At 33.3% G+C, this 69,865-nt stretch overlaps 7 protein-coding genes, 1 non-coding gene and 2 pseudogenes across 14 annotated transcripts; 2 read left to right on the plus strand and 8 right to left on the minus strand.

Moving 5' to 3' along the window:
• Positions 1-597: 597 nt before the first annotated feature.
• Positions 598-1,373, minus strand: LOC18588956 (histone deacetylase-like protein). Its single transcript, XM_007013721.3, has 2 exons — positions 1,199-1,373; positions 598-1,096 (listed from the first exon to the last, which is right to left on the minus strand). The coding sequence occupies exons 1-2, from the start codon at positions 1,297-1,299 to the stop codon at positions 772-774; spliced, it is 426 nt and encodes a 141-aa protein (XP_007013783.2). The 5' UTR covers positions 1,300-1,373; the 3' UTR covers positions 598-771.
• Positions 1,374-4,984: 3,611 nt separating this feature from the next.
• DBP1 (DNA-binding protein phosphatase 1) lies at positions 4,985-10,456 on the plus strand. Of its 3 annotated transcripts, none has more exons than XM_007013724.3 (4): positions 4,985-5,566; positions 7,887-8,096; positions 8,555-8,766; positions 9,599-10,456. In XM_007013724.3, the coding sequence occupies exons 1-4, from the start codon at positions 5,408-5,410 to the stop codon at positions 10,161-10,163; spliced, it is 1,146 nt and encodes a 381-aa protein (XP_007013786.1). In that variant the 5' UTR covers positions 4,985-5,407; the 3' UTR covers positions 10,164-10,456. The 3 variants fall into 3 exon arrangements, with proteins under 3 accessions (XP_007013786.1, XP_007013785.1, XP_017983317.1); XM_007013723.3 differs by having other exon boundaries at positions 7,890-8,096; XM_018127828.2 differs by having other exon boundaries at positions 7,896-8,096.
• A 409-nt stretch (positions 10,457-10,865) lies between these two features.
• Positions 10,866-18,819, minus strand: LOC18588958 (pleiotropic drug resistance protein 1-like). Of its 3 annotated transcripts, XM_007013725.3 has the most exons (24): positions 18,319-18,802; positions 18,090-18,210; positions 17,906-17,994; positions 17,735-17,819; positions 17,489-17,648; positions 17,327-17,403; positions 17,129-17,182; positions 16,923-17,013; positions 16,514-16,815; positions 16,142-16,423; positions 15,664-15,980; positions 15,433-15,593; positions 15,222-15,325; positions 14,956-15,112; positions 14,781-14,882; positions 14,532-14,695; positions 13,872-14,204; positions 13,400-13,690; positions 13,234-13,317; positions 13,018-13,151; positions 12,485-12,712; positions 12,234-12,405; positions 11,688-11,942; positions 10,866-11,592 (listed from the first exon to the last, which is right to left on the minus strand). In XM_007013725.3, the coding sequence occupies exons 1-24, from the start codon at positions 18,639-18,641 to the stop codon at positions 11,335-11,337; spliced, it is 4,344 nt and encodes a 1,447-aa protein (XP_007013787.3). In that variant the 5' UTR covers positions 18,642-18,802; the 3' UTR covers positions 10,866-11,334. The 3 variants fall into 3 exon arrangements, with proteins under 3 accessions (XP_007013787.3, XP_088665634.1, XP_088665633.1); XM_088809508.1 differs by having other exon boundaries at positions 16,142-16,815; positions 18,319-18,803; XM_088809507.1 differs by lacking the exons at positions 10,866-11,592; positions 11,688-11,942; positions 12,234-12,405 and having other exon boundaries at positions 12,486-12,712; positions 13,061-13,151; positions 16,142-16,815; positions 18,319-18,819.
• Positions 18,820-19,278: 459 nt separating this feature from the next.
• Positions 19,279-26,905, minus strand: LOC18588959 (pleiotropic drug resistance protein 1-like). 2 transcript variants are annotated; one of them, XM_018127784.2, is made up of 24 exons: positions 26,497-26,904; positions 26,278-26,398; positions 26,058-26,146; positions 25,885-25,969; positions 25,439-25,598; positions 25,275-25,351; positions 25,109-25,162; positions 24,917-25,007; positions 24,510-24,811; positions 24,117-24,398; positions 23,648-23,964; positions 23,411-23,571; positions 23,212-23,315; positions 22,954-23,110; positions 22,774-22,878; positions 22,529-22,692; positions 21,965-22,297; positions 21,545-21,835; positions 21,376-21,459; positions 21,161-21,294; positions 20,689-20,916; positions 20,413-20,584; positions 19,867-20,121; positions 19,279-19,781 (listed from the first exon to the last, which is right to left on the minus strand). In XM_018127784.2, the coding sequence occupies exons 1-24, from the start codon at positions 26,820-26,822 to the stop codon at positions 19,524-19,526; spliced, it is 4,350 nt and encodes a 1,449-aa protein (XP_017983273.2). In that variant the 5' UTR covers positions 26,823-26,904; the 3' UTR covers positions 19,279-19,523. The 2 variants fall into 2 exon arrangements, with proteins under 2 accessions (XP_017983273.2, XP_088665632.1); XM_088809506.1 differs by having other exon boundaries at positions 24,117-24,811; positions 26,497-26,905.
• Positions 26,906-34,389: 7,484 nt separating this feature from the next.
• LOC108663220 (pleiotropic drug resistance protein 1-like) lies at positions 34,390-37,220 on the minus strand (annotated as a pseudogene).
• Positions 37,221-38,710: 1,490 nt separating this feature from the next.
• LOC148760684 (pleiotropic drug resistance protein 1-like) lies at positions 38,711-40,516 on the minus strand (annotated as a pseudogene).
• A 6,881-nt stretch (positions 40,517-47,397) lies between these two features.
• On the minus strand, positions 47,398-54,994 carry LOC18588962 (pleiotropic drug resistance protein 1-like). Of its 2 annotated transcripts, none has more exons than XM_088809637.1 (24): positions 54,493-54,994; positions 54,260-54,380; positions 54,059-54,147; positions 53,879-53,963; positions 53,630-53,789; positions 53,460-53,536; positions 53,296-53,349; positions 53,126-53,216; positions 52,705-53,006; positions 52,310-52,591; positions 51,892-52,208; positions 51,651-51,811; positions 51,434-51,537; positions 51,155-51,311; positions 50,983-51,081; positions 50,714-50,877; positions 50,093-50,425; positions 49,574-49,864; positions 49,402-49,485; positions 49,188-49,321; positions 48,686-48,913; positions 48,422-48,593; positions 48,047-48,301; positions 47,398-47,957 (listed from the first exon to the last, which is right to left on the minus strand). In XM_088809637.1, exons 1-24 carry the CDS (start codon positions 54,816-54,818, stop codon positions 47,700-47,702), a joined length of 4,344 nt encoding a protein of 1,447 aa, XP_088665763.1. In that variant the 5' UTR covers positions 54,819-54,994; the 3' UTR covers positions 47,398-47,699. The 2 variants fall into 2 exon arrangements, with proteins under 2 accessions (XP_088665763.1, XP_007013791.3); XM_007013729.3 differs by having other exon boundaries at positions 50,974-51,081; positions 54,493-54,993.
• A 6,686-nt stretch (positions 54,995-61,680) lies between these two features.
• TRNAV-CAC (transfer RNA valine (anticodon CAC)) lies at positions 61,681-61,754 on the minus strand. Its single transcript has one exon. It is a non-coding gene; the product is annotated as a tRNA-Val (tRNA).
• Positions 61,755-63,517: 1,763 nt separating this feature from the next.
• On the minus strand, positions 63,518-65,182 carry LOC18588963 (HXXXD-type acyl-transferase family protein). The gene is made up of 2 exons (XM_007013730.3): positions 64,702-65,182; positions 63,518-64,509 (listed from the first exon to the last, which is right to left on the minus strand). Exons 1-2 carry the CDS (start codon positions 65,128-65,130, stop codon positions 63,580-63,582), a joined length of 1,359 nt encoding a protein of 452 aa, XP_007013792.3. The 5' UTR covers positions 65,131-65,182; the 3' UTR covers positions 63,518-63,579.
• Positions 65,183-67,611: 2,429 nt separating this feature from the next.
• Positions 67,612-69,553, plus strand: LOC18588964 (ATPase, F0/V0 complex, subunit C protein). Its single transcript, XM_007013731.3, has 4 exons — positions 67,612-67,885; positions 67,987-68,064; positions 68,889-69,059; positions 69,158-69,553. Exons 1-4 carry the CDS (start codon positions 67,758-67,760, stop codon positions 69,327-69,329), a joined length of 549 nt encoding a protein of 182 aa, XP_007013793.1. The 5' UTR covers positions 67,612-67,757; the 3' UTR covers positions 69,330-69,553.
• The last annotated feature ends 312 nt before the right edge of the window (positions 69,554-69,865 follow it).

Below are 69,865 nucleotides of genomic sequence, written 5' to 3' on the forward strand. Positions count from 1 at the left end.
TAATTATTAGTAACATTAATAATATTCATATTATAACATAATAAAATTTTTTAATATTCAATGATGTTTCATCAATAAAGCCTAAATGTTTTTAGTTTAATTATGTACTATATATTAAAAATATTATATAGATATAATATTTAAAATATTGAGCAAAAAAACTTAGATTATATCAACATGCCAAAAAATCGCAGCTATATCATTGACGTGGTTTACCAGCACTAAATTAGTAATAATAACTTTTAACCTGAAATTTTATACAACTCATATAGTCCTAGTATATATATGTATGGTTGTCAAATCTTTATGTACCATAAAACAATTTATTTTTTATGGAAAAATTTGTAAAAGTCATCTCAATATTGCAGTTTGACTCCTTGAAGGAAATGTTCAGTTTCTTACTTAGCCTGGTGTTTTAATGGGCTCCATTAATGACCTGAAGACCCAAAAACCCAATAAAAATGATAAAATCTGGGCCTTTTGCCAAGCCCAAAATAAAACCCAAAAATCTAACAATCCAGTTATGGACCCAGGATATCTTGTTTATATGGTCCACCACGTTTCCTCCATGGTTATTCATTCAATTTGTACTGCATGTGTACTAACCAAAACTCAAATAACACCAATGTAGTACTACAACATCAACTCATTCCCCAATCCCAAATGAGAGTGAGTGATAAAATTTGAAAGTAATCATTTTATACCAGTCGTTAGCTTTGGACGATATACAATTTATAGGTATTGATTTGGTCTACAATTAATATTGTACAATTACATGGAGAAGCAATTGGTTCTTGTTTTTGTTGTCACTTTCACTCTGATTGCCGGGGCATTCTTGGAGAAACCAATAGCTTCCCATCTTCTATGAGCTGATGGTCGTGGGAGATTCTCCGGCACGATGGTCTCCAGCGAATTTGCATTCCATGGAGGGCACACTCTTTTATCACTCCATCTTGCTACTTTCGAGTTTGACTCTGTGGCAGATGAGACTTCCTCAGCAATGGCGCTGTTGTCAGTTATATTACCTGCTTGTAATCCAATTATGATGCAGGTTACCCCTAGTACACATTGCTTCCTCCATTTATCATCCCTTGGCCTAAGAAAATGGATGGACAAAAAAGAATGTCAAAATCTTGTATAGTACAATATTAAGGAGGTAACTTAGTAGATCCTTCAAATGATGAAGAAGATGACTTACCATGCAACTTGGGATGCCTTCTTGTTAGAAGAAGACATGTCAAAGCCAGGAGTTGGAGTTGGAGGGGACACATTGAGGCAGCACCTAGTTGAAATGGCCATTCCTCCGTCTCTCTAATATTCCTTGCTCTCCCTCCCAAGATTTGAGTTTTGACAATTATGGCCAAAAAGAGAAGGAGATTAACACATATATATAGAGAGAGAGAGGGAGAGGAGCTGTAGCTTGTTACAAAGGGCCAGCCGCGGGCTTTGGGGTTTGAGGTTTTGGAGAGGTTGGTCAGATCACGGTAGCTGACTAGGACCCAAAGCTGTCCTTTTGCAATTAAACCACGTGGGTTGGACCCTTCAATCAAGCCACCTTTTCGCTTGCCGTCTCTCACCATCGTTTCCTTAGGCTTAGAGACGCGTGTCGGGAACACTTTCTTCTGGAGTGAAGACAGATTAGTCATTGGCGCGTTGCTCAATATTTCACCTTGACAGATCTGACTTTTATTTTCTTAAATATTACGGTATATAAATACTAATTGAGAAAACAGTATTTATCTATATATATATATATATATATAAGATTTAGATGTGATGTTGAATAATTTCTGTTATACTGTCAATTCATCATAAAGTATTAATTTATGATACAAGTAAATTTAAAATTTTTTAAAAACTTTAAAATAAATATTAATAATTTTCTTAGAATTTAATAACCTAAAAAAAATAAAATCGAGTTTCTTTCATCCACAATCCTCTTTCACCCAACTTCTTCTTCTAGACTCAACCTCTCACTCCAAATCTCAAAACTCCTTTCTTGTATGATTGAGATAGATTCCAAAATGTTTTTTTTTTTTATATTTATAGTTTCTCTAATATAATGTATATTGATGATTGAGACAGATTGCACATGTTTTCACCGTACACATACAATACATTCCGTATTTGTTTGCAACAACTCAGAATCTAAGCATGTAATTTTCTTCAACAATTTAGGACTGTAGTTCTTTACACAATTTTCAGTCGTATGACATTTATCGATCATGGAAATATAAATTATCTTCAAATTGTAGAGTCCTTGAAAAGATGTGGTACTTATGAAAATTCAAGTTATATCCTTCTTGTCAATTTAGTGCTTCTCTGGATGAGGTACGAGGTGGCAGAACCTCATCTGCACTCACTGTTATGATCTCTCAGAATTCTGGTAGGTGAAAACCGTGGAGAAGCTTATATGAATGGAAGAAGAAGAAGAAGAAGAAGAAAGGGTTTTGACTTTAGAGCGAGAGATGTTGGTGCAAATGGGAATTTCTTGGAATTCAAAGCAATTGATAAAATTGACTTCAAGACAATGTTTTTAATAGATGTTATTGTAACACTTATTTTATTATCATTATGTGAATAGTTCTACAAATATAATAAAATTAACGTTCAATTTCGTTTTTAGTTTTATAAGATAAACACTCGAGGATTACAAAATTGTTTATTTTTTACAACAAATAAATTATAAAGAATTTAGATTTTTTGAGAAAATAATGAGAACTCAATTGTTTATATTTATTTTTTTAATTTTATTCAAAACATAATAATTCGTTCTCGATTTTCTACTATTGTCTAGTTTGTTTTTGGTATGTTAAAATGGTTGCTAATGCTTTTCAAAAAAAAAAAAAAATGGTTGGCCAGTGTCTTCTTTTTAAGGAGACAATACTTTCATCAATGCATTTTTACGTTTTAAAGATACGTTTGTATATTACAAGACACAAATTTAAATAATTAAATTATTTCAATAATTACTATTCATTTTATTCGAAATAACTTTTAAATTACAATGTAAAAAAAATAATTTTTCATATCTAAACTTTTGACTAGTGATATATTTCAATTGTCTTATAACTTTTAGATTTAAAGATGTTTTGTCAACATATTACTTTATCAAAAAATATAACTATAATCCAATAGTTACAATATGTCATTCTATGTGATATAACTTTTCTATTGATGTAACTTTCAAATAGTCATAATTTTTTATATAAAAAATGTAACTTTTTATATGAAAAGATAATTTTTTATTTTGAAAATACATCAATAAAAAATTAAATCTTTTTAAAAAAAGAGATTAAGTGATAAATTTTTGTTTGTAAGATGATCATATGATTAATGATTATATTCAAGTACCTATTTCGTATAAGAAAAATTACGAAGATAAATTTAAATGACTCCATATCATCACCAATGATGATATAAGATCATCACCAATAATGATAAACTCCTTTAACAGCTCGATTGAAACATCATCAAACTCTAAATATTCTCGAGTCGTATTCTATTGATTGAGAACTCTTTATATTTCCTTTATTTTTAACGAGATGCAGTGCAACCATATTAGTTGGATGTGTTTCATGCCATGGAAGAAGATTGGTTTTTTTTTTTTTTTAATGGTGTAATCTAAATTCAATTAAAAGAAAAATCAAGTTAATTAGCCAAAGATTTTCTTGAACAGTCTCAAACCTACTACTACCAACATAATGGAAACTAAAAGCAAGGACAACAATAAATGGAAACTAAAAGACTAACCAACTACCAACGTAATAATAGTTATTTCCCACGTGATTTTTGTGTTCCAAGTTATTTCCACATTTCATCATCAAATGGTCGTTGAGTAGTTACCAACTATTTGGCAACGTTGATGATAGCTCACTATTCCTTGATTTCTTATGAACAAAACATGAGTAGCGTGGAACATATTTGTTTAATTTAATTCTTTGGTGTATTTGCCCCACCCACTCTGTTGCCACTCAAGTCTAGCGATGTTGACACGTTTGCTAATATTTTTTTATTTGGTAATTTATTTTATAATGAAGGAAAAAAAAGTAATGGAAATGTTTACTATTTTTATCTTTATTATTTTATTTAATAAATTGTTAAAATTTCAACTATAAATTACTTAAGGGGCACTCAAAAAATTTTAATTTAATAGTGAGTGTTTTAAACTTTGAGTTGTATTAAATCATCTTTTAATAAAAATAAAAATATTTATATTTACAATTTCCAGAACATATATAAGTTGCATGTGATAACACATGCTATTCACATGGGAAATCTTAGCTAGGTTAGATGTATCATCTGTGGTCAACAATTAAAAAAAAATTTAATGTCTAAGAAAATAGATGATATTACATACAGACAAGTTCTATTAACCATGTTGATATATAGTCTTTAAATATTAGTATATGATCATGGAATCCGTTAACGAATGGTGCATTAGAAGTTATAAATTTTATTTTTAAGATAAATACTGATTAAATAAATTAATTTTGTTATATGCACGAGTTTTATATGCACTAGCTGAATAAATTAATATTGATCTTTTTGGGAAATGTGGAGGAGTGCGTTATTAAAAACGTTTGAAAAATAAATTAAATTTAAGTGATTTTTTTACAAAATAAACATGTATAATGTACTCACCAAATTTAAAAAGAATGATAAAATAATATTTTTATAATAATTGTTCATTATTTATAACTAATATCTTAATCAATATTAAGGGGCACTGATTGAAAAGTTACGAACAATAAATTCTTTGCCATTAATAATTCAAAAAGAGTAATTAAAGTCAGCTGCCATTCAAGTAGTGGGAAAAAGGGTACCATCGTAATAATTATAATAATCATAATAATCATTATGAAATATCTATACAGTTTTATGGTGAGGCGGTAAAACCCAGAAGAGAAATCTAACATTTGATATTTGCAAATCTCAAACCGACATCGTTTAGGAGGCCCCACAGCTTGGCCTTTAAAACGGACCAGTCAGAACTCAGCCTTCAGCTGGAAAAAAGCCCCGTACTCACGTCCTCGTGTGAATCGCCCAAAATCTCTCTCTTTTCTTTTATATTTTCTGCACAGAAAAAAAAAAAAAGATAGATCACATTGAAATCGCTATAATTTCGTTATTTCTTCATTTATCTCTAAAACCCTAAATTTCTTTTTGGTCCCTTTCTAAACCCTAATCTTGAAAACCCTAAATCTTGAGAGAATCGGTTATTGAATATATTAGTTTTCTCTAATAGGGAGGCGAACTTAAAACTCATTGACAGGACTCACCTAGTATTATTGCATTTGCTTTGGTTGTTTTAGAATTTTGAGCTGAGCTGACTAGCGAGTTGACTCGATATAGAAAGTTAAATTATTTTTTTCCGAGTTATTTGGGGTTGAATTTGGAGTATGTGATGATGGAGGAGAATAACGGGATTGATTGTTTAGAAAATGCGAGCACGAGCGAGGGAAAGCCACCGAATCCTCGTACGCCTTCGTATATGCAGCAGTGCCCGACCAGTGATGGCGTTTTGAAGCCTTGTAAGAAGTCCCTGGTTCGACACCCGTCTCTTGTGAGTTGCCTTTTCATGATTTTCTTATTCAGTTCCTTTATTTGTTGTTGTTGTTTTTCTACAATCAGTCGGTGGCATTTTAATTGTCGGTGATTTTGATTTTTTTTTCTTTTCACCGTTTTTAGGTGGAATGCCGATTTTTGAAGTGTATTAACTGATGGAAATTTTGGAATTTAAATATTTAAGAAAATAAACTGTTAAATAAAAAAAGTGAAATTTAGAGGTTGTTCTTGTTAAGGTTCATCTAGATATAAAGAAGCTATGTAATTTGCGATGTGTGTGTGTGTGTGTGTGTTTTTTTTTTTTGGACTAATGGGTATAAGGAGATTGATTGGCGATGAATCTGATCACCTTATGTGGTTCATGTGGGGCATTATAAAAAGAGATTTGAAAAAAATCAGCTACTATATTTGGTTTTGGTAGATTGGTGGCGGTGGTTGCTGGATTCATGTAAAGTTTCTTGTGGTATTGAACGGTGTGATTACTTATTGACCTATCCAACCATAGCTCGCTAATGAGAAAATGAAAATGAAAATATAATTAAAGGGGATTCATGAGGAGATAAAGATGTAGATGGAGTTAGGTGGTGCTCTTGTTTTATGATATGCTAGTTAAAGTTCTGCAATCTGAAACGTGGTTGATGTTAGTGATGATTGACTTAGGGAGACAAATTGCTAGCAATTCTACTTCTGAAGAAGTTAGCTTGCATTCTGGGTAGATAGTAGATCTGGCGATCCGTGTTTTCGTGTCTTAAACGTGTTAGACACGAAACACGTTAAGGTTAAATATGAATATAACACAAATAATATTCGTGTCTTAAATCTAAAAAATGTACATGTTTACGTTTAATAACCGTGTAACTTGATATGACACAATTAAAACGTTTATTAAACATGTCAATATACTACACGACACGATCAATAACATGATTAACACATTTAACACGATTAAATAAAAATATTTACAATTGAATATAATTTTATTATTTAACTTTAAAATCAATAATTATAACAAAACAAAATAATAATAACATCAAATATAACAAAATAAAAGTTCAAAATTATGGTTTGGGTATGGCATAATTACATTATTAGCTTTATAAAATTTAAAAAACTTATCAAAATAATTGTTTAAAATTATTTAAGTAAGGCTTAAATAGTATTTGACTATTAATTTTTAACAAGTTGATAAACGTGTCATGTATACACGTTTAAACACGATAATATGATTAATTAAATGTATTTTTAATGCGTTACTCGTGTTTGACATGTTAAGACACGAAAATTTTCGCGTTTTAAACGTGTCAGACACAATTAGACATGAAACACGTTAAGGTTAAACCCAAACTTGTTTAACGCCATGTCTTTCCGTGTTGTGTTAACGTGTCGTATCCAAAATTGTCAGGTCTGGTAGATAGTTTGGCTGTATTTGCAAAGAATTGTTGTTTGGTTTGCTTGGAGTCTTGAATGGTGTGATCATATATATTCTCCAAAGTTTGCCTCTTGAATGAAAATAAAAGAAAATAAAAGGAAGGGAGATTCATGGGGGGCTAGAAAGATAAATGGCTTGAACTGAGGAAAGGTTTTAGCTTAATTTTGGCATAGAATGCATATAGCTAAGGCCAATGATCAGGATAAATTGAGTGGAGATAAGCTTTGTCTAAAATCATCTCATAATTGGCTACTGGCTGATTTCCCTGACGTAATTGTCATCCTAATTTTCTACAACTTATTTCTACGATTAATTACCAATTGTGCATGTTGGATATGTTTTTGTTTCTTCACTTAGGTAATGACCTTCAGTGTTCAACTCTTTTTTCTACTCTGTTATTAACAGTCTGTAGCACTATTTATCATTGACTTATTTTTGAGCTAATTTAAGAGATACTGTGCCATATGTTGATAGACAAATAATCCAATTGTATATTTAGTCATCAATATTGTGATAAATTTTGTTATCTTATGTTGTTTTCTCCAACTTTTTTCTGAGTTTTGACATATAGCATGATCTCCTCCTCTCTCCCCTCTTCCCCCTCCTTTTTCTCCTGGACTGCTTTTATATGCTGAGGAGTTTTGTGCTATTCTTTTAGCTGGATGCTGTCGTTTATGCAGTTATTTCTTCTCATTTTATGAAATTTCTCTGTGCTTGGCCATGCTTAGTCAATGTGCTTTCTTACTTAAGAGTATGAAGGAATTATATATGTTGCATGTCATTGTTAGAGTTTGAGAAGTTTGTTTTCTACAGATGAAATGTTTGCACATGGTAACTCTCATGGAGATGAACAATGTTTTCCTTTTTTTGTTTCTGATTCTAATTTTAGCAGGTGAAGTCAAAGGCATCAGATATTGCTGTTGAAAATGGACATGCTATAGAGAATCATGGTGCTGATTTCATCCCTATAGTCCGTTCCGGAGCATGGGCTGACATAGGGTTTCGAACAAGCATGGAAGATGTATATTTGTGTGTTGATGATTTTATGCATGATTATGGGCTCAAGAATTTTGCTGATGGGCCTAGTGCCTTCTATGGGGTATATACTTTCCCTTATTGTTTTGTCCGTCTGGTATACTTGTTTTGTTTCTAACTATAATTATAGTTCTGGTGTATTTTAGATCTGATACATCTGTTGCATTCCTCTCAAGTACAGTTTTCCTAGTCAAGAGTTTTGAACTGTGGGGTTCTTTTAGTCAGGTTTAGTCAAGTGTAAGAAATGAAGTCATTTCAGGCTGGCTGTTTAGTTCATTCACTAAGCATTAAAAGCAATTTTTGTGTTAGTTTCTTAGAAGGTTTTGCAGGTTCCTTTACATGATCTTTACCCTGCAAAAGCAAGAAAATTATCCAAGATATGCTTTTGATGGGCCCTTGCATAGCATCAAGCTTTATTAACAGTAGGGACATGTCAAGTTGGAACAGTTGATAGATTCCTTTGCATATATTTGTGTATTGATGGCAGTTTGACATTAGCATTTCCAACTTTTTGGTGGTCAGGTGTTTGATGGACATGGTGGGAAGCATGCTGCTGACTTTGCTTGCTATCATTTACCAAGGTTCATTGTTGAGGATGCAGACTTTCCTGGAGAGATTGAGAGGGTTTTGGCTTCAGCATTTCTGCAAACTGATACTGCTTTTGCAGAAGCTTGTGCATTGGATTCGGCCCTTGCTTCTGGTACCACTGCATTGGCAGCTCTTATTCTTGGGAGGTTAGCATTGTCTACTAACAGAAAGTATTTGTGTGAAATATTCTCCAATTTAACTTAACATGTAAGATAGCATTCCTCCGTCCTGCATTTACAGCTTTAAGAAACAATAACCCACTGGAGGCATTGCAAATCAGTTACACGGTTTGCCAATGTGTGTTAATTGATAAAACCATCCATATTGATGGCCTGTTTCTTTGCTGGAATTTCTTTTCTTGAACAGAGAACTCTATTTTTGTCAAATAATTCCCCTCACTCTCTTTGATTTTATTAACCTGTTTAACTCTTCCTTTTTCCAGTGGTAAGTATGATGTCTCCATGATCATGCAGTAAAGCTTCATTGTCAAACAAAGTCAACAAACATAATTTCAGTTGAAGATTGCACGTTCTATTCCAAATTACTATTTGCATTTTACTTTTGATTCTATGTATGTGCTTCCTGTTCTTGTGACAATAACAAAAAAGTAATAATATTGGGGTCTTGAGTTTGTAATAATATTTAATGAGCATTTAAACTTGTGGCAAAGCCTATTAGACGTGTAGAAAACTGTTTAAATTAATAATCATATGAAAAAGCTGCAGTTTAAACTCTGTTGTAAGGCATTACTTGTTAATCTAAGTAGATTAATGATAAAAAAAAGAGATATGAATGGATGAAATTGGCTAATTCTTTTTTTTTTTTTAAGTTTTGGATCCCCCTGTCCTGTCCCCCTTTTGGTGTAAGGATGTCCTATGTCATATTTTAATTTAATAACCATGGTAACTAATTAGATTTTGTGCTTTAAAAGATGATAGGATCTCATCACTTGTTTGTTGACTTTGTTTCTGATGTCAGAATGTTGGTTGTGGCAAATGCTGGAGATTGTCGAGCAGTTTTGTGCCGTCGCGGCAAAGCCATTGAAATGTCAAGAGATCACAAACCCATTTGCAATAGAGAGAAAAAACGCATTGAGGCATCTGGAGGTTATGTATGTGATGGTTACCTCAATGGGCAACTTAATGTGGCCCGTGCTTTAGGAGATTGGCACGTGGAAGGAATGAAAGGTGCAGATGGTGGGTCACTGAGTGCAGAGCCTGAGCTTATGACTGCAAATCTAACTGAGGAGGATGAATTTCTTATCATAGGATGTGATGGGCTTTGGGATGTGTTCCGGAGCCAAAATGCTGTTGATTTTGCGAGGCGGAGGCTTCAGGAGCACAATGATCCAGTCATGTGTAGTAAGGATCTGGTAGATGAAGCTTTGAAGAGGAAAAGTGGGGATAACTTAGCTGTTGTTGTTGTTTGCTTTCAATCCCATCCACCCCCGAACTTGGTTGCCCCTCGTGCAAGAGTGCAGAGGAGCTTTTCTGCTGAGGGGTTGAGGGAGTTGCAAAGCTTCTTGGATAGTTTGGGAAACTGAGCTGGTGACGAATGCTTACTTTTTTCTTTATATTTGCCCCCTTCCAACTGAGTAGTTCATTTGTAGTTTTAGGTATTGAGAGAGAATGAGTGTCAATTGTAACATACGCGGCTGCAAGTCGATCCACATAATTTGGTGTTTCAGGAGTAGGGGTTTAAATTTATCTTATTTTGGCCCTTGTTAGGCACTTATTCAAGCAGAAATATTTATTCCATGTTACCGGTTAAGATTGATTAATGTTTGTATTCCTTTAGGTGTACTTTCCTGACGGAAATAGGAGTTGCACTGGTCCATATAGCCCATGAGTCGTTAAATTTGTTGATCTGTCCCATGCATGTCGCTTTGTACCCGTCTAGCATGAAAGATGGAGAGCATTCTAAATGAGGGCAAATCCTACTTATGGGCTGCAGCCTCACGTGGATACATTAGCCTGTCTTGCCAAAATAGAAGGTATCGCTTGACGCGTAACTTTGAGTTGCCCCCTAAAACTGGATCACTTCTTTGACGGATTGGGTTTTCCTTGTGTAAAAGCAATCTCAGTGTCTGATCTCGGATTTGCCTTGTCCATTACATTTTCAGGCCCTGGTATTCATCTGTTCAGCAGACGGAGGATTGCATTCTTATGATCTGTCTGACCTTTCTTCGTTCACATCATACTAGAGACATTCATCATAAAGACCAAACCACTGATTGTCCAGGAGCTGATGTAATCTGAAACGTAACATTCGAAGCATCTTTCCCTAACACTATATTTCCTCTATTTTTCTTCCTTCCTATTGTCCTCCTTCCTGCCAAACACAGTGTACGTGATGGAAAAATGTTGTAGTTTTCGTGTCCCCCGTGTTACCATAATATCACATAAATCCCTCTTATTTCAACTGACACGTATAATTATGTGCCAATTACGGTCAGGACTTGACAATACAATTGCAAGTCCTGACAAGATTGAGAAGGCTTTTATAGTGATTGAACATAACGCACACTGGGAGTTTTACAAAGAGAAAGAGGACAGTGGGAAGGAGGAGCGGAAAACAAAACAAAGACTGCGAAATACTATACATTTGACCCAAGTTCATTGGACTCTGTTTGTAGAAGCAGATGGGGTTTTGTTTTGTGCCTGAGAGAGACGTAACTTGCGTATCTTCCAGGACGGCAGATTTGTTTGGCATCCTCATCTCCTTTGGTAGTTAAACGCCTTAATCGAGAAGGCGAATATGAACGCAATTAGCACAGGTATTCCAACAATTACAACTGCAACGACTCCCAGAAAGTCACTTCTAAAGCCTAAATAGGTCCTTACGAAATGTTCCACTGTCTCACCTGACTCAAATTTATCCTTTACGCCCCCAAATTGTGAAGCAGCCAACCCATACAGGGTCCATGAAACAGGGCAGATCCAATAGAACCATCTCCACCACACAGGAATCCTCTGTCGTTGAAACAATGAACGTTCGTTGAATTAGGCTATGTAGGGTCGCATTTAGTGTTCTAAGGTAATATATGCTTAGGGTCAGTGTAGCTTACCGTTCGAGGAATGATGAATCCTGAAAAAAGGTTCCATATTCGATAGAAGAAGGTTGAAATTATGGCAGCATTATGTTGGTTGGCAGTAACCGCTACAGTCATCATCCCATAGAAAGTATAGTATAAGAGGGTGAAGTACATAAAGAAAAGATACCAAAAGAACTTGCTAGCTGTCCATTCAAATCCAATCATTGCATACACTATAACTCCGTATATAAGAGTTTGAATCAAAGTGTATGGCAGCTCAATGACAACCTGCAAAACAGAGACTTTTGTGAGGAAACTTAATGCTACTACGCCTGACTCTTTACAAGAAAGAAACTATTCTTGAACCTTTCAGTAAGATTAGATTGTTCACAATGGCTATAATTTAATTCATTAGTTCTCCTTAACACCCTATAAGTTAAGCATTGTTTCTTCATTTATAACCAACCTTCTGGCTTCTTTTCTTTCCAGACTTAACTAATTCTCTATTAACTTGTTACAACTACCAGAGATGACAATACCATTAGGGAAATGTCCAAAAGCAAAGGAATAGCAGTGTACCTGTCCGAAGGCATATGGCAATGCTGAGTACATGCCGGCTGCCTTTTCTCTGTAAAAGACTGTTCTTTCAACAGCAACAACCGGTTGTACTGATACAGCGTTTTGAAGTCCTAAGAAAATTACAGCAGTATACATAGAACCTACTGCATTTAAGATATCCTGTTGCCTTGTTCTGTGGTTCCAAAATTTTTTCACTTCAATTAGTAGTTGAAGTAACCAAAACTAGGCTTTATTGCACAATAATTATATACCTTTTGGAACCTAGATCCCAGAATATCGTTCCAAGCAGTAGAGCTATAACAGTTGTGAATACGAGTCTCACTGCAGTGTATGGTGGGTTTCGCCAGTAAGACCAATGCTGCTTCCAAAGACAAGCCATACATTGGATTTGGAAAGGCTGTGAATATCTAGTCTGGAAGTGTAGATCTTTGGAACCAGGAGCAGGAGTGCTAAGCTCCTTGATCAATGCTTTGTTTCTCCTACACCAGTAATTTTACAGGGTTAATAGTTAGTATAGAACAGCATTATTGATTATAACTAACTAATTCTAGCTATCTTTTAAGGACATGGATATTTGTCCTTTCAAACTCAAGTCATTTCAATCTTAGTTTTTAAACATGAAAGAATTGTCAATACAAATTTCAGAAATAATTGATTAACTACAGAGCTTGTTTTGACTATAACAACATTGGACTTGTTTCCAGCATTTAAAACTTAAAACATGAGTGCCTGACTGTCTGGAGGCTCTTTCTTTTTACTCCTTGAAAAATTGAGGTGATCCTACCTATACAATTCTGAGTTCTTATATATGTTGGTGAAGTTGATGCCAATAATTTCTTCTTGTATAGCCGAAGTAATCTCCAGCATCCAAGTTGCAGGGTTGTAACCATCCTTTATCTTTGGAATGCCTTTAATTTCCTAGTAAAAGCAAAACTTCTTTCAGCAATTTTGGAGCAGACATACAAAAATTGCATTATCATAATGTAGCTACTAGACTAACCTCAAAATACTTAATCAGGCGACAAGAATGACGACCCAATGGACCTACATATATTTCTTCACCTCCCCTTTTCATCAGAAATAGCTGTATTTGACCATTAATATGCGCGTGTTAGTTTAAGGAATAGAAAAGGTAATTGGATGCCTTACCTAGATAAGACTCTCACCTCGTCAAAAGCATCAAATATATCAATGCTAGGCTGGTGGATGGTGCACACAACAGTTCGTCCTGTGTCCACAGTGTTCCTCACAGCTCTCATTACAATTGCTGCTGCCCTAGCATCAAGGCCAGATGTTGGTTCATCCATGAATATAATAGATGGGTTGGAAACAAGCTCAACTGCAATAGTTAGCCTTTTGCGCTGCTCAGTTGAAAGACCACTAACTCCAGGTGATCCTACAAGTGCTTCCCTTAAGGGAGTCAGCTCCACAAGCTCCATGACTTCCTCAGCAAACATCTATAACCCATCAATTTAAGCAACAAATAAGCTTGACACTGCCTAAACAAAATGTGCTACTGTCTGTATTAATAACAGTAGTAACTTTTCTCATTTCCTATTGATTACAAAGAGAATTTCTGTCAAATTCTACTAGTTTGCCTCTTTGTTCCCAGAAAAATAATATAAAGCAAGAACATACCTTCCTGGCCTCAGAATTAACCTTAAGGGGTAGTCTAAGCCATGCAGAAAATAGTAAGGACTCATAGACTGTAACATACGGAGAATGGACATCTGTTTGCTCACAGTACCCTGATATGCGAGCAAATGTTTCTTGCTTCTTTGGGTACCCTGAAATTGTGATGCTTCCATCTATATAACCACCTGTTTTTCTTCCAGCTAACACGTCCATTAAAGTTGTCTTGCCAGCACCACTGACTCCCATCAAAGCTGTTAGGACTCCAGGCCTGAAAGCACCACTCACTCCCTTCAAAAGTTCCAGTCGATCCTCTGGAACTCCTTGCTCTTTCATTTCCTGCAAGTGTTGTAAAAAGTTCAGCATGAAGATACACTTAGCATTAATTGAGATATCCTGATTTGAAAGGATTTTAGAATTTAGGTGGACTCTATGCTAATTCCAAAAGGCAACTTACCAATAAAACGTTATGGAACCTAGCGCTGAGTGAAAATTCTTCAACATGTAGTGCAATAGTACTGAATTGCACATATGCAGTGCCATATCATTGAATATGAATCAAAATCTATAGAGAATGCATCAAAACTTTAACAGTGCAGTTGACATATGCTCCTCTACTTCCTAGGTTCCCACTTATTGCTGCCTTTTTTAAAAGCTTAAAGATACCTGCGGCATGTCTACAGCATATCTGATTTCATCAAAAGTTATAGAAAACGGTTCAAAAGGGAGAACAGTCCCCCTTCTACTTGGCTGACTAGCTTCATCAAAGCTGCCCATTCTTGCATAAGGTGGCCTAGATGATGGGCTTCTTGGGCTTTCTTTCCCTTGGTCTGCATTGATTTTACAATGATCATGCTGTAGCTTGTATAACAAAAGGTAGCATGAGAAAATAGTTCAACAATTCTAATGACCTACCAGAAGATTTCTTTCCTCTTAATGATAATTCAACGGACTGCCTTCTGCTGTCAACCTCAGGCAAGGTTTCTTTAGATATTACTGCTTGAGGCTTACTGAATGCTACAGAAAATTAACCTAGTTTAGAGCATAGTCTCTGCATTTGAAACTCATAAGCATAGGAATAGAAACTTACGATTAAGATACTTTAGAGCCGAACTGAAGAGGAAATTGAATAGGAAAGCATATCCAATTAAAGCACCCACTCCAATCCAGTACCAATGTGCTTCTGGGAAAATCCCACGAGATTTTAAGACCAAAACTCCTAAACTTTCTGTGGAATTAGGTGGAATCTACATGATGATATTTTGCAGATACTTGTTAATTGGTGGCGATCAAAACAATCTCCACTATTACATTTAATTTGCTTCTTTCATCAAAATTCAAGAAAGATGGCCTTACATGTCTCCAACTCTTCCCAAGAAATTCATTCACAGCTATAGAGTTTTGTGCATACATCAGCGGTGAGACCCAATAACCCCACAACCACCACTTCTTCACACCATCTGATGCAAAAGAGTATATTCTTTACTGTGAAAAACTCAATATATATCACAGTGAAGGAAAACAAAGCAAGAAACAATAAGATGAATCAAGCTCATGTTTAATTCACCTCGTGACAAGATGAATCCTCCCATAGCACTAATTGCCAGCAAAGCTAGTGAACCGCAAGTATTTGCAACAATCATATTTCTTCCTACTGCTGCCAATAATCGGAACAATCCCGACGCCATCTGGTTAAGACACAGGAGTAAAAGGTACTGTCTCAACAACCTGCCAGTGAGAGCTTTAATTAGGGTTGACTGACACAAAAGATATAATCATTGTGTATTTCATTTCTCACCTCCCTACATTTGGATCAAAGCCTATGACATAATAAGTCATGACTATCCAAATGGTGACTTCTATCAAGGTGATTGGAATCTTCATAATCCATGTGGTTAGAGCATATGCCCATGAAGGATAAAAAAGAAAGTCCCTTTGCTTGTAGAAGACAGGAAGTTTAATGATGGTCATTGATATCTCTGAGACTCCATTGAGCATTATCACCATGAGAGTAAAGAATAATGCACCCATAAAAATCCCACCATCTATGACTGAGTTCCGGTGCATATCCACTTTCAGAAACAATGTCATTGTTATGAAAGCTGTAAAGATGAGCTGAAATACACAAGAAAGTGGGGATAATAAAAGGACAAATAACACCATCTCTAGGACATGAGTCCAAAAACTCAGGGATACAATTTAACTTATGGAGTTTTCTATATTTACAATACAATAATTAACCCTCTTGAGAATGCTTCTAATTAGATACTACTCACCTGGATAACTTTGAAAGCATAGACAAATAAGTTCCTTTTCATAAGCAGATAGTCCCTTGATATGCAAGCTTTTAACAGTTGCTTCTGGCTAACACCATACTTCTCTGTCGCTAGAGCAGCAGGGTGGCTTTGTGACTTGTCAAATGGAGTTGCAAGCTCTTCATTTAGTTTTTGACCAATTTGAAATGACTGAAATTCTTCGGCAAATTGTTTGGCAGTAACAAAAGTATAACGCTCATTTTTATGCACCCAGTACTGCTCTTGATCTTTCCTTGATGTCACCTGTTGCAACTCTATGAGAATGTATTCAAACATAACCTGAATATTTACTAGGAATACTTGAAAGAAAGTGTGGTGAACATTAGAATTTACTTCTTGTAGAAAATCAGCAACTCCTTTTCTCTCAGGACACTTGAAACCCATGTATTCAAAGAACTCGAGCACATTTTCACGAGGTCCTTGGTAGGCAATTTGTCCATCTGAGAGAAGAATTATATCATCAAACAGGTCATATGTTTCTGGGGCTGGTTGGAGAAGAGAGATAACAGCAGTTCCATTCAGGATGTGGATGGATTGTCTTAGTGCATTCACTATTTGGAATGTTGTTGAACTGTCCAAACCAGTAGATATCTCATCCATGAAAAGTGCTTTTGCTGGTCCAACGAGCATCTCCCCTGTATCATTTAGCATAGAAAACAACTTGACCATCAGTTTAAACTTTTGGACTAATTACTAGACAAATTCACGCTATACCTGTCAAAAAGTCATTGAATAAGCTCACCTGTTGTGACTCGCTTCTTTTGTCCGCCAGAGATACCTCGTATCATTTCATCTCCCACCATGGTATCAGCGCAAACTTCAAGTCCCAATATCTACAAACTTTAAGAATAAGAGAACAAATAGTTGCAAAGATTTTTTTTAAAAAAAATTTGATATTTTATATTTTCTTATATCATTTGTTAGCTTAGATCATTTTAAAATTTTCACCTTGAGTATATAATCTGTAACTACGCTGGTCTCTTGCCCCTCCAGTGCTGCTGCCTGTTACTTTAACAATAAAAATATCATTTTCGAACCTCAAAAACACTTCTCACAATGTAAATGAACCCCTTCAAATAAGAAATTAAAGTAAAAATATTTATCCAGAATGATTTAAATCACTTTGGTTCATAGTTGTTATATCACCTTCATATAGATGTCAATATCAGGGTCAGGTTTTATATTTGCTGCCTTCTCTCTTCTTGCTAATTCTACCAACATGTCTGCCAATATGAACAATCTTTAATTATGTGACTCAACAATTCCTAAAACAAGCAAGTGTATGTCAATTGTAGTGTTTCAGCTTACCGTAACGAGGTCCAACTCCTTGACATCTTGCAGAAAAAGCCAACGTTTCTCTTACTGTCATTTCTCCTATGTGGACATCGTACTGACTTATATAAGCCGATGTCCTCTGCGGTACGAACTCTTCCATTTCATGTCCATTGTAAGTTACCCTTCCAGAAATCTGAAATTTTCACATGTCCTCATATCAGATCATAATATCAATTAATTCCAATGAACATGCCGGTAGAATATAAGCTTATTTCTTACTTTTAGTTCTTTACGAAGCTTTCCAGCCAATGCTAATAGTAATGTGGTCTTGCCTGAGCTTGGAGGCCCTAACAGCAATGCCATTCTGTCCAAGTTTGGCAAAGAAATGGGCAGTTTAACATTTCACGAGCTCATAACAAGTTCATGTACTAGTTGAATTAGTCTCCATACCTTTGAGGCCTGATGATTCCACTGACATCTTTAAGTATGGGCAACGTTTTTTTCTTGCTTGGGAGGATATGAAGGTAATTCAAGAAACCCTTTATCAAGACAAGAAGACTTAAAAACCAGGTTTGAAAATTGGTAATTTTGAGATATTAATAGATGATAAAGCATGTTTGGGATTCAAAAATACCTCAAACATGTTCACACAGTAGTTGAACACAGTTGGTAATGATCTACTTCCCTCATAAGCTTCTGCTTCAACATTTAAATGCTCGAACCGGACTTCAATTGTTGGAAGGTTAATCCCAACTCTGGTTTTTTTTTTTTAATTTTTTTTTCAGTTTGAGAAACAAAGATACTCAAATGAATGCTTAAAACACAAACTTCATGAAGAATGATGGCAGTCAAATGAAACTTACTGGTCAATGCGTTCCCTGAGCCTCAACAAGAACTTCTCATGATCTTCCCCGGCAACTTTCACTAGTCTCTCCACCAAATTCCTTCTCTCCAGCAACCCCAGATTCTTGATGTCAACTTCCCTCAATTGACGACCTTCTTCAGCAAGTATACCTGTTCTGATACGTGAAAATGTTGGCAGCTTCTCAATAGCAGCCCATTTCAAAGCTTCTTCATCGTCTTCTTCCTGGAAAGACTTGGAGAAAACTTCCATGGAGTTGCTCCTCCATAACTTAGAACTCCCTATGCGTAAACTACTGGCTCTATATGGTTCACCACTCTCCATTCCGCCACGCCAAGTAGTAGATACACTTAACAAAAGCAAAGGGTGATGAAAACTGAGTTACATGCTTAATATAATAATTTCAGAGATGATGCAGCTGTTCACAATAAAAGATACAATGAGTGAAGTGAGTGGAGACAGACAGTACTCGAGAGTAACATAACAATCCTTGGCCATTCCTTTATCAGAAGGATAATTGCCTGTTTAGATATTTTAAAAGGTTTAGACAGGACACGGGTCCAGAGGCTGCGGGATCATTTTCTCTTTCTCATTCACAAGAAAACAACTTTGAAAAACAACCCCACCAATAATTCATTACAACAACAGATTTGTCAAACACTGTAGCCCCGTCCAATCAACAAGGATACGCTCCAAATTGCTTTCCATGGTGGAATCAGCCAAGATACATGCTCCCAATAGTTTGCATTTTCTTCCAGGCAGGATTTATAGCTCAACCACCTTGACATGCATCAAAGAAAGAAAGGGCCCCCAAGTAGGTGGCGCGGTCCCATTGGATATCCACATTGTAATACCCTAACCCGAATAAGAATTGGGCTGACTAGAGGGCGGTTGGGTCATTGAAAATTGAAATACCTTAACCCATAATTAGAAAATTGGGTTGGAGGATCATGACAGCTCATGGATCGAACATCTCATGCCAAATTTTTATTACTAAGACAGAAAAAAAAAAACAAAAAAAGAAGAAAAAACCTTTTTTCTTAAAGAGAATGAAATACAACAATGTTCATCTCTTGCATCAGAGGTTGAATATAGACTATAAATATTTAACAAAAGTTTGTTGCATTGACTGCATTTTTGAGGATAAAAGTTTCCTGGATATCTTTAAGAACAGCATATTGCTTTGAACCCATGTTTATGGCATCATCATCTTTTTTGGAAGTTGAATGCCTTGATTGAGAAGGCAAATATGAAGCCGAAGAGCACACAAATTCCAACAATCACGATTGCAACAACCCAAACAAAGTCATCCCTATAGTCGAAATAGCTTCTCAGAAAATCTTTCACCGTTTCTCCTGACTCAAATTTATCTTCTATGTCCCCAAATTGTGAAGCAACCAGTCCATACAAGGTCCAAGCAATGGGGCACATCCAGTAGTACCATCTCCACCAGATAGGAATCCTCTGTCATTGAAACAATTTCCAGTCCGTTAGGCTATGATCTGATTCATTGTTACAAAAAAATGTGCGTAGGGTTAGTAGAGCTAACCGTTCGAGGAATGATGAATCCTGAGAAAACATTCCATATCCGATAGAAGAACGTTGAAACTATGGAAGCAATATTGAAGTTAGGGGTAACAGCTACTGACATCATCCCATAGAAAGTGTAGTATAACAGGGTGAAGTACATAAAGAAGAGAAACCAAAAGAACTTGAGGACTGTCCATTCAAATCCTATCATGGCGTACACTATAACTCCGTATATGACAGATTGAATCAAAGTGTATGGCAGTTCAATCACAAGCTGCAAACAGTAGGATTGGTAAGTTAGTATAGCGCTAAAATTCCCTGATTTTTATTAAAACAAAACTGTTTTTAACCTTCCAGTTAGATTATAACTTGTTCACAAGTTCCCCTAGAAGCTTAGTTACTTTCTTGCATTCATAAACCCAACTTTTGTGCTATTTCCAGGCTTCTTTACAATGCTAACACTACATGGACATGAATCACAACTACATCTACATATAGATGATTTCAATTTCCTTTAAAATGTTTGGTTGGTTGGATGTCTAAAATCGAAGGCAAAACAGTTTACCTGTCCGAATGCATATGGCAATGCTGAATACATTCCAGCTGCTCTTTCTCTGTAGAAGACCGTTCTTTCAACAGCCACAACCGGCTGGACTGATGCAGCATTTTGAAATCCTAAGAACATTACTGTAGCATACATAGAACCCATTGCATTTAAGATGTCTTGTCGCCTTGTTCTGCAATTCAAAGCATTTCAACTTAAATTAGAGTTTAAAGTTACAGAATAAATGCTCTGCTCTGACCAATGGCTATCAATGTACAATGCGAAAAAATTGTATACCTTTTGGAACCTAGATCCCAAAATATTGTTCCAAGCAGTAGAGCTATAAAAGTTGTGAATATGAATCTCACTGCTGTATATGGTGGGTTTCGCCAGTAAGACCAATACTGCTTCCACAGACAGGCCATACATTGGATATGGAAAGGCTGAGAGTATCTCGTCTGGAAGTGTAAATCTTGTGAACCAGGAGCAGGTGTGCTATGCTCCTTGATCAATGCTTTGTTTCTCCTGTAACAGAATTAATGTTTGCTATAAAACAAAACTTATGCATTCGTGATTAAGCTGTAGAATGCTTTCAGTAATTTTAATCTCTTTATTTCAAATTATTGTTATTTGACAATTCAGAAATGATCAACCATTTACATACCTTGTTTTGCTTCTAAGCACTTTGAATTGATGTAAACTTTGAACTTAAACATTAAATGCACAAAGGAAAATTTTTTCACTCATTGGGACTCTGAGGTGATCCTACCTATACAGTTCTGAGTTCTTGTATATATCAGTGAAGTTAACACCAAGGACTTCTTCTTGTGCTGCTGAAGTGATCTCCAACATCCAAGTTGCAGGATTGTAACCATCCTTTATCTTGGGAATGCCATTGATTTCCTTCGGTAAGGAAAATTTCTTTCAGCAATTTGGCAACAGATATGTCAAAATCTCAATATATTATGTATTCATCAGACTAACCTCAAAATACTTTATCAAGTGGCAAGAATGGCGACCTAGTGGACCAACATACAATTCTTCACCTCCCCTTTTCATTAGAAACAGCTGCATTTCGCCATTGATATGCTTGTATTAGTTTAAGAACAGAGAACAGGCTAAATGCCTGCCTAACCTTAAAAAAGATTCTCACCTCATCAAAAGCATCAAAGATGTCAATGCTCGGCTGGTGGATGGTGCACACAACAGTACGCCCTGTATCCACAGTGTTCCTCACAGTTCTCATTACTATTGCTGCTGCCCTGGCATCGAGGCCAGATGTTGGTTCATCCATGAATATAATAGAAGGGTTGGCAACAAGCTCAACTGCAATGGTTAGCCTCTTGCGCTGCTCAGTTGAAAGGCCGTTGACTCCAGGTAATCCTACTAGTGCTTTCCGTAAAGGGATCAGCTCTACAAGCTCCATGACTTCCTCAATGAACATCTGTAATCCACCAATTTGAGTAACAAATAAGCTGAGTTTCTGAATAGAACACCTGGTAATGTTTGTATCACCTTCTTTGCCTCTTTAGCCTCCTTAAAGAGAAGAAGAAAGCAGAAAGTAAAAACATACCATCCTCGTCACAGTATTAACCTCAGGGTGTAGTCTTAGCCAAGCAGAAAATAGCAAGGACTCGTAGACAGTAACATGGGGAGAATGGATATCTGTTTGCTCACAATACCCGGATATGCGAGCAAATGTTTCTTGCTTCTTTGGATACCCTGAAATTGTGATGTTTCCATCAATATAACCACCTGTTTTTCTTCCAGCCAACACATCCATTAAAGTTGTCTTGCCAGCACCACTAACTCCCATCAGAGCTGTTAAGACTCCAGGCCTGAAAGTGCCACTCACTCCCTTCAATAGTTCCAACCGGTCCTCAAGAACACCTTGAGCTTTCATTTCCTGCAAAGTAAAGATTAGGCATCAAGATACAATCAACCAAATTTAGTTGAGATGTTATACATTGTGATTGACAACCTACATGCTAGAACCTTATGAATCCTGATGTTTGTTAAAAGTTCTTTAAAAATATTGTATTGTGTTAAAATAGTGCAACTGCAAAAATGTTTCACATATACTCCCTAGTTCTTATCTTTTAACATATTGTTGCACCTTAAAGAGGCTTGAATATACCTGTGGCATGTCTACTGCATATCTCATGTCATCGAAAGTGATAGCCAGTGGTTGAAAAGGGAGAACCATTCCTTGCTTCCTGAGCTGACTAGCTTCATTAATGCTGCCCGCTGTTGCAGACAGCGACTTAGACGATCCACTTTTTTGGCTTTCTTTCCCTTTTTCTGCATTGTTTTACTATGATTATGCTGTAGCTTGAATAAGAAAAGGTAGCATCAGAAAGTAGATCAACAAATTAGACCCACCAGACGTTTTTCCTCTTGATGATAGCTCAATAGGCTCCCTTTTAGTGTTAACACTTCTCTTAGGTATGGTTTCTTTTGATATTACTGCTTGATGTTTCCCGAATGCTGCAATATGTTAATCAGATTATTAGAACATAGCCTTTACATTCACAACTAATACATGTGAGAAGAGAAACTTACGATCAAGATACTTTAGAGCCAAAGCAAACAGGAAATTGAATAGGAGACAATATCCAATCAAAGAACCCACTCCGAGCCAATACCAATGTGCTTCTGGGAATATACCTCTGGATTTTAAGACTAAAACTCCTAACTTTTCAGTTGAATTAGCTGGAATCTACAAGGAAAATTTTTTCATATAGTCTTTAGCGAAATTTCATCCATTCCTTATGCCTAAGATTTGGTTCTTCTATCATAGTTCAAGAATGATTTACTTACATGTCTCCAACTATTTCCCAGAAATTCATTCACGGCTATGGCATTCTGACCATACATCAATGGTGAGATCCAATAGCCCCACAACCACCATTTCTTCACATTATCTGATGCAAAACAACACATTCTTTAATGTCAAAACTTAAAACTCATAGAGGCAAAGGGGAAAAGAAGAATCTGTCCAATTCTAATGTTTAATCACCGTGTGACAAGATAAATCCTCCCATAACCAGAACTGCTAGCAAAGCTAATGCACCACAAGTGTTAGCAACAATCATATTTCTTCCTAATGCTGCCATTAACCGGAACAATCCTGATGCCATCTGGCTAAGACATAGGAGTACAAAGTACTGCTTGAAAAACCTGTCAACAAGAGCATTAATTAGGTTACAACACAAAATGTACAAACCTTACAATCATTCAGTATTTCCTTTCTCACCTCCCAACATTTGGATCAAAGCCTATGACATAGTATGTCATTATCACCCAAACGGTAACTTCTAAGACAGTGACTGGGATCTTAAGAACCCACGTGGGAAGAGCATATGCCCAGGAAGGATAAAAATGAAGGTCCCTTTGCTTGTAGAAGACAGGAAGTTTCAATATGGTCATGGAAAGGTCCGAGAATCCATTGAACATTATTACAATGAGAGTAAAGAACAGAGCACCCATATAAATCCCACCATCAGTTACTGTATTGCGGTGCATCTCTGTTCTTAGAAATACTGTCATCGACACAAAAGCTGTAAAGCAGAGCTGAAAATTCACAAAAGAAGCAGAATGAATCGCATTCTCTAAAACTTGAGTCCAAAAACTCAATGTTTCACTCAGATTTTAGTACTATCTAGATTCTTTGCACTGTCAGAATTTTAAATTCGTCAAAAACTATAATTTTTAATACCACTCACTTGGATCATTTTGAAAACATAAACGAATAAGTTCCTTTTCATAAGCAGATATTCTCTTGACATGCAAGCTTTTAGCAGTTCCTTCTTATTGACACCATACTTGTGTTTTGTTAGAGCTGCAGGGTGGCTTTTCGACTTGTCAAATGGAGTTGCTAACTCATCACACAATTTTCGACCAATGTGAAATGACTGAAACGCTTCAGCAAAATCTGTTGCAGTAACAAAATGATAAGGCTGCTCTTTATTTTCCCAGTACTGCTCTTGATCTTTTATTGATGTCACCTGTTGGACCCCAAGGGCATAAAACAAAAAAAACTTGTAAACATATTCAAGCACATTCTGATTGTTAAATAGGAAAGGTGGACAGCAATTTGAGGTTAAGACTAGAATTACTTCTTGTAAAAAGTCAGCAACTCCTTTTCTTTCAGGACACCTGAAACCCATGTATTCAAAGAACTCGAGCACATTTTCACGAGGTCCTTGATACACGATCTTTCCATCTGAGAGAAGAATTATATCATCAAAAAGGTCATATGTTTCCGGGGCTGGCTGGAGAAGAGATATAACAGCAGTGCCATTGAGGATGTGAATGAATTGTCTCAGTGAGTTCACTATTTGGAATGTTGTGGAACTGTCCAAACCAGTAGATATCTCATCCATAAAAAGTACCTTAGTCGGTCCAACCAGCATTTCCCCTGTCATACACAAATAGATTGATGATCTGCTAATACTTTGGCATTCATATTAGAGAAAGCCTGTCCAATAACTGTGAAAAATAAATGTCATTCAATAAGGTTTACCTGTGGTGACTCGCTTTTTTTGTCCCCCAGAAATACCTCGTAGCATTTCATCTCCAACCATGGTATCAGCACAAACTTCGAGTCCCAGTATCTGCAAAGTTTTAGAGATTAGAAACCGATTTTGCAAAGATACTATATTATACTTGTTTTGAATGATTCTTTAGGTTGGATTTGAAAAAATATCGAAATTACCTTGAGTATATAATCTGTAACTACATTTGCCTCTTGCCCCTCAAGTGCTGCTGCCTGCATATTTTACAGTAACAAATCCTTCTCAAACAATGGCAAGTTGAGAACACCCTAAAATAAGAGAAGTAAACAGAACACATTGAAAAATTTGCTGCGGCTGTTGTCTCACCTTCATATAGATGTCAATATCAGGATCAGGCTTGATATTTGCTGCTTTCTCTCTACGTGATAATTCTACCAACATGTCTGCCAAGTTTGGACAATATTCAGTTATAAGCCCACCAAAATTGCTAAGATCAAGTGCATGTCAACGTTCATAGTGTTTCTACTGACCGAAACGAGGTCCAACCCCTTGACATCTTGCTGAAAACGCCAGTGTTTCTCTAACTGTCATTTCTCCTATATGGAGATCATGTTGACTTATATAAGCTGATGTCCTTTGAGGAACAAACTCTTTCAGTCCATGTCCATTGTAAGTAATCCCCCCAGAAACCTGAAATTCTCAAATGTGCTCGTATCAAAATTGAGATTGTAATTAGTAATGTCAAGTAAATTTCCAAAAAGCCTTTAGGGTGGGTCTCTTTGTACAGATTTTGAGGCTTTTACGCTACTATATATGCTGGGTTTGTAGCACAACGTCATAAAAGCCTGCTTTTGCTTGTAAGATTGTGGGAGTAATCCCCTTGTCAATGAATTTCACTTTTCAAAAAAAAAAAAAAATCCAAAAATTGTACCAAAAGCAAAACTTGAATGCAAACAAAATATAATTTAATTCTTACCTTTAAGTCTTTGCCAAGCTTGCCAGCCAACGCCAACAATAATGTGGTCTTGCCCGAGCTTGGAGGCCCTAGGAGCAATGTCATTCTACAGAAAGTTTGATCAGAGAAATTATGAGTAATGTACCATTTCAAGACAATATAAGAGATTGTTTTTGTAGAACTGGCCCTCTTGCCTTTGAGGCTTGATGATTCCGCTAATATCACTAAGAATGGGCAATGATTTCTTTTTGCTCGGAAGAATATGAAGGTAATTCAGGAAACCCTTAAGCAAAACACAGGCAGAGAGAAAACGAGGTCAGTTCTAAATTCTGATGTATTGGAATTTGCAAAATGAATAGAAAAATACATGATAGAAGTAATTAAGCATGCATGTTTGTGATCCGAAAGAAGTACCTCAAACATATTAACAGAGAAGTTGAACATGGTTGGTAATGCTCTATTTCCCTCATAAGCTTCAGCTTCAACGTTTAAATGCTCGAACCGGACTTCAATTGTTGGAAGCTGAATTCCAACTCTGTGTTTTGAGATTGAAACATAGAGAAAATTAGCTATTCTGAGCTTTAAAACAACCCAAAAAAGGGATATAATATATATTAAAATGAACTTAACTACCGTTCAATACGCTCCCTGAGCTTCAGCAAGAAATTCTCATTGTCTTCCTCAGCAACTTTTACAAGCCTCTCTAACAGGTTCCTCTTCTCAAGCAATCCCAGTTTCTTTATATCAATCTCTCTTAACTGCCTCCCTTCTTCGGCGAGTATACCTGTCCTTACACGTGAATATGTTGGCAGTTTCTCGATTGCAGCCCATGTCAAAGCTTCTTCATCGTCTTCTTCACGAGAAGACTTGGAGAAAACTTCTACGGATGAGCTATTTCTCCATAACGTAGAGCTTCCTATACGTATGCTACCAGCTCTATATGCATCGGCACTCTCCATTTGTGCCACGATATATGCAACAACTATTAATGAAAACAATGGCCAGGGAAAGGCAAGCAATTAACTTTCATGGAAAGAAACAATGTCCAGGATGTTGGATAGGAACGTGTATTTATAACAACTATGCTTCATGGTGAATTTCATTGTTGCAGGCTAACCTGATGCAGTTAACTTGAGTCAAAATACTTTACGAGTATGTTGAAGTATTGAAGTCTTCTTTTTTTCTATGAGCATCTTAAGATTAAGACTATGGTCGCTACCCAATTTCTAATTATATTAGATTACGGCTTAAAATTAATTAAAAATGAAAGCTGTGTTTGGGGAGAAGTCATAAGTGACAATCTCACATATATACTTGTCATATTTAATTTAATTTACTTGAGATTCACAATATATATTAAACTTTATTAATTGAATAAGATCAAGCAAAAGCTCTAATTATATTAGATTAGGGCTTCTAATTAATTAAAAATGAAAGGTGTGTTTGGGGAGAAGTCATAAGTGACAATCTCACATATATACTTAGACCTGACAATTCGTGTTAACGTGTCGTAAACGTGTCAGATACGATTAGACACGAAACACGTTAAGGCTAAACACGAACACGACACGTTTAACATTCGTGTCTTAAATTTGAAACACGTACACGTACACGTTTAATACACGTGTAACACGTTACAACACGATTAACACGTTTACTAAACGTGTTAATATACGATACAACACGATTAAATAAAAATATGTACAATTAAATATAAATTTATTATTTAAATTTAAAATCTATAATTATAAAAATAATTATAATAAAACAAAAATAATAATAACATCAAATAATCACTAAAAGTTAAAAATTAAGATTGAACATATATAATTACATTATACCTTTTATAAAATTAAAAAAACTTATTAAAATAATTATTTAAAATTATTTATATAAAGTTAAAATAGTTTTTAACTATTAATTTTTAATAGGTTAATAAATGTGTCACGTATACACGTTTAAACACGATAACACGATAACACGATTAAGTAAATGTGTTTAAACGTGTTTGTCGTGTTAGACACGTTAAGACATGAAATAGGTTAACACTAAATGCAAAACCTATTTAACCCGTGTCTTCTCGTGTCGTGTTCAAAATTGTCAGGTCTATATATACTTGTGATATTTAGTTTAATTTACTTGAGATTCACAATCTATATTAAACTTTATTAATTTAATCGGCTGTGTGGATAAACTACTAAAAATATTTTAAAATCATTGAAAATTTTCATTTTCAATTATTTAATTTTTTTTCAATGTGTTGCATAACTCATTTTAGAAACCACTTATACGAAAACTTTTTAATAAAAATATGTTGAAAATCTTAAGTACTTAATATATTCAATTATATAAAATCTTCAAAATCTGGAAAATAAATGAAACAACGTTTAAAGATAAAATTCAATTTGCACTCAGATATTTATTTTATGTAGTCATATATGATGTTTTATGATTTCAATTTTTTTTTTGTTTTCGTTTTGTTTGAAATTATTATTTTAAGGATTGTAGACATAAGAAAAGAAAATTCTTTTAATATTAATTTTAAAACATTTTTGATAATTATTATTTTTATTAACTATTATAATTATTGCTCTAATTTGAATGCTTCTAGACAGTTGTTGATCAAAAATAAAGAAAACCTATTATAATTCATTTTTGGAAAAAAATAGAAAAAAGAAAGAATAAAGTGATTTTATGTACTCTAATCATCTATTTTGTCTGATCATCATTAAAATGCTTAAAAATTAATCTATTTCACATCTATCATGTTCTAAAATTAAATTTAATTATGTTTTAGGCAAATTGTTATTTTTTTTTAAATATTGGAGGTTTGTTAAGTTCTGCATATAAAGTATTACTTCCTTATTATCTCACAAATGCCACCATTCTTTAGCAACATTTTATTCTTTAGTTTTAAAGAGAACCATTATAATGTGGTATAATATTTGAAAGTTACAACACTTTAAATATACATATAAATTATTAATTAAGGTACACTATTTTTTTAGAATAAAATTTTATTACCATTTAATATGGTACAAAAGTTTGACTTGATCATATTAAAGCTCAAACCCTATGGAATGTGAATTTATTTAAATAGTCAATGAACCAAACCTGAAATAATTTGAAACCATGCCCAATTGCTATCTAATATAGTAAAGTTACAAAACTAAAATTTGAATTTTTTTATATAGAATTAAGATTCGAAAATTTTATATTAAAAATTTTAAATTCAAATACTTTAATTTCATATGTATTTAAAAAAATATGATGTGAATCGACTACAACACCAACATGCACTCAACTCATCTAAAAATCAATTTGAATAATTAATTTAAATTATCAATATACAATCATGTATACCTGATTGTCTTCTCTTTAAAATGAGAAAATAAAATTCAAATCGAATTTTATCTTATCAATAAGATACGTATTTGTTTTTCCTTCTTTTTCTTTGAAACGATCAAGGAGAGCTCGAGTCGAGTTTCACGAGCAAGATACATTCACCAAACTTGAAATACACAGGCCCTCCTCTCTCTTATTTTTTTAAAAAATATTTAATTGTCAATTCTAATTATTATTATTATATAATAAAATCTGAGCTTAATGATAAAAGGAGTTGAGCAAGTCATTTTCCTTGTCCTAACCACAAATTGAGGAGGAAAAAGAAAGAGATTTTGTAGATTGTAGTAAAGGTTGTTTGAGTATGCGGTCATCGATGACATCATTATCCAAAATTTACTTAAACAAGTTGAGTATTTGCTGTAGCCAATGGAAATCATCATGCTGGACTATCAAGTTTCAACTAATCAATTGAATTTTATATATTTATATTATATTCTGAGTAAGTGAATGTAGCCTCCTCAATGACTAAACATACTTAAGTTGTCATAATCCTTTTGTCATAATGAGAAACAAATAACTAAACATCGCAGTAGCTACGCGTCAAAAATATGTTCATTTAATTATTGACGACAAAGAAACCATAATTAAAGCATAATGAAATGATTGAGTGGCTGCTATTATCCTTTCCACTTTCTTTGAACAAAGACAAGGGCCTTTGATGTTATCTTGTTAACTATTTATGTTTACCATAGATTACAATGGCGTCAGGCGGCTTTCGTTTTGTTTTATTAATGTTAAGATAATTATATAAATTATCTAAATAATTGGAGAATTTTGTTTTTAAATATTCAAATTAATATTCTCTTCTTACTTACTTTTTAATGGAAAGTTTTATAATAAGAACATTATTTTTGTTTTTTCTGAACTAATATTGTTTTTGGATTTTGACATTCGAAAAACTTTTCCTTAATTTCTTTATCCTACATTGCATTTTTCTTTTTTTTTTTGGTATGAAAATAGAGTACATATAAGCCATTATTAACATTAGATTTTGCTATCATCCTACGTTCACTTTTTAAGAGAAGAAGTATCACTGAAAATTGTACCCATGTCATCCCTTTTTACCACGTGAATTCTTTAAAGTTGTATTTTGAAACTTTAATTTGGGAAAAAGTCATTTAGATTTTAATTTAATGTAAAAAATTTTTATTACGGGGGATAAGAAATATAGCGAGGACAAGTATGAGCTTTTAAAAGCCCCAACTTGTAGGAAAATTTCTCTTCAAGCTTCAAGGTAAGTAAAACCCTATTATCATAGGACAACTCTTGAGTTATGACTATTTTTCAATTAAGTTTTTAATCTTTTATTGTATCTTAGCGAGTTCTTAATCTTTGATTTGTATTCAAACAAATTCTTAATTTAAACAAAAAATTAATTGTCATATATTAATTGATTTTTTTATCCATATGACATATTATGTGAATTATTACTGTCATTTTTATCTATGTGATATGATGTAAACCACTAACGTGATTAGTGGAATTGGTCAAGTTAGTTATCACATGTCATCCCAATTGTCATGTAATCACGTCAGCTTTCACATAATCATCTCAACTTGTTAGTTCATGTATTTTGTGAGCATAAGATGCCAGGGGCGGAGCATCCCTTTGTAATGGGGGACCATGGCTCCTCAGAAATTTTGAAATTTTTTATATATTATATATTTTTTAATAATTTTTTAAAATAATTTTTATTAAAAAATTAATATAATTAAAAAATAATAAAATGACCTTACAAGCTCATTCAATTTTACTCAAATTCTTAATTTTTTAAAATTTTTTAAGTTTCTCCACTCATCTTTTTCTCTTTTCTTTTCTATCATTGTATTGTGAAATTATAAAAAGATAAAGTTTTTATTTAATTTTTCTATTTATATTATTATTATTTTTATTTATTTTTTTCAATTATATTCTATTTGCTCATATATTTTAAGTTTCTATAGATTTTCCTTTTTAAATTTCTACGAATCATCAACTATATTCTTTTTTTTTGTTATATAGGTTATATCTCCTATTTGTCATAATTTTTTTTATTATATGAATTTTATTTTTAATGATTTTAATTTTTAAAAAATAAAAATTATTGTATATGTAGTTCTCAAATATAAGTTCTAGTGTTACATTATTGGTTGTTGTTTAAAATTTCACTAATATTTTGTTTTTTATTAATCCTAATTATATAAGAAAAAATTATTTTGAGTATATGTTTTTAATGTGCTCTATATTTTATATATAGTTGAAAGAAAATTATTTGAGTATAAAAAGAAATTATTAATTCTATATATCGCATTTAACTATTTATAGTTTATACATTATAGTTTGATATTTAGAATTACAAACTTAATTATAAAAAAATAAAAATATTAGATGTTGACAATATTAATTTTTTAGTCGTTATATTAAGAAAGACAATACTTCAAAACAAAATGAATGATAAGTTTCTTACAAATAATTTAGTTATTTATATTAAAAAAGATATTACCATCATTGAACAAAACTTTTCTAGAACACTGTTATAAGTTTTTTTCTTTTTGTTTCTTTTGATTTACATGTTATATAAAATTATTGTCTATTATAAATCTTTTGATTATTAATGGTTAAGTTCAATATATTAGTTTTAAAAAATTTTAACTTTTATTCTTCTTAGACTTTGGCTCCTTTAATAAAAATTAGCTAGCTCCGCCCCTGCTAGTTGACATTTGATTTAATGACAATTAATTTTTTTAATAGGGCTAAGGAAGTGTTTGATATAAAGAAAATTGCTCACATTTCCTGTAATGTAAGTGATAAAATTACAATGTTTGGTAAGAGAAAAAATCAATGTAATGTAACATTACATTTGAAAACCAATATAATCTTATTTTACCACTTACTAGGCAACGAAAAAAAAATTTGATTTATCATTGTTACCTTTGTTCCTTCAACGAGATAATCACATTACATCTAAAAACCAATATAATCTTACTTTACCACCTGCTAGGCAAAGTAAAAAAAAAAAAAAAAAATTGATTTACCATTATTACCTTTGTTCCTTCAACAAGATACTTTGGTCTAATAAAACTAATTCTTTTTTCTAAAATATTTTTTGATTTCTTAAAAATAAAAAAAATCTAAAAAATAAGGAGAGAGAAAGAAAGAGTGGTTTTTGCATGAGTGTAATTGTAAAGAATGTGATTGTAAGGAATGTAATTATTAGAAAAATAACATTTTAGGGTTTGATATATGAGGAAAGTGTAGATTAAAATATTGGGAGGATAACATTACAATATTTGGTTTATAAGCAGTTTATTAGGAATATGATGTTAATTTTCAAAATTACCCTTATGTATAAAAATGCAAGTTTAATATACTTGCATGAATATCGTCATATTTTTAATTATATAATAAAAATGTAATAAAATTTTTAATTATACAAAATGAACAATATCTTACAAGTTGGTGTAAATTGTGACAGTAAGAGGAAGAAGAGAAAAGAGAAAAGAACCAAAAAGGGAAAAATGAAAAAAAGAATTCGGTCATTTTTTTGAATTGAAGGAGGATAAAAATGTCAAATCAAGTTTTCTAACTTTATAGAGTAAGTTGCAATATGAGATTGTATTAGTTTTTCATTGTAATCACATTATTTTTATTAGTTGTAAAGTGATTGCAATGTAACTAAAATTGGATTTTTTTTTTCATACCAAATGCTGCAATATAATTTAAATGGTTACATTGGACGGAATGTTGGTGTACATCACTTAAAATCAAAATATTTTAATATTTATTATATTATTAAATCTATTATTTTATTAAAAAGGAATATTCTTTTTTAATTAAATAATATCCAAATCACTTAAAATCATAGTAGTTTAATATTTTATTTTATATTATTAAATTTATTATTTTTATTAAAAAGGAATATTCTTTTCTAATTAATTATATCTAAATTACTTAAAATCAAAATATTTTAATATTGGATGTGATATTATTAAATTTATTATTTTATTAAAAATAATATTTTTATTTAATTTATATATAAATCACTTAAAATCAAAATATAGTGACAAAATTGAAATAATAAGAATTTTATTAAAAGCATACTTACAAAATATACACAAAAGTTCTACTATAATAAGAAATGAAAATAAAATATATGAGATTAATTTGATCTTGCTTCATATAAATTTAATTTCAAATTATGAATTAAAGAGTATATATGTAATCAACATATTAGAGTGCCTCAAAAAATTTATTAAAGAGGGGGAATAGCAAGATTTATTGAACGGATGATATTGTATTTAAATTTACATTAAAAAAAACATACAAGTATATTAAACTTATTTTCATATATATATATAAGAGTAATTTTGGAAATTAATATCACATTTTTAGTAAAGTGCTTGTAAATCAAGTAGTGCAATATTATCTTTTCAGTATTTAAATCAGTATTTTTCCATATATACCAAAATGCTGTAGTGTTCTCTTTTTAGTAATCACATTCCCTAGGATGACACTTCTTGCAATCACATTATATTGTAAGGCACCAAAATGTTATCTAAGAGTTGATTTGGGTACTAATCAAAATTTAAAGGCCATAATATAATGGCTTTTTTACTATTTAAGTCATAATTTTTTAAATAAAGAGATCATACATCAATCAATGAGTCAAACGTTCGGATATAACGCTCATGTTGTTAGCACAAGTATTTGTTGCATTAAAAAGTAGGTTGATCAACTATTTTCACTAGAAAGAAAATTGAAAATCCAGTTTTTAACTCAATAAATGAAAAATGGTTTCGATCTTTAATTCTAGGAGAAAGTGTACCCATGTATTGCTATTAGATTAGTCAATTTAAGTCAGATTTAGGTTCTTACGGGGGGATTACAAGGTTGTTGGAGCAAATGAATGTAAGTAAAATTCTCACACACAAAAGAATCAAAAGGTTACACGAACTCAAATAATTATGAATTTATTCTTGGGATGTCAAGTAATCGACACGTAGAAGAAGAACATGAAGTAGAGCAAATACCCAGCAACTTTGACAAAAACTCTTGCACTCATTACATTTTTCTCCGAAAGGAGATGTATCCTGTGTTGCACAACTTATAGGTACAATAAATTGCTTTCTGTACGCCCTATTCTCATCTCTGTTGGAAATTAAATGTCTTAATTGAGTAGGCGTAAATGAACGCGAAGAGGATACAGATTCCAACAATTATGATTGCCACCACTCCCACAAAGTCATCTCTAAAATCGAAATAGCTTCTTAAAAACTGTTCTACTGTTTCACCGGACTCAAATTTATCCTTAACGTCCCCAAATTGTGATGTAATCAATCCGTACAAGGTCCAAGCAAAGGGGCAAAACCAGTAGTACCATCTCCACCAGATTGGAATCCTCTGTCGTTAGAGTACAATTTCACTTCATTAGCCTATGCTCTACAGTCTCATACTGTGTTATCAACAAATACGCATAAGGTTGTGACTGCCTGGAGCTTACCGTTCGGGGAATAAGGAATCCTGAGAAAAGGTTCCATATCCCGTAGAAGAAAGACGAAACTATGCCAGCAATGTTGTGGTTGGGAGTCACAGCCACGGTCATCATTCCATAGAAGGAGAAGTACAAGAACGTGAAGTACATGAAGAAGAGATACCAGAAGAACTTGCTAGCTGTCCATTCAAATCCCATCATGGAATATACCATGACACCATATATAATTCTCTGAATCAAGACATGAATGTAGCTCAATCACAACCTGCAAAATAAACAGGCTTCGTCAGGCACGAAAACTGCTGATTTTCCTCTTAAAGAAGACTATTTTTATCATTTCTGGTTGGATTAACTTGAATATTTTATTCACAAGTTCCTCACAACTCCTGAAAGTTCAAATATCCAACTTCGGTACTCTTTCCTGACACCTAAACAAATTACATTGTCATAATTACCATTTATATAGATGACTTAATTAGTTAGCTGTGATTAAAAAAACTCCACGTAATTAGGGTATGAAAGTTAAAATATCCAACTTCGGTACTCTTTCCTGACACCTAAACAAATTACATTGTCATAATTACCATCTATATAGATGACTTAATTAGTTAGCTGTGATTCAAAAAACTCCACGTAATTAGGGTACCTGTCCAAAGGCATATGGCAAAGCTGAGTACATTCCAGTTGCTCTTTCTCTACTGACGCAGTGTTTTGAAATCCTAAGAACATTACTGAAGCATGCATAGAACCCATTGCATTTAAAATATCCTGTTGCCTTGTTCTGCAATTTCCAAAATTTCAATTGCATTACTGATTGAAATAGCAGAAATCATCTAGTTATAACTGCATAATGTGCCTTATAGAATTGTACACCTTTTTGATCCTAGATCCCAGAATATTGTCCCAAATAGTAGAGCAATAAAAGTTGTGAATATCAATCTCACTGCAGTGTATGGTGGATTTCTCCAATAAGACCAGTGTTGCTTCCATAGGCATGACATACACTGGGAGAGGAAAGGCTGAGAGTATCTAGTCGGGAAGTACAAATCTTTGGAACCTGGAGCAGTAGTGCTAAGGTCCTTCACTAGTGCTTTATTTCTCCTGCACTTACATTTTATAAGTTTAATAGTACCCATAATACTATGTGCATCTAAACAGAACAAATTTTCAAGGACCTAATTATTTCCTTTGAAAGTCATGTCAGTTGAAACATCAATTTCTTAATGTTATAAAATTTTCAAGGACCTAATTATAACCGCTTTTGCTTCATTCTAATTTTAGAATTAAAACATTTAGTTCCCTCAGTTATGTTTTTCCTTTTCACTCCTTGAGACTCTCAGGTGATCCTACCTGTATGGTTCCCAGTTCCTATATATGTCAGTGAAGTTTATACCAAGGGCATCTTCTTGTGCAGCTGTAGTAATCTCCAACATCCAAGTTGCAGGATTGTAACCATCTTTTATCCTTGGGATTCCATTCATTCCCTTGCAAAAGAGAAACTTATATCAACAATTTAGTTCAAGATGTGCTGTGACTTAGATGACAAAATGCACCCTTTAGACTAACCTCAAAATACTTGATCAAGTGACAGGAATGGCGGCCTAATGGACCCACATATATTTCTTCACCTCCTCTTTTCAACAAAAGCAGTTGTATTTTGCCATTTATGTGCTTGTATTAGTTTCCTAAAATCCAAAAATATAATTAATATCTAAAAGTGTAAAAGAGGACTCTCACCTCATCAAAAGAAACAAATATATCGATACTTGGCTGGTGAATTGTGCACACAACTGGGCATTATTTAACAAGTGGATATAGAGGTACGAGAAGGAAAAAAATAATTTGTGGGGAAAGGTAGTTGCGAAAAAAATAGGAGCGAATCCCATTGGTCTCCTGTCCAACACAAACACAAATAGGGAGTTTTCCAACACTTAAAAAAATATTTTGAAACCACTATATGCTGCTAATGATTTTTTCTCGCAAGTGACTTCTAATTTACAGATGGTGGTTAGGAATGGCAGAGACATCAAATTTTGGAAGGATCAGTGGACCGAATAGAGGACTCTTAAGGAAAGCTACCTTAGTATCTACGCTTTGGCTCAAAACAACAGTGGAAACATTGATGAGTTCGATTGCTAGACCAAGGACAATGGGAGTGGCTTTTTGAACTAAGGAGGCAACCGTTCGGTTGAGAGGAAGCTCAATGGCAACAGTTCAAGGATACAGTGGAGGAATATCAATTGTGCAAGCATTTAGAGGACAATTTTGTGTGGAAGGGTTCAACTTTAGGGCAATATTCAGTCAAATCATTCTGTAAAGAAGTGATGAAAAATGATAGCAGGGAAGAGATGGCATCGGGAAAGATTTGGTTTAATTTGGCTCCCCTAAGAATCGAAATGTTTTGTTGGCAACTCATGCATGAGAGGGTGGCGGTCAAGTATGAACTATTTAGAAGAGGATTGATAACTGAAGATGCTGCCATCTGTGTCTTGTGTTAAAAAGAGTGAGAGACAGTAAGGCATCTTTTCATTCATTGTCCTATAACATGAAGTGTATGGATGAAATGGTATTGTAAATGGGGACTAGTAGAGGCTGTCCCTAATAGCCTAAGTAGACAAGTAGATGTTCATTTGTGGAAAATGGCTTTCTATACTTTATCTTGATCTGTCTGTTTACAATGGAATGATATGGTTTTTAGGGGACACAGTGGGATAGTAATCAAGTCTATGAGATGAGTAAATTAAGGGTGGCAACTTGGGCTAAAGCTAAATGGCCTCACGATTACGGAGTTGTGCTCAATACTTACAAATGCCCAAATGTCAGAATAGAGGCGGCTAAAGTCAAGATCGTAAGACAAGTTAAACGCTGGAGCAAACCTGCTTATGGTTGGATGAAGTTCAATGTGGATGGGGCTACCCAAGGGTGCCTAAAAGAAGTTAGGATTCAAGGAGTTCTCAGGGATGATACATGAGAGATTAAGATCCTTTTTTCAAAAGCAATCAAAATGGGAGATTCTTACCTTGTTGAAATCAGGGCAATTAGGGAAGCTTTCATTGTTTTTTCAGTTTCTAGATGAGCCCAAACTCACACTATGATCATTGAGAGCGATTCAAAAAATGCTATCAAATGGGCTAACGATCCAAGCAGCTCGCCTTGGAGAATGAGGAAGTGGATTCTTCATATTGAGAGGTTGAAAAGAAGTTAAGAGATGGGAGGTCAACATCTTTATGGAGATTAACCATTTGGCTAATAACCTTGCTAAGGATGGGGTACTCTATCAAGCTGACATCTTAAGGGTTTTCGAGCAAGGAGGGTAAGGCAATGACACTTTTTGAAGGTTGTCCTTGATGGTTTTGGTTTATTCTTGCGTTATGTAGAGCTCAAGTGATGTTATCCCTCGTTTTACCTTAAACAGGGTTTTTGGGCTATTGCTAGTTTGATTCTTGGGTTTGGCTATTGCTGGTTGTTGTATACTAGATAAAGGGTGTGATGGAAGCTTTTGCCTTATTTTTTGTTGTGCTCATGCACTTTGTTGCTGTGTATGGCTATTCATTGAGGATGATTCTTGCTTCTTGCTGGCCGTTTGGTTTTGTCAATATTTTGTTTGCAAGCTAGTTGGACTTTCCTTTGATGGATGTGTTAGGGGAGTTCATGTCATAATGACATTCTTTTTTTGTGTGAATTGTGTTGGTATGCCTATCTTGTGGGCATGGTTCTCAAGTTGGGGGGGGGGGGGGGGGGGAGGGGTTTCTTTTTGGTCTTTCTTGGTTTTTTATGGAGGTTGGTTAGTGTGTAAATGAGTTGGAGTGCCTCAATTTTGTAGATTCTCTGTATTAAAGGGATGTTGTCCTTGGATTCCCATGATTGACTCCTTAATTGGGTTTTTTGTATAATCAGGAGACAATTTGCTTGGTTAAATGTACATCTTTTGAGGGTAACTTTGTTACCTCTATTAATGAAATTCTTTACTTTTCAAAAAAAAAAAAAAGTGCACTCAACAGTTCGTCTTGTGTCAACTATGTTCCTAACTGTTATCATGACAATTCCTGCTACCCTGGCATCAAGACTAGAAGTTGGCTCATCCATGAACATTATGGATGGGTTGGCAACTAGCTCAACAGCAATTGTCAGCCTCTTGTGCTACTTAATTAAAAGACTATTCGCCCTTGATAATCTTACTAGTGTTTCTCTTAATGCATGAGCGGACCCACCTTGAGAAGAGTGGTGTCACATGACACCACTCATTTAGCAAAAATTTTTACTTCTTATACAACTTTATAGAGTTTTATTAAGTTTTAATAGTTAATAATACTAATGAACCCATTAAGTTTTTAACAATTTTGTATGGAATGGGGTTAAAGATTCCAAGCATAGTAAATTTATTAAAAAGTAATTTATAGATTAATATTTAAATATTACATGGAAAAATAAAAAAATTTTCTTCTATAATTTAAGATTTTATTAAAAAAGTCAAAACTTAAACCACTCTCCCTTCCCATCATACTCTTTATATTTGTAGTGACGCTTCCTTTTCTTAGTCTTTGGTTGTGTTTTTCACTTTCCCTATCCAAAAATTCAAGTCCTATATCAAATGAGTGATGAGTGGATGAATGATTGCTTGGTGATATATATTGAAACAGATGTATTTGATAATATTTCTATTAATGTTATCATAAACTGTTTTTAAAATATGAAAAATTATCATGGACAATTATAGTTATTTTAAATATTTTTACTTGTATTAAATGAATATACTAAATTTACATTATTTTAATTTAATTCTAAAACTTCTAGTTTGTGGATTTTAACATATTTATATTTTTTAAATTATTATTATTATTTTAGTTATGACACCACTTAGAAAAATTTTTAAGTCCACCCCTGTATTAATGAGTTCAATTCCACAAGCTCCATAACTTTCTCAATGAACATCTATAACCCATTAATTTGAGTAGCAAATAAGCTAAAATGCTTAAACAAGAAATGTTGTGTTAATGTCCACTTCAGACCTCTAGAACATTATAGGTCCCATTAATCATAGGCATTGAGGATTTCTTTTTAATGCTACTATTTTGACTATTTATCCATCAAAAGAAGAAAGGAAATGGAGGAAGTGATAACATTATTGTCTTGGTCTTAGAATCAATCTCTAGGGGTAGTCTTCGTCATTCAAAAAAAAGCAAGGACTTATAAACAGTAACATAGGATGAATGTATATATGTTTGCTCACAATACCCTGATACACGAGCAAACGTTTCTTGCTTCTTTGGGTACCCAGAAATTGTAATTCTTCTATCAATTTAACCACCTGTCTTTCTTCCAGCCAACACATCCATTAGGGTTGTCCTGCTAACACCACTAACCTTTATTAGAGCTGATAGGACTCCAAGCTTGAAAGCACCACTCACCCCTTTCAAAAGTTCCAACCTATCCTTTGGAACACCTTAAGCTTTCATTTCTTGCAAGCAATGTAAAATATCAACTTGTAGGATTCAATTAAAACTTTGTACTCTGTGAAGAAAAAGAATTATATAGAATGGTTACACATCCACTGTGCCATTCCAAAAACAGCCTAAAATGCTAAAAGCCATAACCAATGATCTTTGTTTCTTGCAAATATTTATTCATATGTTGTGCAAAATCAATTTATTAAGTCAAAATATAACAAAAACCTGAACAGAAGCCTTGGAGGTTAAAGTTGACAGATACTTGAGGCTTATGTACAATATATCTAATTTCATTGAAAATGATGGAAAGTGGTTCAAAGGGGAGAACCATCCTCCATATCCTATGCTAACCTGCATCACTAATGCTGCCCACTCTTGCAAATGATGTCCTAGATGATTTCCCTTTAATTATCGCATGATAGAATTTAGAATTAGTATCACCATACTTCAACCAGTCAATCTTAGCCCTTTGCTGCGACATAACCTCCTTTTGAGAAAGAACTAAATTGTACTCTTCAACTAAAGCAACCTCCAGATTTTGAAGATAGCCATTCGGTCCTTTATCAAGGTGCCGTTGGACTCTTTGAAGTCTTGCCAGTAATCTTCGCTTCCTTTTCACTAAATCACCAAAGAACTTATATTTTCATATTTCTAAAGCATCCGCTAATTTCTTTAATGTCAAAGTAAGATTGCCATCTTCAAAATTCCAAGTTTCTCTCACAAATTTATCAAAGCTTGGACGAGACATCCAAGTCTCTTTAAATATGAATTTCTCTTATCTACTTGTATGGCAAAATACTTTGGCACTTCACCAAAATAGGATGATGATGAGAGTGAGTTTGAGGAAGATTTAATACCTAAGCATATGGGAAGAGATCACACCAAGCCTCATTAACCATTGCTCTATCCAATCTTTTGCTAATGTACGCCAAGCCATCTCCTTTCTTACTCCATGTGTATTTTGGTTCGAATGTACCTAAATAAAAAAGGCTACAATAATTTAAGCAGTCAATCATCTGATTGGATTGAGAGAAGTTCAAGCTACGCCTTCCTTTCTTTTCATCAGCTGAAATAACTTGGTTGAAATCTCCCATCACTCACAAAGGCAAAGAATGTAGCTCACTAGCTAAGCATAGAAACTACCAAAGCCTTTTCCTCTCTCCTGCCATGGGACTTCCATAAACCATCGTCAAAAGCCATTTACCTTATGATGAAGTAACCATAGCATGGATTAGTTGTGATGAGTATGCCAATATTTCAATTTGTAGTAAAGTTTCATCCAACAACAACCATATACCCCTTGAAAAACCACCTGCCTCTACTCTAAAAAAAATTAGAAAATCCAATTCTACGACATATCTAAGTTGCTCTATCATCTGAAATTCTTGGCTTCAAGATGATTACTAATTGTAACTTATGGATTATGATCATATCCTTTACATTCCTAACAATTCTACAAGAGGTTGCTCCTTTTACATTCTAACTCAAAATATTAGTCATAAAATAATAAAATAAACAAGAACAACTGGTAATAATCATAACAATCCATCAGCAAGAATTAATTTTACATGATATCATGTTCCCTTTTTTCAATTTTCATAAGATCCTTTTTTTTTTATGGACAGTCCCTTTTTCACGTGTAGTACCATTCATTCCCACCCTTAAGTTATTGGTAATACCTTCACGGGCTAAAGTATTAGGAATTTCAATACTTTGGTTGGGCATTTGAAGGCTTCCATCTGGCAATTTTACTGTTCCTGCATCTCTATTCATTAATTCATGAGACATTTCAATGGCATCAAGAGCTCTATTATTGTCCTATGTCTTGGCTGCACTATTAGGCACCGAAATCTTCTTTGAAGAGGCTATTTTAATGGCACTAGAGCAAACGTTTTTACCCTTTGCTTTAGTTGAAGACTACTCTCTATTTGCAACATTGGCAGAATGTTGCAAAAATTGCTTCAATATCTCCTTATCTTTCAAGCTGGTTACAATTCTCTGTTATTTAGCTACTAACGGCACAAAAAAATGCTTGCTCTAAAGATTTAGGGATCACCTTTTCTTCATCGAATTCTTCTAACAAGTGGAATCTCAAGCCTGATTTTGGGTTGCTTTTAATAATCTCTTTATGGCTAGTTTGCTTCCCTCTAGTCTTTGCTCCTCCCTTCATTCGATTAACATCATTCTTCTTATAGTTCTTTTTAGCTACCATTCATGGACCAAATCTATAGGTATCAAAATCCTTTACATGATTCTTATTTAAATCATCCACTTTCAGTGCTTCCTCCTCAGACAATCCTTTATTCACTCTTTGTTTCACAAAACAAACCTCTATAATATGACCAAATTTGCCACAATGAAAATAAAGCATTTTGAGTTCTTCATACTCAATTCTCTGCCATTGCCCACCAATAAAGACCTTCGACATTAATGGTTTAATAAGGTCTAATTGCACACACATATTGGCAAATTTGCCTTTAGTGGAATAGGAAGTAGTCTTGTCTATTCTTAGAGTTTGTTTCAGCTTATTTCCAATTCTCGATAAAATGTTTCTATCATAGTAGTCAATTGGCACGCTTGGCAGTCTAATCCAAGCAGCAACTAAATCAATGGATGCTTCCTCTAAATGAAAGCCTAGAGACCATTTTTTAATAGTCAAATAATGATCCGCAAAAATCCACAAACCTTCAGAGAGAACATAATTATAGTCAGACTTGTTATTGAATCGAAAACAATAGTACCCATTATCAAGGTCTACTACTTGAAAATCACCAATCAAAGACCATAACTGCTTAACGCTATTACAAAGATAGGTATAGCTAATATCTCTCCTAAGTAGCTTGACAATGAGATTATTCTTCCATGGTTTTTGGATTCTCTATTTCTTCTTTCTATTCAGCCTTATATAAAGCCATTCTATCATTGCTTCATTAGTTTCTTCATCCGAATTTGAGTCATCAAGTATTTCGCCGTCCTCTTTGAACTCCTCATCAAGCTGTAGGGTTTCTTGGTCTCCATGCATAAAAATATTACGACTTGACGATTTAGCAATATCTCTTTCAACTAGAACCTATTCAAAACCATAGGGAACATTTGGCTGATTTGAGTTTGCATTAGAATCCAAACGAAACCTTCCTCTTTTCAATCCTAGTTTTACTTCATTCAGAACTTTATCCATCCCAACTAGCGATGATGGATCTCTAATCGGATCCACCTCCATAAGGCACGATGTGCAAGATTTCCTCAATATGGTGCAAGATAGCAACTATCTGTTAATGTGTGTCTCCAAAGCTTTTCATAAATTTTTATTTTGTTATTATTATTTTTACATAAAATTTAAATATTGAAAATTTAAATAATCTAGTCTAGCATGCAATAAATCAAAAGAATGCTCAACAGTATAAGCAAAAGAATTATTCATTTCATTGATATTGAGTTTGAACATTCCGTCATGGGAATATCCTTTTCCAACAAATACAACATTTTTTGATATTACAACCTTGCCATATTCTAGTACAATCTTAAAATCATTTTTACATAATAGATGTGCAGATACAAGATTTTTTCTAATTTCAAGAACATGGAATACATTAGGTAAAATTAATTTCTACTCTGAGGTAAATTTTAACTCAACCATTCCTTTGCCAAGCACTTTAGCAGGGTTATGGTTCCTTGTTAGAATTTCTTCTAGTTTTTTGAGTTCTTCATAACTCTTAAACTGCCTTTCGTCATTGCAAATAACGATGTTAACGTGTAAGGCACCTACTTATTTTGAAGTACACGAACCTGAACCCTATAAAAAATAAACTACCTAAAACTTATTAACTACCCTAATATTTTTTAAAATTACTACCCTAATCCTAACACTAATACATCCCGACAACCTGATAATTACCCTAACCCGTTTAAAAACTTGATTATGTAAAACAATTATTAAAATACTATTCATGGGTACCTAATTACCCGAATTAGAATCCGTATCCATATATAATGATATTTCTCTTATATATTCCGTATAATTTATTAATAATTAAATTAATTAAAACACACAAATAATAAAATTTAAATTTAAATAATCAAAAATAAATATCTCAAAGATAATTAATAAATTTATTAGTTATAATTTTTGTAATGTTAACACAAAATAGAAACTAAATATATGTTTATATTTAAAGCACATACACACACACACATACACACCCACCCATATATATATATAACAATTATATTCCTTTTAAATGAACTTAATATATATAAAGTCTATATATTAAAAGACATTACAAGTTAATTAATAATTATAGTTTCATGAATTAATTTAATTAACTATAAGAGTTTGTTCTTAATTACATTAAATTAAAAAAAATAACTACATTTCAGAACTATTCTAATCTCACAACTTCTCTTTAGGTTTATCTATTATAAGTTTATATAAACAAAGTTATATATATTATAATTAATAATTTTATAAGTTATAGTTTTGTAATGTTAACACAAAATAAAAAGTAAATATGTTTATATTTAAAGTATATATATACTAAAAATATTTTAGTATATATATATAATAGTATTTATAGTTCTTATAAATTAATACAATATATAAACTGTATATATTGAAAGACATTACAAGTGAATTAATAATAATTGTTTCATGAATTAATTTAATTAACTATATGGATTTGTCTTTAATTTCATGAAAATAAGAAAATAGTTAGGTTCCAAAACTACTCTAATATCAAAAGTTCTCTTTAAGTATATATGTTATAAGTTTATATAAATAATGGTATATATATTATAATTAATAATTTTACAAGTCATAATTTTTGTAATGCTAAAACACAAAATAGAAAGTAAATATATTTATGTTAAAAGTATATATGTAACAGTTATTATATTCCTTTATAATATGATATGATATTCATATTATTTAAACATGATTGACAATCTAATAATTTTTTAATTTAAATATATTAATGTCACCATATTTATAATTAGAGTAACTATAGTTTTCATATATTTGTTAGTTTTTGACAAAAATAATTGCTTGTAAAGTTGATAAAAATTGTATATTTTTAATTTAATTATTAAAATAATAATAATATATTTATAAATGATAATCGAGTTTAGGCAACAGGTACCCAAGGGGTGGTACAGAAACCCAATTCGGGTAGTGATTTCACTACCCGAATTCGTTCCAAACTTGATTATAGGGTATGTTAACCTTATATAACCGAATCAGGGTATCCGCGGGTATCCTGTAATAGTGTACCCATTGCCATCCCTAATTACAAACATGAATAGTAGCATCAGAATGTAGTTATCATTTTGATTATTTTGTTGTAGTAGCCATGCGTACTTCGGTAACCATTCCAATATACATTTGAAGCACCATCGCAACAAGTTCTATGACTTCATGTTCAACAAGGTTTACCCTCTTCTTAAAACCAAAAACGGTAATCTTGTTTTCAAGATTTCTAGAATTTTTGAACTTGCACTCCTTGATAAAATGCCATTTCTTTTCACAATGATAACACATTTTATCTCTCTTAAATTTCTTGAAGTCAATTTTCTAGACTCTGTTTCTTTTCAATTTTCTAGAATCCTTTTCTTTTTCACTGACGAGGTTTACATTTGATCCAAGAATAAGTGCATTTTTAACACAATTTTCTACCTTAATATGCAAATGAGTTCGAAACTCTTCAATAGTAAAACTTTCTAGAGAATGTAAAATTTTATTCCTATTTCCATTCTAAGAAGGTAGAAGTTTGGACAAAATTGCTTCTACTCGTAATGAGTCAGGAATGTTTTATTTCCAATTTACTTAATTTAAAGGTCAGAATTCGTAACTCATGTATTTGATCCATAATTAGTTTGGTATCCATCATGGTAAACTCGAAGCATCTCAATGCAAGAAATTTATCCGTACATTTTCTCTTTTTTGTACGTTTCCTCAAGTACAATCCAGATTTCCTTTATTGAAGTCTTATGTCTGAAGAGATCATACAATTAACCAGTGAGAGAATTGAGGATGTATCCACGACATATAAACTCATCATATTTTTGTTTCTCCATGTTAACATTAGCAGTGGTTGTGACAACAATTGTTATTGTAGCAATGTTTTCAGAAAGTTTTATTTGTGTTGTTTCTGCTTATGTGATCTCTACTACAATTAATGGTTGATCCATCTCAAGAACAAAATAAATCTTCAATGTGCTTAATAGGAATACCATCTTGTCCTTCCATCTAGTGAAATTTGTTCCATCAAATCTGTTGAGTTTGATCACTTCTTGATTTTGGAAGTGAACCTTCACGCTTGAGTCCAGTCTAGTCTCTATCACGAAACAATTGCAAAAACGATTTAAAGAAATACCTTAAAATAGAAATTATTAAGAAGAAGAAGATTACTTTGAAGACATGAATAGTGAAATTGGCATTCGTTATTTATATAATAAGTCAACATATACATCTATTAATATAACTTTTCAAATAGTTATTTCCTTTCCTAATTTAATTTTTTGAAAGTTATATTTAATAAGGTAACGTTTTATAACTTTCACTTACATTTTTCATCAATAAGCACTTTTCGTAAATATTATTTTATTATTTTAATTTGAAAATTAAAATAATAAAATTATTTATTTATTAATATTTTAATCTAAGAGTCCAAATATAAATATTATCAATCTATCTAATACAGAATGGGTTGGGTTTGCCTTTGACGAGAAGGTCTGTGTTTGGAGATGCTGATTGTCCCGATCATTTTGAGATTTAATTTCCTGCTGTCTTGGTGAGTCTTGTTTGAACTAAATGTGTCTCGCTTTTGTTGCAGGGATGATTGTCTGTAAGCAAGCTAATAATCATGTAAGAGCTAGAAACAGAGATAAGGTTTTGTCTGTTTAGGGTTTTTTTTTTTCGACTAACTTATTGTGTCATGATGTGGCTGTTTTTGTGTACCTTACGTGGCTGTTTTTTTTTTCTTTAGCGAATATTTTGAGCGGTTTGACCATGGACGGAGGCCCTGGTTGATTTCTACTTAGCCAGGGTGCTTGGCTTTCTCAAGCAAGGCAATTAAATTCTTAATTTTTGAACTAAAGAGTAATGTTAAATGTCAGGTTAAAAAATGTGAAATGATAGAACCAATATTAGGAATTTAGGACAACAGACGTAATAGTATTTAGTGTCACCAATGACAAGCTTTGCTTGGAGGACATATGTTGCTAGTAAATTATATGTATTATACCATTTCTTTTACTGTCAAACTTTACACAAAAATATAGGAATCTATATGGTACTTTAATGGAAGATTGACTAATTATCCAAAACAAAAACATGAAGGAGCTAGAAAAACTGTACAATACCCTAAGCAAAGTTGAGAAAACTCCTTATTGATAATATTTATCTTCCTTCTCTTGTTAGAAGTTGGTCGTGGATATAATTATTTCGTGTCTTGTATGAGCAAAACTTATTGGAATTTGCATTTCAGCAAATAGCTTGGCAGCAATGTTAATGGCACTTTTCATCTCTTCTGGAAGTTAAATGCCTTGATTGAGAATGCAAAGATGAATCCGAAGAGCACGCATATTCCAACTGTTACGACTGCAACCACTCCCACAAATTCATCTCTGAAACCGAAATAGTTTCTAACAAAATGTTCAACTGTTTCACCAGAGTCAAATCTATCCTTTATGTCTCCATATTGTGAAGCAATTAGTCCATACAATGTCCAAGAAATGGGGCAAACCCAGTAGTACCATCTCCACCACACAGGAATCCTCTGTCATTGGAACACATTTCAGTTCATTAGAATATGGTCTCATCCTGTGTATTAAGAAAGTATGCAAAGGGTACGTTCCTAAAGCTTACCGTTCGGGGAATGACGAATCCTGAGAAAAGATTCCATAGTGCCAAGAAGGCAGATGAAACTATGGCAGCAATATTGTGGTTTGGAGTAACAGCCACGGTCATCATCCCGTAGAAGGTGAAGTATAAGAAGGTGAAATACATGAAGAAGAGATACCAAAAGAACTTGGCAGCTGTCCAATCGAATCCAATCATGGCATACACTATAACTCCATATATGACAGTTTGAACCAGAACGTATGGTAGCTCAACCACAACCTGCGATACAAATTGGTAAGCATCAGCCTGTTTCCAATGCCTAGACTTATTACTAGCTAAACTTAAGTTCCCCGTAGAAAGTCTAATTTGCTGAATCTCTAAAACGAAAGGCAATATTACCTGTCCGAATGCATATGGTAGCGCTGAATACATCCCAGCTGCTCTTTCTCGATAAAAGACTGTTCTTTCAACTGCCACAACTGGTTGAACTGATGCTGAATTTTGAAATCCTATAAAGAGAACAGCAGCATACATAGAACCCATTGCATTGAGAACATCCTGTTGCCTTGTTCTGCAATTCCCAAGCATTTTGATTGATTCAGAAATCAGAAAACAATAACACTTTTCTCTCCACTGCACTAGTAGCATTAAATATTTATATACCTTTTGGAACCTAGATCCCAGAATATCGTCCCAAACAATAGAGCAATAACAGTAGTGAATAAAAATCTCACTGCTGTGTATGGTGGGTTTCGCCAGTATGACCAGTACTGCTTCCATAGGCAAGCCATACATTGAGTGATCAAAGATTGTGAATATCTAGTCAGGAAGTACAAATCCTTGGAACCAGGAGCAGGACTGCTAAGTTCCTTGACCAACGCCTTGTTTCTCCTGCAACATTATTTTTACAGCGTCAGTAATTGTATAAAAAAAAATTATGCATTAAACTTTAACAAGCTTTCAAGGAATTGGATATTTATGTAGTAGTATATATGAAGTTTGCATTCAAAATCAGTTAGGAGTTCTCCAATATGAAACTCAAAAACATCAACCACTTGTAGGGGTGAGTTGATAATAACCGCTTTGACTTAATGTGAACCTAAATTTGAACCATGAATTCTTGGAGCTATGTATTTCCCTTCCTGTGTCTGTCAGGTGATCCTACCAGTATAGTTCCGAGTTTTTGTATATGTTGGTCAAGTTGACACCAAGGGTTTCTTCTTGTGCTGCTGAAGTAACCTCCAACATCCAAGTTGCTGGATTGTAGCCATCCTTTATCCTTGGGATTCCAGTTATTTCCTTCAACAAGCAAAATCTCTCAGCAATTTAGCAAGAGATGTAAGATAGTTCCTGTAATATCAGGTATTCATGAAACTAACCTCAAAATACTTTATCAGATGGCAAGAATGGCGGCCCAATGGCCCCACATATATTTCTTCACCTCCTCTTTTCAACAAAAGTAGCTGTATTTTACCATTGATTATGTGCTTGTGTTAGTTTCAAGAAGCCAAAAGATATAAATGGGTGCCAAAACTTGGAAATGATTCTCACCTCATCAAAAGCATCAAATATATCAATGCTTGGTTGGTGGATGGTACACACCACAGTTCGTCCTGTATCCACAGTGTTCCTCACTGTTCTCATTACTATAGCTGCAGCCCTGGCATCAAGCCCAGAGGTAGGCTCATCCATGAATATTATGGATGGGTTGGCAACAAGTTCAACCGCAATTGTTAGCCTCTTGCGTTGCTCAGTTGAAAGACCATTCACCCCAGGCAATCCTACAAGTGCTTCCCTTAGTGAGGTTAGCTCCACAAGCTCCATGACTTCCTCAATGAACATCTATATCACATCAGTTTGACTTAAAACAAACACAACAACATGCCTAAGCAAAACATAGTAATATATAATGCTTTTGTCACTACAACCATTTACCTTTTCTAGTTTCTAGTAATTCCAACACCGGTAATGCTTTTTTTTTTTTTTCAGAACACCAGTAATGCTTTTGAATGCTTCTACATTACTTCTTTGTCACCTAGAAAATATATGATAGCGGAAGTCAGAACTTACCATCCTGGTCTCAGAATCAACCTCTGGGGGTAGTCTAAGCCATGCAGAGAAAAGCAAGGACTCATAGACTGTAACATGGGGGGAATGGATGTCCGTTTGCTCACAGTACCCAGATATGCGAGCAAATGTTTCCTGCTTCTTTGGATACCCTGAAATTTTGATTGTTCCCTCAACATAACCACCAGTTTTCCTTCCAGCCAACACATCCATCAGAGTGGTCTTGCCAGCACCACTTATCCCCATCAGAGCTGTCAGGACTCCAGGCCTGAAAGCACCACTCACTCCCTTCAAAAGTTCCAATCGATCCTCAGAAACACCTTGAGCTTTCATTTCCTGCAAGCATGGTAAAAGTTCAGGATGTAAAGTTCGACAAGCACATTTTTATTGTTATTTTTTTAACGTTTTTATGCTAGTCAAGAAACCTGGTGATTATGAAAAAATCCAAAGAAATTGTTTCACAGGAATATTATATTTTTCCATGTATGGAGCAAAATCATTGTATTCAATAAAAATATGACCAATATCTACACAAAATGCCTAAAAGTTTAGTAATTCATTTGCCTATGTTACCTAGTTCCTATTTTTGAACATATGGTTGCCTCTTGATAAAAGATAAGATACCTGTGGCATATCTACAGCATATTTGATTTCATCAAAGCTCATAGACAGGGGTTCAAAAGGAAGAACCATGCCCCTCTTCCTGTTCTGAGTAGCTTCATTGATGCTCCCAACTTTTGCAGACAGCGACCTCGATGATGCACTTCTTCGGCTTTCGATCCCTCTCTCTGCATTATTTTTGCATTGATCATGTTACAGCATGAATAATACAATGTAGCATCTGGGAATATAATCATCTGTATTAAATTAGATTAATGACCCACCAGAAGAACCTTTTCCTCTTAATGATAGCTCAGCATTTTCTCCAGTCTTGCTAGCAATTTTCTCAGCTAGGGTTTCTTTAGATATTATTGCTTGAGGCTTCCCAAATGCTGAATCAAATTAATGTATCAGAAAAAAGAGCTTCACATTTGAAAACTCAGAAATCAGATGAGAGAAACTTACGGTCAAGATACTTTAGAGTCAATGTGAAAAGGAAATTGAACAGGAAACAGTATCCAATCAAAGCGCCCACTCCAATCCAGTACCAATGTGCTTCAGGGAAAATTCCACGAGACTTTAAGATCGAGACTCCTAATGGCTCCTTAGAGTTTGGAGGAATCTACAGTACAGACATTTTCAGGTATTCAGTAATTGCTGCTGATCAAAACAATTCTTCTCATATCTTATGCTTCAATTTCAAATTTGAAAACTTTTGTCAGCATTCAAGGCAGTGTTGCTTACCTGTCTCCAACTCTTCCCTAGAAATTCGTTCACAGCAATGGCATTCTGTCCATACATCAATGGTGAGATCCAGTAACCCCATATCCACCATTTCTTGATATCATCTGATGCAGCGGAACGTAGCAGTCGCCATTAAAACTCAATATACATGATTGAGATAAATAATGGTAATAAATAGTATTTTACTTAAATCTATTCAACTTTATATTTAATTCACCTCGGGCTAAGATGAATCCTCCCATAACAAGAACTGCAAGTAAAGCAAATGAACCACATGTATTTGCAACAATTATATTTCGTCCTAATCCTCCCATTAATCGGAATAGTCCTGATGCCATCTGGCTGAGACATAGGAGTATTAAGTAATGCTTGAAAAACCTGCCAATGAGCGCGTTACTTAGATTGTGATCGCACACAAAATGTACAACTTAACAGATATGGTGCACAATGTTTCTCACCTCCCAGCATCTGGGTCAAAGCCAATGACATAATAAGTCATGAAAACCCAGATGGTAACTTCTAAGACGCTGATTGGGATCTTAAGAATCCATGCGGGTAGAGAATATGCCCATGAAGGATAGAAGAGAAGGTCCCTTTGCTTGTAGAAGATAGGAAGCTTCATGATGGTCATCGCAAGCTCCGCGAATCCATTGAACATTATCATGATGAGAATGAAGAATAGAGCTCCCATGAAAACAACACCATCTGTCATCGTGTCTCGGTGCATCTCTGTCCTTAGAAATAATGTCATTGTTATGAACCCCATGATAATGAGCTGAAAATTTCAGCAAGAAGAAAACAATCAGTTTGGACTTAAAGTGTTCCAGGTATACTCTTAAAACAGTTTAGTCTCTTTACAAATTTTTGTTTACGCACTTGAATCATTTTGAAAACGTAGACGAATAAGTTCCTCTTCATTAGAAGATATTCCCTGGATACACAAGCTTTTATCAGTTCTTTCTTGGAAACACCATACTTCTCTTTTGTTAGAGCAGCCGGATGGCTTTTGGACTTGTCAAACGGAGTAGCAAGATCATCCCCTAGCTTTTGACCAATATGGAAAGACTGAAATGCTTCAGCGAATTCCTTGACAGAGACAAAACTGTAAGGCTCATCTTTACGAGCCCAATACTGCTCCTGATCTTTCCTTGATGTCACCTGTTGTACCCCATGGATAAAAAAAGGACCAAAACAGTTACAGATATATTCCAATAGTTACTGGATGTTTAATAGTAATAATAAACAGAAATTCTGGATAAGAGTAGAATTACTTCTTGTAAAAAGTCGGCAACTCCTTTTCTTTCTGGACACTTGAAACCTATGCATTCGAAGAACTCAAGCACATTCTCCCGAGGACCTTGATACACAATCTGGCCATCAGAAAGAAGAATTATATCATCAAATAGGTCATATGTCTCCGGGGCTGGCTGGAGGAGAGAGATAAGAGCTGTTCCATTGAGGATATGGATGGACTGTCTCAATGAATTCACTATTTGATATGTTGTTGAACTGTCCAAACCAGTAGATATCTCATCCATGAAGAGTGCCCTTGCTGGTCCAACCAGCATCTCCCCTGGATCATTTTAGAGGGAAAACGCAAATAAAAAAACACATGATAATCAGTCCAAAATTTTGGCATTGGTAGAACAATTTTGTCCAATACTTGTCTGAAAATCATTGAACAAGATTTACCTGTAGTGACTCGCTTTTTTTGTCCACCAGAGATACCTCGTATCATTTCATTTCCCACCATGGTATCTGCACAAACTTCAAGTCCCAATATCTGCAAAGTTCCAATATTAGAGTAACAGAAAATGCAAAGATTCTTTTCTGTCTCCTTAGCTTGGATCTGAAAGTTGTACCTTGAGAATATAATCTGTAACTACACTGGCCTCTTGTCCCTCGAGTGCTGCAGCCTGCAAGTTTAACATTACCATGTCATTTGACCAAAAAAAAAAAACACTTTGAAATGTACTACTGCAAAAGTAAACTGAATATTCTTTGTTCCCCTTCTCCGTTGTCTCACCTTCATATAGATATCAATATCAGGATCAGGCTTGATATTTGCTTCTTTCTCTCTACGAGACAATTCTGCCAACATCTCTGCCAAGTCCAAAAGGGAGAAAAACATTTAACTAAAGAACACCAAACTCTTCCGACCTATTGCATGTCATAGTTCAGGGTATTTCATTATACCATAACGAGGCCCAACCCCTTGACATCTTGCTGAAAAGGCCAATGTTTCTCTAACTGTCATTTCTCCTATGTGAAGGTCATATTGGCTTATATAAGCTGATGTTCTCTGTGGCACGAATTCTTCCATCCCATGTCCATTGTAAGTTACTCTGCCTGAAAACTGAGATTTTCATATGTGCCAATATCAGATCATGATGCCAATCACCTGTCCAGAAAAATTTGGAAGTACAATGAAATTTAGTTTCTTACTTTCAAATCTTTTCCGAGCTTTCCAGCCAAAGCCAATAGTAATGTGGTCTTTCCTGAGCTTGGGGGCCCTAAAAGCAATGCCATTCTGAAGAAGTTTGATGAAAGAAATGAGTGGTACCAACTTATCGAGAGATTACGATGAATTTCTGAAATCTGGTGTACAGATAGTACTCTTCTTACCTTCGAGGTTTAATAATTCCACTGACATCATTGAGGATTGGTAACGGTTTCTTTCTACTAGGAAGAATACGCAGGTAACTCAACAATCCCTTCAAAGAAACAGGGATATAGAAAAGTTGGTAAGGTCTGTTCAATTAGAAGGTGCGAAGGTGGTAGCTAATACATAATAAAGCTTGTTTCTGATTCAACAAGGAGGAGTACCTCTAGTATATTTGCGGAGAAGTTGAACATGGTAGGTAATGCTCTACTTCCCACATAAGCTTCTGCTTCAACATTTAAATGCTCAAACCGGACTTCAATTGTTGGCATATCAAGTCCAACTCTGAGGTTTGAGTTGTGAAATCCAGAGAAAAACAACAATTTGAATTAACTGAATGCATTAAACAATTTGCAAGAGAAAAAGAGATGAAAAAAAAAAAAGTAATGGAACTTACCGCTCAATGCGTTCCTTAAGCTTCAACAAGAACTTCTCATTGTCTTCTTCTGCAATTTTCACTAGCCTTTCCAGCAGATTCCTTCTCTCTATGAACCCAAGATCCTTTATATCAACCTCCCTCGATTGGCCTTCTTCTTCAGTGAGTATTCCTCTCCTTACACGCAAATACGTTGGCAGTTTCTCAATAGCGGCCCATTTCAAGGCTTCTTCATCATCTTCTTCACGAGAAGACTTGGAGAAAGCTTCCATGGTGTTGGTCATCCAAATGCTAGAGCTTCCGATACGTGCACTGCTGACTCTAAATGCATCAGTACCGCTCTCCATTTTTTGCCAACGCCACCCAATGCAAAGAGATTAGTTCAATATAAACCAAAAGAGAGGCCCAAAAAGAAAGTTTCTTTGGTTTGCTTTCATACAAAGAAACTCCAATTCATGAATTTTAGAGCTGGCTAGCAGCTCAGCTATAAGATATACGTGTAACTTTCTCGATTTGAGTGTTTGGAGTCAATGGACAGAGAAAAAACAAAACAAAATGCAAAAGAAACTAAAAAATTGTCTTTGTGTCTTTCTCTGTTCTTTTTGAGGAGCATCAACAATATGCTGATTCTTTCTTGAAGGCTTTCATATAAGAGAAGGGTACATATACATATATATACATAAAGTATAACTTAAGAAGCTCATATATACATTCTTCAACCATTTAATTTGGTCATTTTCTTTATACTGAATTATAGGATGATGTAATGGCATATATCATATGAAGCGTAAGAGATTTAAAATTAACTATACTATAATTCAGTATTCAATTTACTACTCAATAAAGATGTAAATTGTTATATGAATTTCCATGTAATCATAAATCAGCATACAACATTGGACTACAGTTTAATAATAAGAACTTCGTGAGATTATCAACACTCATGGTAAACTTGAGTATCATGTGGTACGCGAGCCATTTTAATTGGTTGAGCTTTCTAGCTGATGTAGTAACTAGAGGTTGACCTTTCTGTTGACTGGTTGCCAATCTAGTTTAATGCTAAGAAACAACTGAGTTTATAACTTTCAAACATATGCCTAACCCAACCACATCTACAATAAATAAATCATTTTTACTCATGTTTAATTAGTATTGATTTGCTTTGTCGGCGTTAATAGCAGGTGTTACAACTTGAAAAATTAATTAATTACTACACTTTTACCATGTGTTGATTCCCAAATCCATCGTCTGAGCTAAGCTTATTCAACTAAAAATAACTCTCCATTTCTTAGACATGCCAAAACCTCCATGAAGTGTCCTATACACCATGCCTTTAAGACAACATGCAACTGCTCTTGAACTGTCCAGGAAACCAGCAGCTACTTGCCTTAATATTATAATATTTTATCTCATTTCCAAAATCCGAGAATAAATGATGTGTAAGTTTTGCTGCCAACCTAAACAAAATAAACTAATAAATTATAAGGATTCAATCATGTATATATTTGATGTCTGCCAGTCCCACCTAATACCGTCACTGAGATTTCCTGGAAATGGGTACTTCTCCCAGATGTTGTTAGTCCCAGTTAATGCAGATATCTCAAATGATTTTCCCATTGATAGCTAGCTGTTTCTGAGATCAGTTTTTTAATTGAATCTCCAGATTGATTAATTGTCATCCAGATCAAGTTTCACCACGAGGGCACGTGCACCTTGGACCAAATAATAACTTACCTAATTAATCCAGAAAATTTGCCAGTATATCATGAAAGAATACAAATCACAAACGCATCAAACATCTCAGTAAGTAAACATTAGGATATATATATATATATAATTAGGGATCTCCATGCATCTTGACCCAAAACTCAATGTTGCAAATTATGATAATTAATTTACTATTGAAAGTGATGATGAGGATCTAAGATTAGGTACTGAGGCTGCTGTGAAAATCAAATACCTGGTATAATAAATTGACTTGGATTATATTTGTGTATCAAGCAGTAGGTCAAGAATCGTTATAAAAAATATCAGAATCAATCTTTAAAGATCTTCCAGTTCCTTCGCCAAGATAGACCTTGGTTTGTTCCAGAGCCTACGTACTAATTATAAGAGCTTACTAATTCTTGAATATTAATGCATGATATCAAATCCAAAATGGAGGGACGTCAAAGAAAGTAAATTGTTTGCCAAGTTACAGCTAGGTATGTTAAGCTTATGGAAGAATGGTGTTAGGTGGCGTGTTGTTTGTTCCCTTAATAATATTTTTAGATCAATAATAAACAAAACCCAATGGAGTAAATTTTACCAAAAAAGAATTGTAGTATATTAAAATGAGGCTGAGATAAGTTTGTGTCCGTCATACACAAGCACCGCAAGTTGACGCTTTTAAATATCACCAACAAGATTAGAGGATTGTCACATATATTTTCATTAGCAAATATTTAAAAAATTCATAAATTATTATAATAATAAAATATTACATACATTCTCTAACTTGATTTGTGATGTTTTAAAATTTCAACGATAATATATTATGTCAATGGGTAAGTTAACCATTTGTTTTAGAGGTATTGAATTAATTGTATTAATTAAATCAAAGAAAGGCTTTTCTTTTATCAAATTTGCTATGTAGTATGAAAACAAAAATACGACTTGTCAAACTATATGAGAACAACAGTATATATATATATCCAGGTTAAACTTTAGGGAAACTAGGTGTATGTACTCTTGAAATTATACAAAATCACAATTTAAATATACAAATAGAGAAAATTAACTCAAGAAATAGAAAAATGCTTAATTAGCTTCAAAGTCAGCCCTAATTGATACACAATATTAGAAATTTTCAATTCAAATTAATACTAAGAAGCATGCAACAGATTCCAAATTAATGTAGAAAATAATAAAGCAAAGTCAACAAAAAATGAATATTAGAATGCCTCAGAGCCGTGCATATATATATATATATGCAGCCAAATGTCCCATATTATTCTTGCAAGCCAAGAACCCAAAAAAATCAATGATATACGCATAATCATACGTCCCATGTGCAGAAAATCCCCACAGCTACGGAGAAAATCTGTTTGGTCCAACACCAAATTGTTTTTTAAATCTGCATATTTGCGTACATTTCTCCTATTTAAATTATTTGCTACTATTATATTATATTGTGTCTGCGGTACATGCATCCAAGTGGGGTTGCATAAGGCTGGCCAAAATCGAAAAAACAAGTCTTGCATTATGTGATTCCACTCATTTAATCTTAAAGAAATATTTTCTTTGCTTGGGAAACCTGTCTTCCTATATGTGCCACCCAAATCCTAACATCGAAATAACTTTTAATTTTAAAAAATGGCCTTCTCTCGAATCTCCATCATTTTTATAATGTAAACATATCTAAGGGTTTGCATATCCATCATTAACGTTTCTTAGTAGTACGCAGGATTATCTAGTAGATGATACTGTGGTTTATTATTTAATGTGTATGGTTTAATTTCTTTAGACAGAATTAACTAAAAACGTTTATTTTTTGTTTATGCCCTTCACGTATGTAATGCTGACTGTTTATGGATGATTTGTGGGTTAATTGTTTTGATTTTTGGATTATTTGGCTTAAATAGAGCGCAAGTTGAAGAAGAGAACGAAATTTTTAGAAGATGAAATAATAATAATGTTGGCTCAATGACAAACTTCAACCAAATGGAATCTTTGGCTGCTTTTTTATTTGCAAGCCAACAAGTATATTTCCTCATTAACCTTTCTTTTCAAGCCTTCAAGGGTCGACTCCATGCTTATCTTATATATATATATATAGCTTTGTTATGACTCTTTATTCTAGTACTTAGTTTAATTATTTTTGTTTTTATAACATATATTTATGATATATATAATCATCGCAACCAAACGACAAACTTAATATATATATATATATATATAGAAGGTAAGTAATTCATTAAGTAAAAGGAACTGATTAATTAAACAAACAAATAAAATTAATCAGAGTTCAAGAAAATTAAAAAAAAATTGAACCAAATTCATGCACAGTGAGACTAGAATCAAATCCATGTAGGATGAGATTAAAATCTTGCCAATAACCTTTGAGATTATGATCTTTTAACAATTACTTTAGTTATATAAAGCAACGAACTTCGAAGGATTCTTTCATTTGGTGATAAATTGTTTGAGCATATTATTCTTCTTTGAATTGTTGAGATTCCAGGACGCAAACTGCCATTCAAACTTTGAATAAATTGCCACTCGAACGGCTAAACATGATTTTCAGTATGATTAATTAAACCATAAATTGAAGCCGTAATTTAGGGAATTCTCTTGGCTTCTTTCACTACTTTATTTATTGAATCAACTTGCGGCTAGTTTCATAGTTACAAGCATTACGATATCTTGATTGGAGGTTAGAGCCAAATAATCTTCAAATTCGGATGGCTATGACAATGACTATGATATAAATTAATTAATATAGAGGGTTAGAATAGTTGCCTATAGAAACCCAGGTTCAAACCCTATTAAAAGCACTGGGATTTATTCCCTTTTAAAAGTATCACCTTACTGATAAATTGAAAACAGTTATGAATTCAAAATTTTATATGAGAAGTGATTAAATGGTAAACATATTGTAAATACTTGATTTTGATTAATACTTATTCTTTAAAGAATTATTTTATAGCATAATATTGTACAAAGAATAATGAAAATAATTATTATAAGTGAATCACTATTTCACGTAAAACAACTAAAACAAGTGAAGTACTATTTTACACAGAATAATTAAAATAAGTGAAGCACTATTTCACGCAAAACAACTAAAGTAAGTGAAGCACTACTTCACACAAATAGTAGTAGAAGCAACCTAGAATAAGTGACAAGATTCACGGGTTACTTTTATCTTGTTCAAAAGAATTTGACTGAGTAGCTCAAATATGGAAGTAGTTAAAAAATCTTTCTTTTAGCCTTTTCTTAAAGTATAAGTGTTTACCCTCTTACCTTGTTCTCGTGTAACTATTCACATACAACTTCTTCTTTTATACTTGTTCACGTACACCTTTTTCTCTTAACTTATTCTTAGATAGCTTTTCACATATATTTCTTCTCTAATACCTTCTACTCAAAAATAAGTTTTATTATATCTAATTACTTCAACGGTCACATAATAAGTTTATAACCATTATTCAATATTAACTCTCAGTAATAGTTACTTAACATTAAAACTCTTCTTAATATCATTCATTACATACATCAAAGCCTTATTAAGTAACCACTAATTCTGACACTATATATAGAACATTCACAATTCATTTGAGGATCTTCTCTTTTTCGAGAGCTAACACATTCTCCTCTAGAGCTTCTCTCTCTAATTCTCTTCTACTCCTTAATTCTCTTGTTATTCTCTTATATTTGCCACGCCACCCAGTATTTCAAAAATTGCTTCGATCTTCCTCTTTATTGCCCCCGATGTATTTTTTTTCTTGTTTGTAACATTTTCTCTCCCTATCACAAGAACCCACTTTATACATACAAAATCATGAATTTATATATCTCAAATTTTATACATATAATAATAAAAAATTAAAAATTAAAAAACTAAGGAGATGGTGGCTAGCACCGCCCACCACCATCTTGGCTCAATCACGGATGGCAAGTAAATTATTTTTATATTGAATTTCTAGTCTGATCAAAGAGCTCATTCTTTATTTGATTTTTGAATCAATCTCTTTAAACTTGCATCAAATTGGAAATGATGTTATTTCTTCTTCTTCTTTTCATCGTTATTTTCTTGGTGACGATTGCCGAATGTTTAACACCACGGGCTGAATGAAGGAGACACCTACTGCCGTCTATTGTTTGACCTTGAATAAAATTTGCTTTAAAAAAAAAGTGGTTGAATTGTGAAGCCAGATCTAGGATTTTCATGTTTAGACCAGATAATACAATAATGCAAGAAACCAGAATAACAAAAAATAAAATAAAAATTTAGAGCAGCATTATGATCCTTTGCATGTGGACCTGTATTTGAGTTCAAAGTCATATTATAAGAAAGTTGTGTTGGAATTGGATGGGGAGGCACAACCAACCCCTGGAAATGTGGGTCGAAATTAATGAATCGGAAAGATGAATAACCAAAAAAAAAAAAATTGGTGAAAAGAATCTAAAATCTTGTAGAAAGGGAACACGTCTAATTGCTTTGTTTTTCGTTTGGAAATGGGGGGCTCAGCATGTAGGTTGCCTCTCTATATATATCTTCTACTTTTAAAGATTAAATTACTGATATTCGTGCGTGATAGTGGTGTCTATATATGGATCAACATTACGAGGCTCAATGTTCCTTCATTAAATGTGTAATATTAAAATGAAAGTTTGTTTTTATTCAAGACATGATACACTTTCAAATTTGAAGGATGTCTCATGGTGTAAGAAGGAAAAAAACAATGTATCCCGAAAGGGAAAAGAGTGCACATTTTTCATCATATCTATTATTGTGAAAGCTTATGTAAACAAGGGGTCCAAGATGAAATATGGGCTAAGCTAACATTTGAGTTTGTAATGTACAAAATTTCTCTTTAATTAATCAATTAAACTAATGCAAGTAGTAAAAGTGGAATTAAATTAACTAAAATTTTTAAGTTAAGGCCAAAGTATTTTCTTTTCTACTAGAAGAAAAGAAATCGTCCCTCATATATATTGTCGCATATAACATTGGTTTCAGAGTATTAAAAACAAATAAAGCCCCTCGAGGAGTAAAAACGGTATCCCTCCTAAATACTGCGCGCAACGAAAAGATCCACTAATTCCTATGAAATTAACGATGTAGCTTTTAAGAAAATAAAATTTATTTATACGATACTAATTGCCAAAAATAATCACAAGATCTTTTTAATTATATTGAAATTCCAAAAGATATACTACCCTCTTATGAAAACAAAATTTATTTATATGATACTAATTGCAAAAAATAATCACAAGATGAAATTTATTTGTACGGTACTAATTGCAAAAATAATCACAACATATTTTCACAAAAGATATAATTGGAGTTTACTTAAAATTGTAATATTTTTTATATAATTAAAATTTTAATATTTTATTAGATAAATAAATAAAAATAAATTTTAAATGAGATTTTGTGGTCAATATTAAAACTTTAATATTTTGTTAAATAACTAAATAAAAAATAAAATCTAAATGAGATTTTGTCTGAGCCCGGGTTCGAACCGGGGACCTCTAGTGTGTGAGACTAGCGTGATAACCAACTACACCACCCAGACATTGACATTATACTTTTGAGTTTTATATAAATTAAGTATTAATTTTATTTTAATTATAATTTGTAAACCTTTAATTTTATTTTTAAAAAATTTATATTATATTCATAAATTTTTTAAAATAAATATTCACATTATTCCCACTTGATAATAAATACTAATTACTTCATGAAATCTCCTCTTAACCTGTCAAATCTACCTCATTCATCGTCACTTCCTTTCTGAGGCCAGAAAAGATCCGCTTAGGACCAATTATATATGTGGGCACTCTTTTAGACCTGGATTACTCATTGTTGGATGGGCCTAATCAACATTCGTACGGTCAACCTTATTTCTGGTTTGGGTTAGTTTTGAAGATTTTCTAGAATTATGAAGTAATAAAGTATTTTTTTATATAAATATAAATTTATTATTTTAATTATTTTTTATTTCATAGATATCACTTTTTATTCCTTAACCATTTTACACTATAACAATTGATGACTATATTTGATTTGTTATTTTAAAGCAATTTTTACTTAAAAAAGCAACATTTAAGAAATAAGGATTTGTCGAAGAGGAAATTATGAGGAATAACCCTCTTTAATAAGGGTTTTTCAAAAATAACTCTCAAAATAAATTTAACTGTTTTTAATTATATTTAGTCATGACTTGACAAAAATACTTTTAAAACTATTTTAAATATATTAAACAATTCATCATAATTTCTCTCCATTTGTACTTCTGATTTCTCTCTCTCACCATCCAACTCTCTCTAATTTTATCGATTTTTCTTTTTGACATTCGTCTGCTATACTCTCGATTTCTCTCTCCTACACTTTCAGATTTCTCTTTCCTACATTTTAAGACACCAAGCGATGGTTTTGATTTACTTGGAGTTAGTAGTTATTTGAGGAATTAGATTTTTAGGTATTTTAGATAAAATTAAAATAGTAAAAATGATCACAGATATTTCAAATAACTTTTAATTGGATCAATTTTAGATTTAGACACCAATAAACTCAAGAATTTGAAATTTATAAACCTAAGTTTTCAAAGAAAATTTTTTTTGATTTTTAATCAAAATAGGTGTTTTAGATAAGAAAAATTGTGTTTTGATTTATGAAAATATGTTAGAAACACTTTAATTAGTGCCAAATTATAAAAAAAATAAAAAAAAATGAAGAGAGTTGAGAAAATTTGAAGTTTTAATTCGTAAATAACAATAACGTTTTAGGTATTAAAGTATAACAAAATGTTTTTGAATATGGTGTATAATAATAATATTTTTTCAACTTGACGTATAACAACAATATTTTTTTCAATATAACGTGTAACATGTTTTTATATATGGTGTGCAACAACAATATTTTTCTCAACATGACGTATAACAACCTTTTTTAACTGTGATGTGTAATATGTTTTTGTACTTAATAATAAATTTTTTTAACATAGCATGTAACAACTTTTTTTAACCATAGCGTGTAACATAATTTTGTTCATAGCGTGCAACAACAATATTTTTTTTTAACATGGAGTGTAATAATCTTTTTTAACTGTGGAGTGTAATATGTTTTTGTATATGACGTGTAACAATAATATTTTTTTTCAATATAATGTGTAATAATTTTTTTTAATCATGTTGTGTAACATGTTTTTGTACATAACATATAACATCATGACGTGTAATTTCATTATGAATAATTTTATCTAACTTAATTTAAAACAGTTAAAATTATAAAAAAAAAAAACTATTTTTAAAAATATCTTATCTTTTAAGGTATACTTTTATAAATGCCCTTTTGCCAAATTTCAGTGGCTTGGCAAACAACAACTAATTTCAGTCATGCTAGTTTTTGTTTGTTCCCATCAAAACAGCTGGAGAGAAGCGTTGAATAAGATCATCCTCACATAGCTTAGCTACCTCATCCTCCGGGAGTGTAGCCATGACCACTCTGCTCAATGAACCTTCACCTGGCGCTGATCGAGATATCAGCACTTGCCCCGGTCCCACCATTGGTTCCACATAATAAGATACCTGAAGTGGTTCCAATTGATCTTTAAACGTGGCCAAATATGGGTTCACTCCCTCTAAGTTTACGCAAATAAGATCATAACCATTCATCAATGGAACAGTTTGATTATCATTGCATTTCAACCACTGGATCAAATCCTTGATCCCTTCAGCATTCATTTTTTTCACCACTTCGCTTATAGCCTTTGTAGCTTCTGGTAACATGGTTTCACCCGCAGATTCTAAATGAACCTTGTTACACACCATGCAGTTTCCGAAAAACCCTGGATCCAAGCCAAGGCAATTTCTCATATCTAAACAAAGTGACATGTTGAAAAGCCTTCCTTTCGTTGCTTTCACCTTGCTTAAACAAACCCAAAATAGGGCTGCCAATGCCTCAAAAGCTGGTGAGCAAGACTTACCTAAAGCACCGGTAGCTTGAGCCATGGCAATACAGTCTCGCACCATGGAATCAGTGAATGATAAAGTTACGGTGGCGTATTTTTGATTGGTGGTCAAAGGAGTTAGTCTCTCAATGGAGTATTTGTAGTAGTTAATCAAGTCAGTACAGGATTCGTGGTTTGGGTTCTTGCTGTAATCAGCTTTTGTTAGCGGCAATGAATGGAACAAAGGAGGAGTTGACATTATTCCAGAGAGGGTGGTGTCGGCCCAAGCCTTGGAAAACATAGTGGCACAAATGGGATCAGCAAGCAGGTGACAGCAGCTCAAGCCAATAGCTAACCCACCTTTTTCAAATTCAGTCACCTGCAAAAAAAACAAAGGAAAAATCCCTGAAATTTAATAATAACTTAATGCTCATTTGGACTAGTCTTTTCATTCATAAGGTAGATTAATCCTTTTTCTTTGCCTATTATACAAATGATTGATTTCTAATTCGCCCATGCAAAAATAGCAAGCGGAAATCGTTTTGAGCCGATGAGGCATATCCTTAAGTACCTGAACATAAACTGTAGGCCAATGATGGGGTTTGGGGAACATTTCCTCCCAATAAAGAAGTTTAAGTTCCTTCTCCCTATCCACACTCTTTAACCAATCCTCCACACTCCCTTTCACCTTAGCCTCTACCATTCTTACTCCTCCATCATTGCACTTCACCATCCAATGCCCTTCCTGGTTCTTGTGTAAACGTCCAGTCAGTATAGGAAAATTAGTGAGCACACACGACAACGAGTCCCTCAGCTTCTTGATCCACTCTCCAGGCTCTGCATGATCTCCCCGAGATGGATAATAGTAAACAATCTTCACTTGGTTTTGTTCCATTAGGCGATCGAGAACAGATACGTGGCAAAATTTTCCGGGTTCTGCATGCCATCGTGAGCTTACCACACTGCGCTTGCCGATGTGTGTGACCGTGCCCTCGGCCATTATTACTGCGCTAGCTAAGGATCGATATCGACCTGTGAGAGTTTGTCGACGTACACAGTTCTTATGTTTATGGATTTTATTTTGTTTATATTGCATATTTTATAGTGATAAAGTTAGGTTTGGAGGGACCATACACCGACGGCAAGTGGAAAAAGCCACCAAAGTAAGGACTTTAAGTCCCAAATTTGAAATTGTCTCATAATTTTATAATAATATTATTATTATTAATTTTATTAAATATATATAACAATTAAAATAATTAATAAAAATATATATTTATTTTCTCATACTTAATAAATATTTTTTTCTTATTTTCATATCTTTATTCATTCTCAACTATTTATCTCATTTTTTATTAAAAATATGTAAAAATGAAAGACAACTAATAAAATGATATATTTTCCCATTTCTAAATTATGTACAATAAATTTCAGTTTTTTATCACTTTTCAATTCCTACAATACTATTAATTCTTAATTATTTCTCTTATTTCTAATCAATTAAGGTAATATGTATTTAATGATTTTTAGAGCTATTTTTTTCTTATATATAAAATAAATTATTTTTTTTATTTTCAAACCTAAAAATTTTAAAAGAAATTATGCAAATGAAAAAATTAGAGTCCAATTGATATACTTAATCAAATAAGAAAATTGGATTCTTTTTCAAATATATATATTACTTTTAGAATAATATTAACAATTTTAGTAAATATTGTTTTAGTCAAAAGACGTTTTTCAAAATTAAAATTAATAAAATTTTATTTAAAATCAATCATGTTTCAAGAAAGATTAAATAGATTGATTATATTATCAATTAAAAAATAAATATTAGAATAACTTGATTATAAAGAGATTTTACATTTCAAAAAGCTAAAAGAATACCTAAAAAAAGTTATGAAAATAAAATTTTAATAAATTTTTTTCTTAATTTTAATAAAAAATATCTCAATTGAATGTTTAACTTTAAGCTTTCAAAGTTATTGAACCACCTTGAATCTATACCATTTCATTTTCATGCTTACCAGAAAGTAAACCAACTTCTATGGATTTTGGGGAGAGCAAGGGCTACTTGATGCTTGCAAATTGTTAAATTTGGTTTGTGGGACATGTTTCATATTTTTTTCTTCTAATTATTACTTATGCTAATTCAGCGACTTAATTCATTATACGCTTGCTTCTTAATTGTTTCATTGCTAGCGGGATTGTGCGCAGAGAGTTTGAGATTAATTTTTTGAGAGGAAAAATTAAAATCAATTTATATCCTATACGTATGTATATTATCGAGTCAATGAACGAAATAATGCTTCTCGAAGAGGTACTATTTTAGTATGGGCACTCTAGCTCTGATGCACCTTGTAAATTTCGGTGGCATAATTTCTTACCAAAAAGTAGTGCTCTACGGAAGGCCAAATCCCCTAGTGCTAGCGAGGGAATGGCTTTACCTAATTGCTCTAAAGTGCATTGAAGTACGTGGTGATAGCCGGCTGAGGCAATTTGGCTGTTGATGTAGAACCTGACCACTGACCGATGGGAACATCTGTCGCTTTGCGATACGACTAGAACTCCAAACGAGTCCAGGCTGATATTTCATTGTGTTTTATTAAATATAATAACTACATGTTGAGTTCCTATTTATTTTGATATTTTTCATATCGAATTTAATTTGATATGAACTAATAAAGTCAATGTAATATATATATTTAATGAAATAAGGAAATTACAATAAGAAAGAAAAGATCTGAGAGTATACAATATTACTTGCCCAATCAAATAAAGATCTATTTTATGCATTGCGTTTGAAAGAAATATTGATCATAATTTCAAAAGCATCTGTTCCTATTCGCTATGCTATCGATAATAAATTTGTCATTACAATTTGAAAATTTTATGGCAAATCAAAATTGATGATTAGAATCAAATAGAGTTCTGATTGTAATATCAAATAAAATATTATATTTTTAAAACTTTTTTAATTTTTTTTCCTTTTAGTAAGAAGAGATCTGAATCTATATATAATGGCTAAAATACTAAAAAAATATTTATACTTTCTTAAATTTTTCATATAAGTATTATTTGTACCATATCAACATGTATGTGATTGCTATATTTATTATATCAATTTTCATGTGACAAAAATATAAAAATTTATATTGAATTAATGGTTACATGGTATATCACATTAATGTTTATAAGAATTCTTTTTTATCATATATGTGTCATGTGCATGTTGACATGATAGAGAGACGGTAGGCAAAAACAATAGATTTTGGAGCACATGTTAAATAAGGGTTTAATTAAATAAAAATAATATTTTAAACTCAAAATTGGGCATGATAGAAAGATAGAGGCTTATATGAAAATCTTTGAAAAAAGTTCAGGGTTTCTTTGGGATCTTAGTCAATCGAAATTTGGCAAACTCGGCATAGATTGAAAATTTAATAAAACGACGCCGTGTGACCTGAAGCACGAAATTTCGTGATCTGAACTAAAATAAAAATACTTAAAAAACCGGACAAAAAACGCAGGCCTCTCTCTTCTCTCTCTCTCCCTGTCCGTGATCTCAATCAGAAAAAAAGAAAAAAGCAGGAAAAAATCCATCAGATCAAATAGTAAGGGTGAAGAAAAATGTCAGGAGCATCAATGGTAGGAGATTCAAGCTCCTGGTCCACAGCTCTCGTCAAGATTTCACCTTACACTTTCTCCGCTGTCGGCATCGCCATCGCCATCGGCGTCTCCGTCCTCGGCGCCGCCTGGTACCCTTCTCTTCTAGCTTTTTTTCTAATTTTTTGGCTATAAATCTGAGGAACAAGTTCTATATAATACGAATTAAATGGGTTTTTTTTATTATTCATAGGGGAATTTACATTACTGGGAGTAGTTTGATCGGTGCCGCTATCAAAGCTCCTCGAATCACTTCCAAGAATCTCATTAGGTAAATTTTTGTTTCCTTTTTTTGTTTTTAAAATATTTTGCTTTTATTGAGTGATTTAATCTGGGAAATGGCCTAACACTTATTATTTGGGCTTTATAGCCCTCTTTTGTACCAAAAAAATCAATACTTTTTATTCTTAAACCCTAATCTCTTAACTAATTGTTGCTAAAGTTTATAAGCAATTTATACTTAATTATAGTTTATTCTGCTAGATTTCTTGAATTGAATTAGATTTTGTTATTGGCCTTTGAAAATCAGATAAGCATAACTAGGAACATCTGGGACACCTACATTTTCTTTTCTTTTCTTTTTTAAAACTTTGAGGTATATGTCCAAGCCCTGGATCTTTATTGTGTTTATGCTTGGACTCCAATAACTTCGATTGAGCTAAAAGGTGAAAGGAAGGCACGCATTTGCTTGAAATGGAGCATGAGTAACAAGAGTAGCTATAATTTAAGGTTTTTTTGTGTGTGTATAGATAATTTTTATTCTTTCCTAGATATTGCCATTACAAATTTATAAATGGCCCGCATGCAATTGAACTGTGAGACAAGTAGTAGGTTAATTAACTTAATTTGTGTAATATATGCTGAGTTAGCTGTAAATTAGAGTGGATGGCTAATGGAGCACAATTATGAGTCATAAAAGTGGATTGAAGATACTAGACCTGTCCAAACCTTTCAACTGGAATTGTTAAAATTGATATTACTTTAAATTTTGTTTCAATATGAGTTAAACTTTCTTCAGCATTTCTGCTTATTTATTTGAATGCTGTAATGCCTATTGATATAGTAATTTTTTACTCAATGCTGTTGTTATTGCAGTGTAATCTTCTGTGAAGCTGTTGCTATATATGGTGTTATTGTGGCAATTATTTTACAAACAAAGTTAGAGAGTGTTCCATCAGCACAGATATATGCACCCGAGTCTCTTAGAGCAGGATATGCAATCTTTGCTTCTGGAATTATTGTTGGCTTTGCAAACCTTGTTTGCGGGTTCATTTCTCAATCCTTTTCTCTTTAATCTTTTAATAAAGTTATCCAAATGAGCATTTTGCTTATTTCTATGTGCTTATGATTTGTTTTGGTGACAGATTGTGCGTTGGAATTATTGGAAGCAGCTGTGCACTGTCTGATGCACAAAATTCCTCGCTTTTTGTGAAGATTCTTGTGATTGAGATTTTTGGCAGTGCACTTGGACTGTTTGGAGTGATTGTAGGTATAATTATGTCAGCTCAAGCAACTTGGCCTGCAAAATCAGTGTAATTTGATGCTCCTAGTAAAAAAAAAAAAAACAAAATAGCAATTTGGTGATGTGAGAATGCAACCAGTTTTATGTACCAGAAATGAAACCTACATTTTTTTTTTATTTGTTATTAGTAGGCATGCATGTAGAAACTTGCTTGGAAATGTTTTCTCTTTTTTGTTCTCATAATGAATTTGTTGAATGAGAAATAAAAGTTTTTATGAAAACCATGATTTATGGTTAAGTGGATGAGTTAAGTTGTGCTATTGAAATTTATTTACATTTTGATTTGTTATGTATCTCAAAACTTGCTTGGAAATGTTTCCTCTTTGTTCTTATAATGCATCTGTTAAATGAAATAAAAACTTTTACCAAAACCAGAGCCGAATTATGGTTAATAGCATGAGTTAGTTGTGCTAACGAAGTTTATTCTTTTATTACTCATTTGTATGCTGCTAATTTCTGTTACTGTTGGTTGCGTTTTTAAGCAACCGATAGAAAAGAAATTAGACATTATTACATAGGCCCGTGCAGGGAGACTAAGATGAACTACGAG

This window comes from Theobroma cacao, chromosome 9, assembly GCF_053813885.1.
Source record: "Theobroma cacao isolate CCN51 chromosome 9, ASM5381388v1, whole genome shotgun sequence".
Classification (NCBI taxonomy): Eukaryota; Viridiplantae; Streptophyta; class Magnoliopsida; order Malvales; family Malvaceae; genus Theobroma; species Theobroma cacao.

Coding starts and splice junctions, on each gene's coding strand:
- LOC18588959 (XM_088809506.1), bottom strand. CDS start 26,822: ATGGAGAGTGCCGATGCATATAGAGCTGGTAGCATACGTATAGGAAGC. Junction 25,163..25,274: donor ATATTGACATCTATATGAAG/GTGAGACAACAG, acceptor TAAAATATGCAG/GCAGCAGCACTTGAGGGGCA. Junction 20,917..21,160: donor AAGAACTCAGAACTGTATAG/GTAGGATCACCT, acceptor ATTCTGTTACAG/GAGAAACAAAGCATTGATCA.
- LOC18588956 (XM_007013721.3), bottom strand. CDS start 1,299: ATGGCCATTTCAACTAGGTGCTGCCTCAATGTGTCCCCTCCAACTCCA. Junction 1,097..1,198: donor AAGGCATCCCAAGTTGCATG/GTAAGTCATCTT, acceptor CCATTTTCTTAG/GCCAAGGGATGATAAATGGA.
- LOC18588964 (XM_007013731.3), top strand. CDS start 67,758: ATGTCAGGAGCATCAATGGTAGGAGATTCAAGCTCCTGGTCCACAGCT. Junction 68,065..68,888: donor ACTTCCAAGAATCTCATTAG/GTAAATTTTTGT, acceptor TTGTTATTGCAG/TGTAATCTTCTGTGAAGCTG. Junction 69,060..69,157: donor TTTGCAAACCTTGTTTGCGG/GTTCATTTCTCA, acceptor TTTTGGTGACAG/ATTGTGCGTTGGAATTATTG.
- DBP1 (XM_007013724.3), top strand. CDS start 5,408: ATGATGGAGGAGAATAACGGGATTGATTGTTTAGAAAATGCGAGCACG. Junction 8,097..8,554: donor GGCCTAGTGCCTTCTATGGG/GTATATACTTTC, acceptor TTTGGTGGTCAG/GTGTTTGATGGACATGGTGG. Junction 8,767..9,598: donor GCAGCTCTTATTCTTGGGAG/GTTAGCATTGTC, acceptor TTCTGATGTCAG/AATGTTGGTTGTGGCAAATG.
- LOC18588963 (XM_007013730.3), bottom strand. CDS start 65,130: ATGGCCGAGGGCACGGTCACACACATCGGCAAGCGCAGTGTGGTAAGC. Junction 64,510..64,701: donor GGCCTACAGTTTATGTTCAG/GTACTTAAGGAT, acceptor TTTTTTTTGCAG/GTGACTGAATTTGAAAAAGG.
- LOC18588958 (XM_088809508.1), bottom strand. CDS start 18,641: ATGGAGAGTGGTGAACCATATAGAGCCAGTAGTTTACGCATAGGGAGT. Junction 15,981..16,141: donor ATGCTTTCAAAGTTATCCAG/GTGAGTAGTATC, acceptor TGTGTATTTCAG/CTCATCTTTACAGCTTTCAT. Junction 12,406..12,484: donor TGGGATCTAGGTTCCAAAAG/GTATATAATTAT, acceptor TTGGAACCACAG/AACAAGGCAACAGGATATCT.
- LOC18588962 (XM_007013729.3), bottom strand. CDS start 54,818: ATGGAGAGCGGTACTGATGCATTTAGAGTCAGCAGTGCACGTATCGGA. Junction 53,964..54,058: donor GGAATTATTAAACCTCGAAG/GTAAGAAGAGTA, acceptor AAACTTCTTCAG/AATGGCATTGCTTTTAGGGC. Junction 51,812..51,891: donor TTTGACCCAGATGCTGGGAG/GTGAGAAACATT, acceptor GCTCATTGGCAG/GTTTTTCAAGCATTACTTAA.